Source organism: Gossypium raimondii, chromosome 11, assembly GCF_025698545.1.
Source record: "Gossypium raimondii isolate GPD5lz chromosome 11, ASM2569854v1, whole genome shotgun sequence".
NCBI lineage: Eukaryota > Viridiplantae > Streptophyta > Magnoliopsida > Malvales > Malvaceae > Gossypium > Gossypium raimondii.
In genome coordinates, this window is record NC_068575.1 from 52,448,332 (window position 1) to 52,503,884 (window position 55,553).

The following is a 55,553-nucleotide window of genomic DNA, read 5'->3' on the forward strand; positions in this document are numbered from 1 at the left end:
TATAAGGGTTTGAGTTTAAATATTAATATGTGTATTTATATATTTATTTTTATATAAAATAGTAAAATATCTTCAAAATAATATAATTTTCTTTATAAAATAAAAAAAGTATTTTGATCATTATGTAATTGAGTTGGTGTCAACGGACTCATGCTATCACTCACTAAAGAGTTTCATATTGGTAAAATACGAGCAAAATTAAAAAAATGATAAATTACACCACAAATCACTTTAAAATAGCGTCATTCTTATTTTGTCATTAATTTTTTCTGTTAATTTAGTCACTCTAATTAAGATAATTGCTCGAATTGATCACCGCCGTTAAAAATTGCGTTAATCCACTAATGGATTGCTGACATGATATTTTTTTTGACTCTTGATTAAAGCTATGAACCTCTCTATAATTATTCAAAAACACTTGATTTTATGTTTATTTGGTGACGAGGATCGATGGTTCTTATGTTGCAAATAATCCAAAGAACAAGTGATTTAGTTAAAAGTAAAAAAATGCCACGTTAGCAATCCGTTAGTAGATTAATGAAATTTTTAATGGCAGTCACCAATTCGAGTAATTATTTTAATTAGAGTAGGTAGTTTAACAAAAAAAAAAATCTAGAGTGACCAAAATAGAAACAATGTTATTTTAGAGTGATATTTGATGCAAATTATCCTTTAAAAAAATTTGACAAATATGTCCGGTTTTGATGCATGGCATTCTCGTAATATTATTTCAATCAGAAGGCCAAACACAAAATATCACAGTCGATAAGTTAAAATTCATAAAAAATGTTTAAAAACCAGTGTCCGTTACTAGGGAAACGTTTAATTTTTCAGTCCCTGTAATATTCTCATATTTTAAATTTAATCCTATGAATTTAATATCTCTACTATTTTAATTTAATACTTTAAATCTAATTGATAACAATATAAAAAAATTCATTAAATTATATTATTAGGTATTTTATAATAAAATAATAGTTATATGATCAATTTAAAATCATTTGAAAAATATCATTTAATTTTTATAACCCTAGATTCAAAATTGCAAACTTTATAAATTTAGAATTTATCATTTTATTCACTTATTTGGTATTTAATGTCTGAAATTCGACTATTAATTTTTAATTTAAAATGCTACAAAATTCAATTTAATGAAATTTCTTTGGTAACATTATTTATATTAAGTTGAAAGAGTAAAGAGATGAATGATTGGATTAAAAGTAGGAGAAAATTTTAAATATATAAAAAGTATAGGGACTGAGACAAGAATTAGGAAAAGAACTTAAAAACCCATTGCCTTAAAAAAAAAAAAAAACTTCAGACTTGAAAAACTCTTGAGTTCAACACAACAAGAGAAGACTCCACACAGAATTTAAAGCCTCGTGACCATCGAAGAGAGAGAGAGAACCAAGGGCATTACAGATAATGACTGGTTTAGTAATGGTGACAAAAGGGGGTGGTTGTGGTGGTGGCGGTGGGAAGGGAGGAGCTAAAGGAGGAGTTAAGAGCCGTGAGGAAGAGCAGCAGAACCAGATATCTGTCCTGGCGTTGCTTTTGGCTGCTTTGAGGAAATCCATGGTGTCTTGTCGTGTTGATTCCCGGGATGAAGTAATCTCTTCCACCCTTCAACATATGGAAATCGGGTGGCCAACCAACGTAAGACACATTACCCATGTTACCTTTGATCGTTTCAATGGCTTCTTGGGTCTTCCCGTCGAGTTCCAAGTTGAAATCCCCAATCGGGTTCCAAGTGCCAGGTTAATTCCCTTTGCTGTTTCTCTTTTTGTTACTTGGTTTCAGTTTTTTTTTTCTTCTAATTTTCTTTTGGGTTAAAGATTTCAGCTGGGTTTTGGTCCTTTTTAAAACTGTTTTAAAGTCCAAATGTTTTGTGTTATTGTGCAGTTTAGATCTCGAAGAGTGAAAACAGTACATCTCTAGCTGTTTTGAAGTCCCAAAATAACAGAGAGAATGAAACATCTGCATTTCTAAAAAAAATGGAAAATTTTGAAGAATTAAGCTTTTTATTTTGAAAACCATAACCCAGAAAATTCAAAATCTTTGACTTTCTCAAGCTCTGTTCATTTTGAAAACTTAAAAACGTTGCTAAACTGGGTTTATACTTTCTGCTTTTCTCTTCCTTAAAGCTCTCTGCACCCTAGAAATGGCAGTAAAAATTGGAGTTCCATGGCGATTTCCAGTGAATTTCATGGAGTTTATTAGCATTAAATCAGATTTTGTGGTAATTTACTTTTTGCAGCACCAACTGTCATTATTATTTAACCCTGTTTTCTGATGGGTGAAATAAATAATACCGTGTTCTTCATTAATATTTTTATTTCCAAAAACTTATTGCAAACCAATCTTCTTCGACAAGGTATTTGGGTGTTTAAAGAAGTATCCTTTAAATAATAGACTTACTACAAGTAGATAAAGTTAATGGTTGTGTTATGCAGTTGATGTAATTCATTTTTTCTTCTCACCAAAAAATAAAAAAGGAAGTTTCCTTTAATAGCTGTAACTCTAATTGATATATTGAAGTTATTTTTTTTACTGTAAGCTCATTGGATTCTTTGCTGTTTGTTGAAATGACACAATTTCCTGTTTATTGTTTTGCTCTGGTTAGTAAAAGTGGTCCTTTAATTGCAATTGTCCTTTTGTTTACAGTGCTAATGTGTTTGGGGTCTCAGCGGAATCAATGCAATGCTCATTCGATCCCAAAGGGAATAGCGTCCCCACTATACTGTTGTTGATGCAGGAGCGGCTTTATTCACAAGGGGGATTAAAGGTTTTTTAAAATTTCTATGCATATACATAGTCTGCATCCCCATGTATTCGATTTCGAAACTAAAAGGTTTTCCACCTCTGTGTCTGGTGATCTGTTTTGTAGGCGGAGGGGATTTTCCGGATAAATCCTGAGAATGGCCAAGAGGAGCATGTAAGGGATCAACTTAACAAGGGCATTGTGCCGGATAATATCGATGTCCATTGTCTTGCAGGCCTTATAAAAGCCTGGTTTCGAGAGCTTCCTTCAGGTGTTCTTGATGGACTTTCCCCTGAACAGGTTCTCCGATGCAATACGGAAGAAGAATCGGTCGACCTTGTGAAGCAGTTGAAGCCAACTGAAGCTGCACTGCTCAATTGGGCTGTTGGTCTTATGGCGGATGTTGTGGAGGAAGAGGAATCAAACAAAATGAATGCGAGAAATATTGCTATGGTTTTTGCTCCGAATATGACTCGGGTATGGGGGCATTACTTTCCTTGAAACTGTAAGAATTATCCAAGTGTTAGATCAGTAGAGATGAACTTGCAATGTTTCTGAAGTTGTTGATTACTTATTATAGTGTAGTTTAATAAAAAAAAAATGAAGCAAGCATTCTTAGTTTGATTTTCTGTTGAGCAGATGTCTGATCCATTGACGGCTCTGATGCATGCTGTTCAAGTGATGAACTTGCTGAAGACCTTGATCATCAAAACGCTACGGAAACGTGAAGAGACGGCAATGGGAGGGTATTCACCGATGTCGTCTCATTCATGTGACTGTCCTACAGATGAGGAGTTCGATAGTCAGCCAGAGATGGATACGAGTTGCGAACTGAGAGGGCCAACATCCGATTATGATAACACCCTTTACAGTAACTGTAGTGCAGATGAAGATGAAATCGAAGCTGAAGTCGAGTCATTGGGTGAAATAGAGGAATGCTTCGTAAGGCAACCGGACGAGCATAAGAGCATCACACATAGTTTCTTTGAGGAAGTCGTGGACGAGTCACAGAGAGACGATTCAAGTCCAAGAAGTTGCTCGGTTCGCAGTATCGAATCTGGTGTTTCCTTTACAGATAAAAAGAACAAGAGTTCTGCCTTGTGTATAGGTAATGGTGAGAACATTGGTGACACGGATATGGTAGACAAACTAGATGAGCCTACAAAATGGGACACATCGTCTCTGTCTATTGCTGGCTGACCGATGATTCGGCCTCACATTATTTAGGACAATAGTTGCACATTTTGGGTTGTCACCTTTCAACTATGGTTCAGCAAGGGCTGAACCTGAACTCTGTAGTTGTATTTTTTTTTTTAATTTTATGTTTAATTAGGACCTCAAAACTGTTGGAACTAATCAACCAGTCTTAGGTAGATCCAGCTTTTAAATTCAGGGAGGGTGTAATTCTGAAATATGGTTGAATTGCAAAGCTAAGGCATCCATTTGAATTTTATGAGTGCTGACCTGACCATGTGATTGATTTGTCTTATGTACTCTGCAAATCTGAGTTTGTCATCTTATGCTTGGATTCATCCTTGAAAGTTATCTTTTAGCTGCCATAACATTTATGGCGTTAAATCAGTTTTAAGAATATATTCTGATAAGTAATATATCAATAAATCATTTCTTGACATCAACCCAGGGAACATAGCAATTTAATATGTCAATATTCGTATTATTATTTTTTAAAAATGCAACCCACCTCGACGCAACTTAATGAACATAAAGGGCAGCAGAAAGTGAAACTAAAGAATAGTGACAATGACACGCCAGGAACTGAGGTATGGGTTTTTACTTTTTATTAATTTTAGTTCCAGTTCCAGCCAGTACTAGTTATGGTATATCTTATTTATTTTATTCATATACATAGCATTTTCTTGAGAAATGGGAAAAAATGGATAAGGTTGATAATTGATGGTGATTTATGACCCACAACTTTACCCTAATAGATTTTTTAATCACCACTTGGTGGATAAGACTAATAAATCTTTATTTTCCTCTGTCACCTACAATTACAAGGGACTTCCTATTTCTTTTTATAGATTAATAAATTAGATTTTCAAAATGACCTACTTTTAACTATTACATCACGTAGCATAAAAGGAGAGTAAAAACTGAAAAAAGCTTAGAAAATGCATGTTGGCGAGGGAGAAATAATTAACAATGGCAGTAAACAAATTGGAAACAATACACTTGTATCATGGATGTCCCCATAAGATTATACTATCAACAAATCATTTTCAGGAAAAATCAATAAATTAATAATTAGTGCTTAAATGGAATTTAATGATACACAGACTACAAATCGTGTAGGGCACGGATTGCGCCATGAATTACAAGTTTCTGGGATTTTTTTTTCTTTTTGATCCCATGAAGCAATTACAAGGATGGGTTGAAACCTATACAATCACAGGTTATCCTTAATCCATCCGAAATGCTGATACTGCAGTCAGTCGATATATCCAGGTTCCTTCGACCGCGTGTTCGTTGCCTTCCATGACTCACCTCCCGATTAATAAGGTTTGTTCTGTTTGTTGTCTCTCTTAAGCTGAACCTTCAGTTTCTTACCTCCTAATTGGCATCCATTCATCATGTTTATGGCATTTTGAGCAGCTGCCGGAGAGTCGTAACTTACAAATCCTGCAAAGACAGGGTTCTTGAGAGATAAAACTCCTTAATGTTCATATCAGATCAAGAAATAAAAAGAAAATGCACTTACCGAAACATTTACTAGCCCCCGTTGCTTTGTCAACAAAAACCTTTGCACTTAAAACCCTACCATATCCTTGAAAAGCGTTTGTCAATTCTTGGTCTCCAAATTCTTGAGGTATGTGATAAATAAATAGGTTTGCACCAGGTGGACCTAGGTCAGAGTATAGACTAATTAATTAATGACATGCCACCACCAAGAATCTAGTTTTAGAAAGACAATAAAATCAAGATGACTATAGATAGCAAACCTTCAATCTGACTTCCCGAGCTTGTACCGACACTGGAAGCTGATGAAGAGTTACTGCTTGTATTTGCTTGTGGTAGTGAACCAGGTGAACTGGTCAACGGATGGTGGCTAATAATTCCCCCAGGATATGCCATGGGGTACTGAACACCTTGCACAGCTGGGTAAGCGGAGCCAACATAACTTCCAGGAGGCACAGCATAATTTCTAGGTCCAGCCCTGGGAGCAAGGTCAGGTGTGATTCCTCGCAATCCACTTGCTTGATTTACTGGAGGAATCATGCTGTGAAATGCAGACTGATTCTGCATGGGTGGCATGCGGTACTGCATAAGTCCATAACTTCCTGGAGCCTAATACATAATGAGATGATGCATCAAATTTAGATTTAAAGTAAGATACAAAAGCTCTGTCAGAACATCATGACTAAAAAAAAGTAAGAAATTCCCCTCTTAGCCAAAAAGAGGAGGAAACAAAACCACTAATTATTCAAGCTAAAGCTATGTTTTTTTTTCTTTCTTTTTAAACACCTTCCGAAAAAATAGTTTCCTGAAAAGATTAACATTATCTAGTGGTGGGATGATTAAGCCTAAAATGTTTTCCATAAGTTATTTTCAGTTAAACAAACATAACAAAAGCTGTATTTGATGCAAAATATTATCTTATATAGTAACTATATTTGTTACAAAAGCATTGCTTTTTACAACCAACTATATTATATAATAGACTTAATAATGACCGATACATAATTAAAATTTAAAAATGTAATTACATCTATGAGAGTAGATAATAGCACATTAGACTAAAAGGGATAAATGAACTTAAGAAAAGTTTAAACATATTTATATTATTAAAAATATTCATATCTTATTATAAAACATTTATTACTATATATTTATTATTAAATATTAATATAAAGTTTTTTCAATAAAACATCAATGTTTTTAGACCAGACCGGTGATTGACCGGCCAGGCCACCTGTTCATTGATTCGACTGACTCGATTAAAAACTCATTAAAATTTTAGAAAATAAAAAAAATCAGTTCAACCGATCCTTACCAGTTCTTGGTCCAACTGGTTCAATACTATTCTCCAAACCAGTACCTTGGCTAGTTCCCAGTCCAATTGGTCCGGTTCAAACATCATTGATGTAAAACATCATTGAAATTTAAAAATATTATTAATAATAAATTTATTATTAAACTAACATTTTCATATTAAGTATTTTTATTAAAATAATAAAGAATATTAATTACATTAATAATTTATTATTAAGTATAAATATATATGCTTAATAATATAAAAAATTATAATATTAGAGATCAAAATCTTAATATTTAAAAAAATTAAATTTAAAATTTTATTATTAACACAATAATATTTAACTAGATTAAAGTTAATTTTTATATAAAATCATCTTACTCATAAGAGAGCTCCTTTTGGAAATTCTCTTATACTTTTCAAAAGGTGAAGACAAATTGTCAAGAAAAGAAAAATAATTTTTCATTTACCAGTATGTCATTTTTCGAAAAAACACAAGAATGCAAAAAGGATTTCTTTAAATCATTTTCCACAAAACAAAAACACCCATAATATGTGTTTTTGAAATTTTAAAATTGCTCCATACAGAAAAGGAAAAGCTACCTGATATCCATATCCATTGTATGGGGGAACATAACCCATTGGCAACGCTCCAAACAATGAAGGATGTTGTGAATCTACATTCGGTTTATTCAAAGCTTGAAATTGGGCTTTTTGAGCCCTTCGTGCTAGTCTTTCCTTCTCTGTATCTGCCCATTTGACAACGAGAGGGACACTTGAACCCTAAAATAGCAGAAGATAAAGACCAAAATATAATACACCTTCATTCAAGAATAACTACCACACTACCAGACATGATAAGAAATGACTTAACTCATATTTGGAAGGCAATAGGTAAACATAAGCTTTTGCAATACTTCCATATGCGTATATGCATTTTGGAACCCACTAGGGTATAGAAGGATATTCAGATATAAGACTTACGGTATGCTTGATTCAATGGAAAAGCGGAAGGAAAATGCATGCGCTTAGTAGGAAAAAGAATTGAAGTAAAGAAAATAGGAAAGATAACATTTTGTGATAACAAATCATTCCAAATTATAATAATAAGAGGAGAGAAAATGAGAGAGAGGTAAGTTAAATGTGCATGTTTACAAGATTATGCATTTCTCAAAATTTCCATTTTCTTTTCTCCCTTTCTCAACTCTACCAAGCAACCACAGAAGGAAACATACTTTTTTTTTTCCATTTTTTCATCATTTCTACCACGCATATACTAATGGAAAATCTATTTTTTCTCATCTAATTTTTCATCTTTCTAATTTTCTCTTCACCCTACCAAGCAAAGCCTTGGTGCATCCTGATTAAGATAAAATACGGGCTTCTAGTGAGAGACTATTTGCTTGACAACTGTAATACTAGATGCAACATGCAGTTAATCATAACAATGACATTCTTTCCATGGATTGCAATATAATGAAGATATTATCACAAAAATCATCTTTGCATCTTCAAATACCTTCCAGATTTATACGTGAACCTTTAGTGACTTGAGCTCCGAGACTAAGCTAATCAAGGACTGAGGGATAACGAAATTTTGATGTCATAACTTATTACTCCAAATGAAAAATGAGCATGTAAGATAGTTGATTAGTACATAAACATTTAAGTTCAATCGCATTGAAACATCTAATATCCGAAAGATACCATACAAAACAGGTTAGATACTAGGAAATCTGAACAATGATTTGGGTAATTCGTTGATTTTCAATAGCAGAAACATTAATGAATACAAACCTCCATTCTATGCTTTCCATTAACAGCCTGCAGCGCATCAAGGGCTTGTTCTTTAGTCTCATATTTCAGAAAGGCACAGCCTGCCATAAAGAAACGAATACAACTACAATTCAAATATTGAAATAAACTTAAGATTGGGGTTTTATAGTTTATACAATTAAGCAAACATTTTCATCTTTAAAGAGAAGGACATCCAAGTTAAAAGAATAAGTACCTTTACTTGTTTGTTGAGAACCTCTTATAATTTGTAGGTCCTTTATGGTTCCATATTTAGAAAATAAATCAGCAACTTCATCTTCTTTGACATTCTTCGGCAGCATGCCAACAAAAAGTTTGTGCTCTAGATCCCATCGGGCAGTAAAGGAAGAAAATAATTTGTAGTTTATTTAACAAATTGATTAAAAAAAACATCAAATAAGAATCGGAATTATAAGCAACTAGTTCACTGAAGTTACGTGTACCTAATCTTTCCAACTCGCCATCTGCATACTTCACTTGCAATGGACTAGATGCCTGAATTATACCAAAAAAACAGAAACTGGGTTCTGATCATGAAAACAATAAGACTCACAGGGTAAAAGACTCTCTGATACTCTCCACACAAATATACGACAGCAGACAGGTGATTGCAATAGATAACTTCGAATTGAATTGTCCCTGGACTTTTCATTAAAAATGTAAATGACAGGATCGAGACATCAAGTTATTAATCACTCTAAGTACTAGACCAAGGGATATGCTGTGTTGTATAAACAGGCATATCTTACATCACCACATCAGAATGCATGATGATTAATCACCCAAAAAAAGTACACATGACTTGCCACCATGTATTCCAACACTTAAGGGCTAAGGCATAAGTTAATCTATTCATACAAGTAATCATCTTAAGATAGATTGATCAACAAACTTGCTTTCGTTTACAATCAAATATGAAAGGTATTGACTGAAAAAATGTGGCAGAATGACAAATAGCAGGAGAGTGTTTAGTCTTAAGTGATTTCTTACAAGTACAACTCCAACACCTATGTTTGCTTAATAATTAGGAATTGAGACAAATTCACGGTTGAAATCATTAAATACCCTGTTCATTGCTCAAATTATGTTTTCTGGAACAATACCTAGTATAAAAAGCCCTAGCATCACTCTTTCACATGCTAATAAAATTACGGAAAACTTCTCATTTTCATTGCCTCTAAAACTCAAGATACCAATTTACTTCAAATGAGCTAGTATAAAAAATTATCAAAACTTACATTCTACAGTCTAGAACAACATTATCTGCATGTACCCTAATCAACATAACAGAGCAATAAAGGTAGTTTTAATGTATACTTGAGAACTATATTCTACATGTTGCAGGTTGTCAGTATCAGATACAGTACATACCAAAGCCACAACCGATGCCCGAAATGAAGTAATAATTTTGAACGTTCCATAGTTCAATAGTAAAATAGGGTGCTACATTTGCAGATTAGCTAAAGGTGATCAAAATTCGCTAACTACGTCCAACTTCGGAAGTAGCATGTAGATCTTCATAAGAGTAACTGACAATGTGGCGACGAATCACTAAAACGCAAGGCAAAACAAGGAAAAATAAATTAAAAAAATTGAACTAACCCCAGGCAAAGTCTTCTTATTGTGACAGGCATCGACCGCCTTATCGGCCTCTTCTCTCGACGGGCATATAACAAAGCAACAACCTTAATCAACATTAAAAAAAAAACACGAAGAATACCTCAAAATTAGGGTTATAAACACCTCAAATCTCACTCCAAACTAAACGAATCAAACAAATCACCAAAGAAAACCAACAGCTAAAGACAAAGAGAAATGTGAGAGATTTGAAACTTGGAAAATAAATATTGAATTTGTTACGAAAAAAGAAAAAAAGAAGAAGAAGAAGGAAGTGGAACCTCTAGAGGAAAGAGTAGCCTTGTCTTTGATGATGTTGACTTCGTCGACCAAAGCGAACTCTTCGAAGATTGAAAGAACTTGAGCTTCCGTCATGTGCTTCGGCACTTGACCGACGAACAGCTTAACGCTCTCTTCGCTTGTCGTGTTCTTCTCCTGTTTTCCCTCCGCCATCAATGCCTGCTCTTCTTCCTCTAATTTTTTCTCTTTTTCTTTTTTTTTTTTCCTTTAAAATTCTTTGGCGTCGTCTGGTGGGAAAAAATGGGTTTCTTGATGGCAAAGTTGGATCTTGAATGGATTTAATGTAATAAAAATGAGTGAAAAGTGGGGTTAATGTTTGGATTTATTTACGATACTGCCCTCACAGCTGTGCCAGTTCTGGGGTTTGAGCTGGAGGTCCTTTGAAGAAACGCCACTACTGAATTACGTAATTACCCTTCCATTTTTTTTTCTATTTTTCTTCGTCTTATTTGACCATATTTATTAAGTGATTCCCATCGACCTTTATGATTCGCGAAAAAAGAGGAAACTGCACTAAAAAAAAAGAAAGAATATGATAGGGTGGCCAGTGGATCAAGTGGGGTAAGTTGAATTTATGAGTGTATGGTGACATCAAACCTAAGCCCCTGTCAATTTATAATCTTTTCTTAAATTTCCCGTTTAATGCACACATGATATATACTGTCAATTTTAAAATATAATCTAAAATCATATTAGAAATAGGTAGAATCAGGTTGTGATTACAGGCTGAAAAATGTTTGAATGTAAAACTGAAATTTTGGCCTCATGTTGAAAGTAGGAATTCTTTCGGAAATTGGTTTGATTTGATTCCTTGATTCTCCTTTCACATCCATTTCCACTTTTATTTTCTTGCAAACCAATTTCTGGAAAAAGAAAAGCAAGTAAAAAGTGTTTGGAAATATCCCGTTCGTCAATCATCACGATACCAATAATACATATCACTTCTTTTCAACACCATAAAATCCATTTCATACTGCTTGATTTATTCACCCAATAATATTACAAAATTCATATATTTAAGCCTCCTATTTTTTATAACTTGCGTTTAGCAAGGAAAGTACGATATTGGGTTCCTATTAACTTTCCTCAAAAAGCAAACTCTCAATTATTTTCATATCAATCCTTATTTAAAACTCTGCTAGTATGTAGAGAAAATAAAAAAGAGAAATGGAAAGGAGAGCGGTTGACCAAACCAAATGGTCAATTTTTAGGTAGAAAAAGGAGTACGGAAGGGTAAGAAAGTAAAAGCGAAGGGGAAGGTTATAACAGTAAATTGCTCTGAAAACCGAGGTCCAAAATTACGCCAGACTGTCTTCTTCCCCTGGCTCTGCTCGTGTTTCCCGTTTGCAACTTGCACACTGGGTAAACCTTTTTTTTTCTTTTTCTTTCTAATTTCATCCTGGGTAAAGTATATTTACCACTTGTAAAAACTAAAAACTATACAGACCGGAGGTCCAAATTCATCGGTGACCTAATCACTTCAATTGATTGAATTAGAAAATTTCTAATGACAAATGCTGAAGTATGTTGTAGTTGGACATAAGTTTCTCTAGGCAAGTGTCTTGAATGTGATTATCTTATTATAGAGCCTTTTGATAACATAACTTCTCCACTATTAATAAGGCAAGCTCCTCATTGTTCTATCTTTCATATGATCAGTGATTACCCCTATAGGTTAAGTTTTTATTTTTCCTTTTATACTTATTTTAGAAACCCAATTATTTCTATAGAGTGCACGTCAGAGTTTTAATTTCATGAAAATTTAAAAACTTTTCAGTCATTTTAATTACTCATTTAATTTTCTATCCTTTTAGTTATTAAATTTATATTGTTTATCAAATCATTTCTAAAATAGATGAAAAAGTTAATGTTTGTTAACTTTGATGACGTGTATATCACATTAGCAATTAATAAAAAAATTTAAAAAATATTAATTGTTAACATGGCAATCAATGAATACGTCACATCATTTATTTTGAGTTGATTTTATAAACAATTAATGATTAAAATAGACGAAAATTTAAAAGAAGATTAAAATAATGTTTTTATAAAATTGAAGAATTAGATAAATTATTATGCTAATTTAATTTTAAAATCAAAATAAATAATAATTTTAAATATATTCATTTTGATTTGGATGACTTTGTGTTAAGAGAGAAATAACTAAAAAAGGCATGAAAACTGTTTAAGAGTGGGACAGGTTTCTGGCATCCCATGTTGGACTAGTTCCAAGGTCAAAATGCCAGAAATAGAGTGATGGTGACTTGTGAGTTCTGCGTGAGGGCCGAATACCAGATGGATTTATCTTAACCAATAGTAGCCCCCACTGACTTGCCATGTCATGCCACACTGGCGCAAATTATGAGCTACAGTCTTGTTTTTAAAATGAATGTCAAAAAGTTAGAGCCCCAAAAGGATATACAAGTCTTACCCTTTGTTCACATCACGCATGGAATAGGATGAAATTTTGTCACAAACTATCATTTTATATTTATGATTATTTTTTGGAAAAGTTTTTCAGTAACGATAATAAAAAAAAAGGGGAAAATTTTGTTAGAGGAGAAAACAACCAATGGTGAATCGATTTCTTGGGTTGATTATCATTCATGATTGAAATTTGAAAAGAACAAGAAAATAGATTTACCCCCGGGTTTGGTGATGAAGTCAATGGGGCTGGGTATGGGTGCATTTGAGGTTCATGCAAGGTGGCAGCAGCAAATTGAGAAATAATCATAGGGTGGGTGTGAACAAAAAATAAATAAGGGAAAAAAAAGTAATGTGGTATAAATATAATAAAGAAAACTTTGTGATAATAGGATTGGAAAGTGATCTTAAGCTTCTTTTCATCAGAATAATATCATATAAAAAAACATTGGGATTTATAAAATCATAGATGTGGGCTACGATATCATCCTATTAAAAAAAAGTCAAATGAAATGGTTGTACGTATATACCAGCAAATTTCACTTTGTGTGAAATACAAGAAAATTAGTAAATTATCATCAATCCTGTCAGAAAACCAAAAAGATTAAGAGCTCGTTTGGATGAGTGATGCGTTTACTTATGATTAGTGTAAAAATAATGGTAATGATAAAACTACTGTAACGATACTATAGCACTGAGATAAAGAAAAAAATTAAATGCACTGGGTAAATGCTTATCTAAAGAAACCCTTTGGATTAGTGGTACGTTTACCTACAGTTAATGTAAAAACAACGGTGGCTATGAAATTAGGTACTGTAACACGAGATAAAAAAAAGACTAATCACACCGCGCTAATAGTAAATGCTCATCCAAAAGGATCCTAAAGCTAAAAACATCAATGTGATGCCAAAACAAAAAAGGAAACTAAACATAGAATAATAAATTCAGATGAAACTACTAATCTTCCCATCAATTACCACAATTATAAGTAAACCATACTATTGGGAGAAAAATAATTGACAAAAAATACACCAAATTTGGAAAATAAGGGAAAAGTAACGAGCAATGCTATAATAACCATTTTAGCCAATGGAGACTCAATTCTAAATTTAATAAAAATATAATGTATTAATCCAGTTCTAAAGGTGGGTTTAGATGGACGGTATATTTATTTGCGATTAGTGTAAAAACAGCAGTGATGGTGGGATTTGATACTGTAGCATGAAACGAAAAGTAAGTTAAACGCACTGCACCGCACCCAGTCGTCCATCCAAACCCACCCTAAATGAGTACCAAGCAGTCGATATCTTGTTCCGTTTAAAATTTCGACGTGTTTCAACTGTTTTAATGTGTTTTGAACAATATCAATGCATATAAACTTGGTTGGTATGCAATTTTTTATTTTTTTTAATCTTAACCATTTTAATTTTTTATGATTACATTTGAAATTAAATTATAGTTACTAAATTGAGTAATTTAACTTAATTAATGATTTTAAAACTTTTTATTTACATGTAAATCCTTATATGGATGTAATTGAGATATATTTGCATGTGTATATAAAAGATCAATTATTAAAAATTATAACTTAGATTATAAATATACATATGCATGTGTGTAAAAAAATATTTAATAACATTGATAAACTCAAAATCGTATATCGAAATACACCGATACTAGTACATATCGATGTTAGGACAAAAACAATACATCGATCAATACAGTATCAACTACCTTGATATGAGCTACCATTTTCATCCTATTTTATCTAAAAAGTCGTAAACATCCAAAAACATGCCATTCATCACATTCTTATTTACAAATTTTTTGATATAAACTAAGACGAATATGATAATTAAATTACCAGTATGAGATTAATAAAATAGATACCAAAATGAGAAGAAAATTATTGTTCAAAGGTTAGTGGTGGATCTTGATATTAAGTTTTCAAAAATTTAAAAGATTTAATTCAAAAATTAAAAATTTTAAATAGCTTAATGAAAAATTAAAAAAATAGAAGTCTAATTATAATTTTTATAAAAAATTGAGAGGGACTACTTAAAAATTCTATAAATTTTAAAAAGTTCAATGAGATTAGAAAATATTCTTAATGAAAATGTTTCAAAATTTTGGAGGCTAAGGTCCCCATGGGCCCTGGCTCCAATAATGATCCGCCTAAACGAGGCAACAGTGCTATGACAGGAGGAATTTGTCTGAGTTCGCGTCGTATACAGTTGTCATGGTACGACGTCGTCATGCTGGTGCATCTTTGGTTTGTAAACTGTAATTGTAGTATCGAACAAGTACTAACCGTTGAATGTGAGGACATTAGCCAATCGCTACCGTCAGATATATCATCACGGTTCCTGCAACTCACCATTACAACTCGTATATATTTATACAACTCCGTGCACTTATCGAAGTTTCTAGAATCGGGTAAAATCATAAATCCCATTTCTGCTCCTCCTTCCCTCGTCTTCGAGCTAGGGTTTTCTCCCGTAGCGGTCAGCTCACGATTGCAACCAACTTCCATTCTGATATTTTCCCCCTTTTTTACTCACAGTCATGCCTCGGTATGGATCTCTTTGTCAATTTATTCAATCATACAAGAAAATTAACGTTCTCGCTACGAGAACATTTATATTAACATTCTATGAACATGTTTATTTGGATTGAAATTTGCAGGTATTACTGTGATTATTGCGACACTTATTTGACCCACGACTCTGTAAGTTCATTTTGTTCATTTATTTTTTTATTATATTTATTTTTCACCTGTCCATGCACTGTAGTCAGCTTATGTTTTGTCTCTAAAACAGATTTTTTGGTTAAATTGTCGAAAGTTTTATTATCTGGGTTGTTGCATTAGAAAAAAATGCTGATATTATTTATGTGGGCTTCTAAATTTCAGCCATCAGTTAGAAAACAACACAATGCAGGGTACAAACACAAGGTATTTATTAGAGAATTTTCTCTTTATATTTGTTTGTTTATTTATCTTGTCAATTATACATTTTTGCGAATTCTTTCTGGAATTTTAGGCAAATGTTAGGACGTACTACCAGCAATTTGAGGAGCAACAAACCCAGAGCTTAATCGACCAAAGAATCAAGGAACATCTTGGCCAAGCTGCTGCTTTCCATCAGGTTGGAGCTGCTTTCAATCAACATCTAATGGCTCAGAGACCTCGACTTCCTGTTCTTCCGACTCCTGTTATGCCTATTCCGAGGGGTGCACCTTTACCTATAAATCAACCAATGGTCCCTGGGATTAGGCCACCTGTACTGCCAAGACCAGTTCCAGGTGCTCCAGGTGAGATTTCAGACATATCTGCTTACCAGTTCGAGGCGCTGGCTTTTCTATTCTAGATCTCTATTGCATACACAGAGGATGGAAATTTAATATATATTTTTCATTTCTGGTGACATTGCCAGGTTATGTTCCTGTTCCAGGCATGCCACCAACGGTAGCACCACCTGGTGCACCTTCCTTCCCTGGTCAAATAAATGGCCTTCCACAACCTCCTACATTGGCTCCCCCATCAACGGTTACTGTAACTGCAACGACACCCACTTCTTCTAATGCAGCACCTACCATGGCAACACCAGCACTGTATCAGTCCAATCCTGCTGCCCCAGCGAGTGGAGGGTTTGACAATTTCAATGCCAATGCACAGCCTTCTGAAGCTAATCAGTAATCTGGTTAAACTGCCTGCTTTGCTTCCATATCTGAAGTAAGAACCTAAGTAAGCCCATGTATCTGTGCTATTGAATGTGAGGCTTTCCAATGAGTAAGGGTTCACGGTAACATTTTTCTTGAAGGATAGTTTGTTTATTAGACCCGAAGCATTGACTCATTTTGCTTTGATATTGTTTTTTGTTTATTTTTGGGATGAATTTGTCTTTTGGGAACCTTATAAAGTTTGGAGATGAATATCTGGTCTCAAATGTTTTAGGCCAATGCAGAAGTTCAAAGTGGGCTTATCTTTTCACCATTTGGGATTAGCAGTGGTTGGTTGACACAATTTCTATTGCACCAAAATAATGTACATATGTCATCATTCTTCACTCTTTTTTTTTTTTTTTCAATTTATATTTTTACTTATATTCTTTGTTATGTTAAAGTTTGCAATGTAACACAAAGGATCAGCTGAAGATATCATGTGAGATCCTAAAAATATCATGAGTTTTTAAATATAATTATTACTTTTTGATTGCATTATTCTCATAATGAGGGATCGTACTGTATATTTTATGAATCTAGGCCTAATGATTCTACCTTATTTTGTCTCTCTTTGATAACTTTTATCATTACCATACTCCATTTACAGGCAACCAGAGCCAGCTGGCATTCTTCGGAGTCCGATGATAATATTTCACTCAGCTTTCGTATTGGGATTTTTACGTTTAAATTGCTTAAACTTTTTGGGTGCTGAATGGAGGATAGCTTCGTACCACCATTAGTGTTTTTTAAAAAAAAAATATTAAGGTGAATTTTAGGTAGATTTTGATTGTAATGCAGTTGGAAGTTGCTGACAGCTTCTGTATGTGCTATTTGTGAAGAAATGAAATATGTACTAGCTGCTCCATGATGATTTGTTTATATATGCATCAGAAATATAATGCGGCAGTTGGAACTTGCATCTCATTCTACTGTATTTAGATATAATCTCATATTCTGTTCGGCCTAGATGTGAACCTATCTATCAAGGTCAAAGGGCTTGAGAGAAGGCACACATGCTGTTTCAGTGGCATTTATGAGATTCCTTAGAAATTCTTATCCTAATCCTGATAATTTTCGAACCCTGTCCGTGAAACTTGGATGTTAAAATGATTTTGGAACTCTTAAGTTGGTAGGGTGGAAAGAAGGGATACAAAAAAAAAAGGAAGATGAAAAATAAATTTATTTTTTGTATGTGTGCTTGGTTAAAAGAAAAAGTAATTGGATTCTAAAAAAGAAAATAAAACATTTGAAAAATATATAATTTTGTACTAACATATATTCTTTTATTCATCATTTCAACTTTGAAAGATTGATTTTTGTCATATGATAAAAAATATTCTCTTCCGAAGTTTATTTTATGTTTATTTATTTTATTCTCTTTTATCATCTTTAATTTTTTCATTTAAACAAGTATATCTTAAAGATCTCGTCTTCAAACAGTTTCTTCGCTAAACGCAAACTTTTTTGCCTTCTTTGGTCAGTAGACGATGGATTCCTCTTGCTTAAGAAATCGGCTCTCCATGACCATACTGATGACTCTCATGGAGCTCCTGTTAGCATTGGATTTTCCATGATGAAATCGAAATTATCATTTTCTGGAAATCTAATTTTTTTAGATGATAGAAATTTAAACCGAAAAGGTGACAAAACAATGAAGTGGAGCTTTGTATGAGAAGAGATAAATAGGATTTATAAAAAATAATTTTCATCTTATATCTATGAGGGTATTTGGTTTAGTGGTATAATTCTCCCTTAGGTGCGAGTTCAGTTCTTTTTACTCAATTTTTTTCATAGAAGAATGAAATTTTGACTTATTTTACTCTATGGATCATAGGCGGGACCTCATAATAAAAATAAAATGGGGACCTAATCGGTAAAGCCCAAACAATCCTTGGTAAAGTTGAATTAATGTCAATGCAATGCAATGCTGTTGCTTATAACCTGAGCTTCGATTGAAGCTTGTTTAATGTGAAAACTGTAGAAATATATAATTTGCAAACGATATTGAAAGGTGGAACTTCAAATGCAACAAGGGTTAGTACAATCTTTTATCATTCTGTGAGTTACATCCCTTTATTTCTCTATAAAAAACTAAGATTTTTTGGGTTAATTCTTTTGTCCAGTTACCAGATGCTACCCACTTTGGTTTTTAATGAAAATTTCTTTATAATTTTTGAAACTGGAAGAAGTCAAAAGAAGCAAAAGAAAACATTTCAGTAATCCCATGACAATATTACCCTTGCAATTTGACCAACCATTTCTATTTAATTACTAAGGCCTCTTGGTTATAGTTTGCTCACCTTACTTTCCCCTTCGCTCTCAAACACCATAATTTCCCCTGATATAACCATGTTCAGGATTGCATCAAGGTTTGTTTCTTCATGTTTTTTTTTTCATTCAGAGTATTTGGTATTCTTCTTCTTCTTTTGCGAATTCAAAGTCATTTTTTCAGTTACAGGTTCATATAAAAACGCAAACCCTGTTTATACAGCTCCTTCATTGGTTGGACTCTATGTCTTTTAAATATATATATATATATATATATGTTATGCATATATGTGGAGATAGAAGTGCAGCTTATGTTTTGTTTTGGTACTTTGGAAACAGAAAAAATGTGTTGGTGTGTAGAGCTTCTTCACTTGCTCCTACCATTTTAAACAGGGAACTATCTACACAAACTGGAAGGTATGGCAAAGGTTTCCAAACCTTCTTCTTTTTACATCATATTTTTATTACAATGATTGTTTGTTATATAATCTTTATAGCATTGCATTTCCATGTTTCAAAAAAAAAACCTTGGGGAGTTATCCAGACACAAGCTGTGGAAGATGCCCCCACACCATGTCCTCCCAAAATCTATTAAAAAAATATATTTTTCTTATATTTCCAAAACTAAACAAATCACGTCAGAGCTTTGGAAGATACCCCATGAGACGATTAGGTAGCTTTTGTTTTTTCTATACAAAATTCTCTCTTGTTGGTTTGTTAGTAAGAGGTTTGTTTTTGTTTTGTTCTTTTATAAGAGGTGTTTGTCACCCATCCTTTTTCTGCCATTTGTATATTTCAACCAAATCCCACCTGGATGCCACTAATCCTACCACTACTTTCCAAGATGATTCATACAAAAATGATACTAATATCTTAATTGCTTTCCCTGCAACTATTTTCTTGTAATTACTTTGCCTTCATGTATGGGACCCTTTCCAAACTAAAACATTCCCCAGGGAGGGAATAGCAGCACAAGTCATTGAGGAGAGACTGAATGCATAAAATGAATAGCTTGGTCTCTCAACACACACTCTCATGGTTTTATCCCTAACTCTGAGGAGAGATTGAATGCGCTTCTTGACTCGCTAAAGAGTAATGCACCGTATAGATCCTTTATATGTTAGAGGTTTTAGATTCCATGTGCATTGCTCTGGGGCAATATCTTCGGCCACTGCCCCCAGTTTTTTTCATTTTTTGATTTGTGTGATATCTGATGTTTTTAATTACACATAAAGTACTGTATTTAAATTTTTTTCCCTGTAATCTGCTGTAATTAAAATATTTTCTTATTTGTATATTGCTATCAAAGGAAGCTAGAACGCAAAGTAGCATTAATCACTGGGGCAGCAAGCGGTATTGGAAAGGCAACTGCGGAAAAATTCATCAGTAATGGTGCCAAAGTTGTCATTGCCGATATACAACACCGTCTCGGCCAAGAAACTGCGAAACAACTTGGACCCAATGCCACCTTTATTCCCTGTGATGTAACAAAAGAATCGGATATCTCTGATGCTGTTGATTTTGTAATCTCCCAACACAAGCAATTGGATGTGATGTACAACAATGCCGGGGTACCTTGCTACACTACTCCAAGCATCGCTGACCTTGACCTTGCTGTTTTCAACCAAGTCATGGACATCAACGTGCGAGGAGCCTTGGCCGGAATCAAACATGCCGCACGTGTGATGATCCCTCGTAGAGCTGGCTCCATTCTCTGCACGGCTAGTGTCACAGGAATCATGGGCGGACTAGCTCAACATACTTATAGCATTTCCAAGTCTGCTGTTCTAGGAATTGTTAAGTCCACGGCAGCAGAGCTATGCCGGTATGGAATCCGCATCAACTGCATATCACCTTTTGCGGTTCCTACTCCTTTTACAATAAACGAGATGAGCCGGATTTATCCACACATTGACGCCGAGCAACTTGCAAGAATGATACATAAACTTGGTGTGCTAGGCGAAGCAGCATTGGAACCAAGTGATGTTGCCGATGCTGCAGTCTATCTTGCATCAGATGATGGAAAGTATGTTAGTGGGCATAATTTGGTGGTAGATGGAGGTTTTACATCATTTAAGAGATTGGAATTCCCTGCACCAGGTCAGGTGTTGTAACATTATTGCTACTCAAAGGATATATAATAAGATTCAGCTATATATAACCATTTACAATAGAAACTACTTACACAGATCATATAGTCATCCATAAGATGCATACAAAGCAAGGTACTTTATGTACTATATATATACATATTTGAGGAAATTAATGGGAACACCATAAAAACCAACAGAAGAAAGATACTGTCATTTTGAGCAGTGGGTTGCTGATTTCAGAATTGTTCCATTACTAGTTTTCTCATCAAGTCTTCAGGAGCTGCAAAGGATCATAAGGTTAGAAATAACGCAGTTATGCTGCTATTTCAGGCAATTTTAACCGGAAACGGGACAGGAGATGGAAGAAGAATGTAAAGTGCAATGTTGTAGAGGTAATTAAGGAAGATTATTATTATTACCTGAGCCACCGGTGAACAGCCTGAATTGGCCAAGAGCTTGCCTGACAAACATCTCAACACCACTCACAGTAGTGACTCCGACCTCTGCAGCTTCCTTCAAGAGTTGTGTGTTTCTCGGAGTGTAAACCACATCGAAAACCAAGTCATATGCTCTCAAAGCCTCCTTAATAAAACATGAAAACATGAAAACATGAAAACATGAAAACATGAAAACATGAAGGATATGATGATGAATCATGAATGAATTTGACTTGTATAACGAAAAAGAGAGAAACACCTTGGAAACAGGACTTTGATGTGAATTTGGTTCCATTCCAATGGCAGATGCGTTTGCAAGGATCGCCCCTGTCTCCGGGCGGAACATCTCTAAAGCTTCATACAGCAATGCTTCCCCAGAAACCTCATCAGCGAGGGCTTTTACTCTCTCTGGACAAGAATCGTCATTAAAAGGATGTCAAAGCTCCACAGAAACAAAAAAAGGATTGGCATGAAGGGGAGACTGGTAACGTAATCTTTACTGTAATCGCGGTTGAAAATGACAATTCTGGCCCCTTTATATTTAGCACCAAAAGCTAGTGCCCTTCCTGCACCTCCTGCTCCAATCAAAACAAATGTTCTTCCGGATATCAAGGAAGAAGTACTATTGGGCACTCCTTTGCTGCTAACCTTCCTATCTGTCCATGCCAAGGAAATATGAATAAGCGACCTTTATCGTAACTGATTATCTCTGAAGCTCTATAGGCCGTACAATGGGCAGTGAAGTATTAAAGATACAATGTGTCATGTACCTGTTAGTGCATCCTCTATAGCAGAGATAGCAGCTTCACAGTCTGTGTTATAACCAATTAGCTTCCCATCCATGGGCCTCCTTACTATAGTGTTCACTGCTCCTATAGACTGATTCACAAACGATGTTGCATGCCGTCAGAATCTCCATTGGGACCAAGGCATACCATAGATCAACATTTTACCCATTTGTTTACCACAAATCTAAAGCCAATACAATGAGAAAATTTTTTGGACCTTTGCTATTGGATGGACCTCATCACAGCACCTGATTGCTGCTTCCTTATGTGGGATTCCAACACTGCAAAGTTCAAGAATTGGCAAATGTTACTTATATCATACAGATCTGTCCTGCTGCTCTTCATAGGTTAACATTTGTATATACCTGAAACCTGCAAAGTCAGAGCCTGAATAGGTTTCAAAGAACTCCTCAATATCATCAACAAGCATAGGAACGTAAATTCCATTATATCCCATATGTCTGAAGGTAGGGTTGTAAAGAATAGGGCCTTTACTATGAGCAACTGGATTTGAGACGAGGCCAAAAACTTTCGTATCCACATTTGTATATTCGAGCTTATAAACTTGTCTAAGACTGACAAGAGAAGGTAATCCAGGGACTGGTTTTCCTCCGAGAGATCCATATACTAAAAAACCACCGAATTTTGGTCCTAACAGTTGGCTTATCAGACCACTGTTGCCAACTGCCATAGCAATCAATGGCACCTGGTGAAAAAAGATTCATAGGTTTCACTCACCATTGAAGAGAGCATTCCTTATTCTAGTATGTCATATTGAAGTTGAATGCTGAGTACCTGACAATGAGTGAGAACTGTAAAGATTGGTGCTAAATCTGTAATGTAATCAACACAGAGATCAAGTTTGATAACATCTGCTCCTGTGGCTTGCATGCATGCAATTATATCGACAAGCTTTTCTACTGAAGGTCTCCCATCATTTACATAGTTGGATACTATGATTCTGGTATTTGAACGGTTGTGCAAATATTCTGCCATATTCACCTCACAAGCTACCTGGTAAAAAAGTTCCAATTCTGTCCACTCAATTGCATCGAAATTAGAACTTTCTTGTTCAACAAGTTATTACGCAACAAGATGGCTTATGGGTATGTAATAAAATGTTGATTTTATCATACGGTGCAGAACAAGCAATATGAATAGATGAATAATACCTCATAGTCCATTTCAACGAATTCAACATCAAGCTCTAGTGCCCTTTTCAAAACTTTCAGGCAAGTGTCATAGCAACCTCCCTTGCTCAAGGTCCGGGATGATTTGAGCCTGTAACTCAAATGGTAAACTTTTTTTTTTTTTGGTACTCTTTAAGGTAAAAGGACCTCTTTGCCCTTTCAATTTTGATATTGAGCAAATTGACCCCTCTAAAAAGATTAAAGCAATTTAATCTTTGTCAATTTCAAAAGTGAACAATTGACCAATAATCATATTTTTTTATTGGTATAGTAACAAATTTAACTCTCAAAGTTTACACATTCTATCAATTTAATTTTAAGTTAACAAATTTAGCCCGTAACATTAAAACATTCGACAATATTTATACAAAATATATAAAATATGGAGAGCTAAATTTGATATTATACCAATCAAAATTAAGTAGGGAAAACACTAATATTATAATTAATCATTTTTAATTACTTACTTGATAATAATTAATTTAATCTAACTTTTTTTAAAAAAAATATCAAAATTAAGAGGGGACCAATTATCCTTCATGTTGAATGCGTCGTCTGGAGGCTTCAATGGGAAAGCAAAGCGCTTGTCCTTATTTAATAAGTAGCTGGGGTGTCCTTGTTTCGTTTATTGTATGTTGAAATTTGTCCAGACACGTCTGCATGTCTCATTCAACCCTAGCCCTCTGTTTCTTTAGTTGAAGGGCCAATGGCAAATTGCATGTGCCAATTCAGCGTTGTACTATGATACTATAATCATGGAGTTTCCTTTTTCCTTGCTTTTAAAAATTTCAACTTATATTCTGACGATGATAACTACAATCTATGCATATATAAAGAATCCTTAAAATTTCTATTTTTCCCCCTTAATTTTGAATTGCATTTATTTTCTAAATTTCGCTTATTCTTTCTCATTCGACTTCCCGTTTGAAAAGTAGAAAGGTAATTGAAAAAAGATCCACTATTGTAATTATTAAGCGAGTTTGAAAATATTCTTAAAAGTTCACAACTTATCTCATTTTTTTTAAAAAGAAATTTGTAATAATAAATAAACTCCTAGAGGTAGAGTTAGAAGAAGGGATTGTATAAAACTGTGATTCCCCATTCCTTTTTCAATAGAAGAATGACAAATCAGATTTTTCCTCCTGATTTTTAGCTTTTTTAGTTAGATTTGAATTTTTTTCAAGAGGAAAAAAACAGAAAATCAGGAGTAAAAATTTGATTTGTCATTCTCTTATCATAAAGGGATAAGAATGATGTGGAATCATAGTTTCATACAATTCTTTCCCGTAGGGGAGGTGCTAGGCATTCACCACTAAATTGAAAAATTGTTATTCTTTTTTAAAAATTATAAAGTTTTTTTAAACCTCAAGTTGTGATTTATTAGTTAGGTTTTCATGTTCTTCATAAATAGTTTGGATTCGAAATTTTCATAAATTTAATGGTACAAGTATATTTGATTATTTTTAAAATTTAAAATTCAATTCTAGCTCGTCAAGATGGAAAGTTTATGGTTTAATCTTTAAAATTTATAAAATTTTATATAAATATAATGAGAAAATTACATTTTAGCTCTTCAAAAAATTTATAATTCAAATTTAGCTCTATGTTTTCTTCCGTAAAAGTATCATAGAGGTCTATGTACTAAGAGTTAAATTGCATTTTACTTATTTTACTAAAAAATGGACATATTAGTCCTGTACGATAAATTAAAGAGTAAATTGATCATTTTGTTAAAAAATTCATTCAATACTATTGCTAAAAATTGGTATAGTTGATGGAATAACCAAACAATTAACATGACACATACCTCATACGGACATACATGAATCAAATTTTAATAGTAAAAATAGATAAAATTGTTAACAAAAAATTAATTTACTATTTGATCAAATGTATAAAAATTAATTAATTTAGTCGAGTAGAAAAAGTAAAATGTATTTCGAACTTCTATTGTAAGAACTCGACAGTACGTTTAGCTGTTCTTCATTAGATTAGGTGATAACTTTTTCTTGGTTAATTAAATATTATATATATGGAGAAGCGCATATATTTGTTGCTGGTTTGTGTAGATATAAGAAAACCGCAACAAAGAGAGACACCATCGTGTGTTTGGATTTTTTGGGGTTTGCATCCGGGGATATATATATATAGGTAAAGAAGATTTAGTTACCTGAAGGAGACAATAGCAGGAAGAGTTTTTCGTTCAAGAAGTTGGTCAACTACTTGATGAGAAAGGTAAGGGGCTGCCATGGACGCCATGCAAAGTTCCACAACATCTGCACCTTCAGCCTTTGCTTTCTCCATGGACGCCACCATTTCTTCCAAGCTCTCAAATTCCAACGGGGTGCACACCACCACATCGTTCTTCACGTCCATCCCAGAAGAAATCAAAAACTTGCTAGCTAGCTAGAATGTCAGTTATGGCGTGTCCCTAAAATAGGCTACTAAACTTTGTAGGTGGAGGGAGGGCGGAATGTGTTTGGCAAGCACAAGCAGCCTTTTTGGGGAGAAGAAATGAAACCAGAAAATGAAATATAAGCAGAAAACAGTGAGCATGTGTCAGTACTATCATTCATTCATACATACATGGTCCCTTTTCCTTAACTCTGTGTGACTCGATTCCTTAGATCACGGAAGAACTTGCTAACCTGTCGGTGCTTGTGCGTTTTTCATTTATAAAGAAACAAGTATATATTATAGAATTTATATTTTATGTATTCACAATGTATAGTATTATGCATTATCAATAAATTAATTAAATTATGTGACACCAATAAAAATAAAATTGAATTGAATAATTTTTTTTTATCATAGGTCAACATTTAATTAATTAATAGTATATAAAGTTATACACCATTAATATATCAAATAGAAATATTAAATAGATTAAATATAGGGGCTAAATTGTTGATATATGTTGATTTTTTAAATTGACCTTTTAGGCCTTTTTTTTTTAAATTAGGGAAATAGACCGTTTTCGGAGAGAGAATAAAAGTGTGTCTAGTTAGGAGCGCTTTCACACTCTCTTCTCGGGTTTTTAAATTTTTTTTAAGATTAGGATTTTTTGTTAGGACTTAGGGTTTAAGGTTTTAGGAGTGAAACTATGAAAGTTTAGGGGCTGAGGATGCGATAATGCGTCTCAAAACACATACATTTCATAGGTCATGTCGGGATAGGACCATTATCTCAGAAACCCATCCTATGGAAGTCAGGTTTCAGGGTGACAATTCTTGATATAGTCACGGGTCGAAGTCTAAGTGGAGGTCCCAATTAGCGGTCGTGATGCGGTTACAGGTTCAAGTATAATCGAGGGCCAATTGACGGCCGTTATGCGGTCGCGAGTTCAAGCTTTTTGGAGACCTACAAATGATGTTTTATATATGCCATACATAAGATTGGTGACATAATCAGAGGAAAAAATGAAGGGTTTTCCAATGTAATCAACATAATTTTTTTCTCTATTTCTAGACAACCGGTATCTTTAACCTTTCATTTTCATTCGAAGGCTGACACCGAGGTGGACATAAGAGGGCTTTCAGGTGGAGAGCAGATGTTCAGGCATAATAGAGGTCAAACTCGGGTTGATGCGACGACGATTGTAGTTATTAATGGGTTGTTTAATAAAGACAATTGTTGTCACCCCGAAAGGAGCATCACTTTTACTGCACCGCAACAGCTGCTACCTACTTGAGAGTTCTCTTACGTCTACGGCAGTGCCGACCTTCGAATAAGAAGGAAGGTTAAAGATACTGACTGTGTGGAAATGAAGAAAAAAATTACGTCGATTATAACGGGAAGCCTTACAGTTTTTCCCTATGATTATGCCCTCAAACTTCTGTATGATATTATAAGGTAAAATCTTCAGGTATCCGAAAAGTTTGAGCTTGTGCCCGTATAATGACTGTCAACTGGCTCCCCTGTTATACTTTGATCCATGACTTCATAACGGTTATTGATTGAGACCTCTACATAAACTTCCACCCATGACCGTATAAAACAAAATCACTCTGGAACCTGACTTCCATAAGATAGGTTTTCGAGGTAACGGTCCCATCTCGGCAGAACATATGAAATGTGTGTGTCTTGGAGTAATATCACATCACCGACGATTTAAGAATACCTCAAACCGAAAATTTTATTAGCGATGGAAATTTTTAACACTAAAGCGGGGAAAAAAACCGAGGGAGAGAAATATTGTAAAGTAGAGGGATGGAGGTTGGGAGAGATGATTGGTTTAGGGATGATGGAGTATAGAGGGGGAACACCCCTTTTTTAGGCACGAGGGAGGGGTGAGATTGCAAAGGAAAAAATTCTTGTGGTCGAAAACGCGTCTCATGAGAGACTTTTTCATCGAATAGATGGGCGAGCTTTCTTACCATTTCCATTAAAGGTCTTTCAAAAGTATCCTGACCTTGGGAATCTCAAGTAAGAATCATAAGGAAAGTTAGAGGTTCGAGCCGGGGAAGAATTTCGAGCTTAAGCTATTTGATGTGAAAGACGAGCTTGAGCTGGAGGTGGTCATATCATCGCACTACTCAAGTGGAAATGCTATAACAGAGTTGTATGTGAAGTTTGCTGAGGTTGATGGAGCTGGCCCATCTTCGACCACTGTTGCGGCTAATGCGGGTTTCGAAGTAGAAGTGGAAAGTCTTACTACATGGTTGTGTGGTGGGTTCACTAGTTTGTTATAAAGCTCCTATTATGATGTCCCTAAATCATTAATGGGTAAACATTCTTTGGTTTCAGGAACTGATTTCAACTTCGACGATCACTATCAGTTGGGGTTTGAGCGTAACCCAAACCTCGACACCCAAACATGACATTCAGTTAGTGCATTCAATTTCAACTTCGGTGGTTCGATATCTTGGGGCGAAAGCACTTATACCAAGGGGATATCAACTTACACCAGTTGGCAATCCGGTGTAGATTTTACCGAGCACATTCGGTATAAAAGAACTGATGACTTACTCCCTACGATCAGGTCTGACAAGGGTATATTGAACCCTTTGATTAAAGATGACAATGAAGATGCAGTTGAGGAAGAAAATGTAGTCGAAGAAAAAGAGGTAGTGAATGCTGTTGATGGATCAGAGTCAGACCTCGATCCAAATATACAGTCCGGTCCAGATGGTTTGGAAGTAGCACTTTTTTCTGAATAAGAGCATGTTCCAACTAAGCCAGAACCTTGCAGCTTTGACAATGATGGTTCGGACAATGCTCCAGATCTAGATTCATGATTCAGGGCATATGAACCTCTGCCCCACATGACCAATATCAGCTTCTCCACTGAGAGTGGTTTAGAGTTTCGACAGCTCCCGTATAGAACACCTGACCATGCAAGCTCATCGTCAAATGTCCAGGTATTGGAAGTTGGCATAGAGTGCCCTAGCAAAAATGCTTTTCTTGTTCCACTGAAGCGATACAACTTCAAGAACGGTGTGAACTATCACGCCACAAAATCTCATTTGGAGAAATTCAAGGGCAAGTGAGCAATATGTGACAGGAGGGGCAAATGGAAAATAATGACATCTTTTCTGTAACACCTCCAACCCACATCCAAATCATATCAAAACATACATCATAGGTGTCTAACCAATGTATCCTCATTGGTACCACAATTATATAATCAAATCATATCATCAAAGTATCATTCAAGTCTAATTTGTAAACATGCCAAATTCAATCTATTTTTCCTATTTCATGTTCGTTTAAACATTAACTTAAACATGCCATAATATGACCTCAAACATAAACACATATTTATATGTATATAACCAACCAATATTAACTTATAATCTTATTTACAATCAATCCACAAAATGGTTAATAGTTAGACACCCCAGGTACATGTCGATACAAAAGGATAAACATCACCACGTTTGAGATTGGGACCATTGTTGGATGTTGAATCGACGATCAAAATTAAGTACCTAACTTGCGCAAGGAAAACAAAACTGTACGCTAAGTAAAAACTCAGTGGCATTTCTATAATCCAAATATTAAAGACAAGATAATATCATATGCACAATTTAATTATAAGCACATATTAATTTTTATTATTACAACAACCATATCATATTTCATTTGTTTCACAAATATCTCAATTCTCATACTTGTTATATAAATAAATTTTCACAGTTTATTTCACATTTCATTACACAATTTCATTATTCATTTCATATTCATATAACTCATATATTACTTATATTTGCAACATATTCAACATTCTATTTCCAATTCACTATTTCACTTCCATTTTCCATACCATGCCATTTCAATATCAATCATAAAACTTTATTATTCATTTACCCCTATTAACACGACTCGGACTCGGACGGATACATGGATCCAACCAAAACGCACCAGTTTGGCACCTAGTGTATCATCGGATAATTCGAAGAAATAATTTGACACCCAGTGTCTCATCGGCTAAACCAAAGTAAATTGGCACCCAGTGCCTCATTGAATTAATCCGAAGTAGTAAATTGACACCCAGTGTCTCATCGACTCGAAGTCGAAGAAATCCCTGAACTCTTCCAATCCTATGGCATGCCATCTATATCCAACTCAGCCCGATACAGTTAATAGGGTTCCAATTCACTTTTCAAATACAACCAATATTCATTTCAATTCAAATAATCAATATATTCAATATATATATACCCATTCAATCAGTATAAATTCAATAAATTCATCACATACTAAATCAATCCATTTCAATTGCAAAACACAATAATTCTCACCTCAACACTTACCATATACATTAAATTGAATTATAACAATTAACAACTAAATTCAGATTATATAAATACAAACTAGAAATTTCGAGCTATTCCTCGTCGACTTTATCTTTTCCCTTTTTAGTCGAGGGTTCTGGTACGACGTTAGCTACGGAATTAAAACAATTAAAAATCATTAATACAACACAATTCAATCACATATTTAATATTTTATTTTTTACTCAATAGTTACCTAAATTCCAATTTAGTCCCTAAATCGAAACTAACTTTATTTCTTCACATCCAATTCTATATTTTCATTCAATTTCCACTTTAAACTAGATTCAACTCCCTATTTTCACATAAATTCTTAAATTTCAAATTTTTCATAATTTAGTCCCTATTACACAAAATTTACTATTTGTTCTACAATTTAATCATTTTCTATTTCTAACTTAAAAATCTATCAATTTAGTTCCTAATACTAAAATTTTTCAACATAGACAGCACTTAAAAACTGAATAATTTCTAAAATTTCTACATGGGTCGAGTAGTATTTAATACTGGGATTCCAAAAACATAAAAATTACAAGAAAATGGACTAAATTAACTAACCGATTGAGCTTGAAACTTCGAAACCCTAGCTTTGGTCTTTCTCATTTTCTTTCCTTTTTCTTTCTTTTTCCCTTCTATTTCGTTTGTTCTTTCTTTCTTTTTCTTTTCTTTTATTATTATAATATGATATATATACTTAAATTGTAACACCCTAACCTATAACCGTCGCCGGAATAGGGTAAGAGGCATTACCAGACTTTCAACTCAGTTCAGATCGATAATTCATCAAACATTTAACAAATGTCATTTCATTTCAGTAATTATCAATCATTCATATTCATAACATGCTTAAATCAAGTATACAAAGCTTAATTCATACGTTTGGGACTGAATCGATAACATATAAAAGTTTTGAGAAAACTTAGAAAAAATTTCGAATAAGGGTCACACGCCCATGTACTCAAGCCGTGTGGCATGAAATAGGCTTGGTTTAAGCCACTTTTCACACCCTAAAACACATGTACCTAAACCATTCATATAGTACTAAATTCACAAACAATATAAGCAACTATAAACAACCATTTCAATGCACATATATGCCATTTTAAAACCAATCATTTACATTATCAAATCAATACCATTTGTTCATTTAAACACATATCAAACTAATATGATTCAACCTCATACCTATCCTAATATCAAATAACATTCAAGCATTTTTCAATCACCAACTCATCACATACCACTATTATCATATGCATCAAATCCTTCATAAGCAAACTTGCCAAAACATATCATCTTATACACATTTGACCATTATAACAATTAAGCCAAATCTCATGGCTTAAGAACATCAAAACACATAACTATACAATAAGCTAAAGTAACCAAAAACATATTCCCATAAACTAGCTTATACATTTCATATAGTATCCCCCGCCGGAATCGAGTTACGGAGCATTACCGGAGATTACAGATCAAACAGACAGAAATCTCAAACATTTTATATCATCAAAACAAGTCATCAAAGCATCATTTTAATCCAAATTATATACTCTCCAAAATAGATTTTATAACTTCATTTACAATCAAACCACAAAATAACTAATATTTAGACACTCTAGGTACATGCCGACACAAAGAAATAAACATCACCATATTTGAGTTTGGGATCGCTGTTGGATGCTGAATCAACGATCAGACTTAATTACTTAACCTATGCACGAAAAACAAAATCGTACGCTGAGTAAAAACTCAGTGGTATTTCTATAATCCAAATTTTTTAAAAAATAAAACAATAAAATATGTATAATAAAATGTTAAGCACAATTGAACATTTAAAATCACACAATACTCAATTGTCATCACTTGCTATATGTAATACCTTTCCATAATTTATTCACGTGTCATTTAAACAATGGCACTATCCATTCCACGATCAATTTATGAATATATAACTCGTGTATTCCATGTATTTACAACATATTTCACATTCTATTTTCAGTTTACTATTTCATATTCTTAGCCCAAAGTAGATTTTATAGAACACACTGGATATACGGAACAAATACAGAGGTGCATTATTATGCATTAATGAATAGAGAGCACTAAAGTGCTAAACAGAGAGCACAGATGTGCTAAACAGAGAGCATTGTCGTGCTAGTAATCAGAGAGCACCAATGTGCTAATAATCAGATAGCGCGCTAAAGTTCCTTAATGGCATGCCACTAATATCCCAGTAGTTCTAAATTTCGTCTACTTGGGCATTAAAACTGAATTTTATACATATAAAAAATAATCCAATTATCATATTTGCACAATTTCACATTTACACACACATATATATTCATAATATATATATTCCAATTCAGTTAAACTAATATAATTTCATCACATATCAAGACAATCCATTTAAATTGTAAAACACAATAATTCTCACCTCAATCACTTACTATAACATTTAATCAAAATACAAAAATTAATAATTAGATTCAGATTATAGAAATATAAACCAGGAATTCTGAGCTATTCCTCGTCGACTATATTTTTTCCCTTTTTAGTCGAGAATTTCAGTACAACGCTAGCTACGGAATTAAAACAATTAAAAATCATCAATACAACACCATTCAATCTCACATTAAATATTTCAAATTTTACTCAATATTTGCCTAAATTCCAATTTAGTCCCTGAACCGAGACTAACTTTTATTCTCAAAACTAATTTCATATTTTCATTCCATTCCCACTTTAAACTAATTTAACTCTCTAATTTCACCATAAATCCCTAATTTTGAAATTCTCTCAATTTAGTCCCTACTATTCAAAACTTATGTTTTATTTTACAAATCAACCTTTTACTAACTCCTAACTTGAAATTCAATCAATTTAACCCTTAATTCATCAATTAATTCAACATGAACAACATCTAAAATTTACTAACTTTCAAAATTTCAACATAAATCAAGTAGTATTTTGTTCTAGGATTCCAAAACATCAAAATTATAAGAAAATTGACTAATTTGACTTACCAATTAAGTCGGGAACTTCAAAACCCCAATTTTCCTTTTTTTCTTTCCTTCTTTCCTTTAAGCTTTCTGTTTCTTTCTTATTTCTTTTCTTTCTTTTGTTTTATATATATAATAATATAATAATAATATTTTAACTTTGAAATATCTTATACTTAAATAATAAGTAAATTATACATTTTATTTCAAATGTATGTATATATTTTATTACACATGTATTTTATTATTAGCACACAAGTGTCACATTTTGGTTTATTTACTAATTTAGTCCCTTGATTTTTCTATTTCATAATTAAACTTTCACAATCAATTTAATTTAGTCCTTTTAATTAATTAACCTTAATTAAGTCAAACTCACCTATTCAAAACCTAATTAACTACACAACTAGCTTCGTAAATATTTATTAAAAATATTTACAAATTTGATTTACCGGAACGGAGTCCCGGGAATGAATTTTAAAAAAAAAAAATCACATTTGACTCGTAAATATTAAATAATAAAATTTACGAACTTACTCGTCGAATTTAGTGGCCTCAAACCACTATTTCTGACACCACTAAAAATCGGGCTATTGCAATACGTCCTCATAACACATATCATATTTCATCTATACAATTCACAAAGATCATATTCCATTTCATTCTTAATCATATAATCGGTAACAGTATAATGCCCGTTGAACCTAATGAAACATCGAAGGATACTCGGGTGATACACGCTATGTGCATTAATCGGTAATCTGTCAATTCATTATCATTTCTGCTCTTTCCAGCCATGATCGATAAGCTCATTCCGAGCTGAAGAATGGTAAGCTCAATCGAGCTGAAACGGTAAGCTCATAAGAGTTGATATATCGGTAAGCTCATACGAGTTGTGGTGAGTCCGCAATAAATATAGGAGCTCGACCAAAATGGTAACCCTAGTGACCTCTCACTCGTATCCTACAATTTCTTATAGTTCAAATAGGGATCGATATTACTCAATATATTTCAAATTAAGCAATTTAATATCGTTTATTTCAACCATTCAATTCACACACACATATATATATACATATTCATTTCATACAATTGCAATTAAATGAAAGTTTGATTCTAATTATATGAACTTACCTTGAGTTGCTCGGATGGAAATTATCGACTATTCGTTCACTTTTCCTTTTCCCCAATCTAATCCCAATCTCGACTTATCTTGATCTATATATTATCAAAATTAGCTTAGTTAATCAACTATTTATTTAATTTAGTCCAAAACACATATTAGGGCTATTTTACACATTTTCCCCTAAACTTTCACATTTTTACAATTTAGTCCTTATCACATAAAATTGCAAATTCATGCAATTTAGTACAAACCCATGCTTAACCGAATTTAATACATGTTACTAGCAGCCCATATTTTCAATTTATTCACACTTTTAATCACTACATTTCACATTTTATCAATTTAATCCCTTTTTGACATTTTTTTTGTCAAAAATCACTTTACAAAACTTGTATATCTAACATTAAACCTTCATAATCTATCATTAAACACCAAAGAACACATAAGCTCATCAATGGCAACTATCAAAATCTTTAACATTTTTGAAATCGAAGACACGGGCTAGCTAGTACTAGATGCAACGATCACAAAAACATAGAAATAATTAAAAATGGAATAAAAATCACTTACCAATTGAGCTTACAAGCTTGGCCAAATATCAAGCTTCAAAAATGTCTATTTCTTCTTCTACATTCAATTTTGGTTGAGAAAGAAAGATGAAAGCTTTATTTGTTTTATTTATTTTAACATTAATTACCTTTTTACTAATTTAACCTTTAATAACTTTAAAAATTACACAAATGCCAAGCCATTAAAATCCACTATCAAATCTAATAGGCTAATTACCATGTAAGGACTTCCACTTTAAAGCTCTATAGCTATTTAATACCTTTAGCTATTAGGACTCAACTTTTACGCTTTACGCGATTTAGTTCTTTCACCAAATAATTCTATCATGCTGTAAACTTTAATATAATAATAAAATTAATATTTTAACTTCAAATTTGTGGTCCTGAAACCACTGTTCCGATTTGACCCAAAAACGGGCTATTACATAAATGTTAAGTAAATATATTTTATTATAATATATATTTAATTTTACATATATTTTTACTTATGGCGCCTCATTTATAAGCAATGGCATAATTGCTTCTTTGGTTCCTTAAATTTTTCTTTAATCTATATAATTCATCTTTTACCCTTTATGCAATTTAGTCCTTATACCTAATTACTCTTAATTCATGCAAATTCACTTAACCAAAACCTAATTAACCACACAAATAACTTCGTAAATATTTCAAATAAATATTTACGAGTCTGATTTACAAAAATAGAGTTTCAAAAATACATTTTTCGACAATCATGACTATTGGGTCATTACATTTTCGGAACAAGACGGGTGTAACACCCCTAACCCTTTTTCGTCGTCTGGTTAAGGTCACGAGCATTACAACCAATCGAAATATTTAATTACATCGCAAGCAGTAGTACAAGCCAACTGATATCATCATAACATACAATGGTAGATCGTGCTAATCTAAGACTTGCATAGTAGTGCCTTGCAAGGAGCAATATATGCTAATATAATATTTCCATAATAAAGTCTTATACAATCAAATAACTAATCATGCTATGCAATGCTAAACTTGGTCTTCCACTGTCTACACTCTTAGCACTATTTATCCCTTCTTGAATGTTAGAAGTCGATACATACAAGACTATTCCAATTATTAGCATTAGAGTATAGGTCCATACTCCGACTATTTATTTTCTTTATTTTCAATGATGTTAGTAGAATGCACTTAATTTAAGTTTGCAAATACATTCCAATTCAGAGTAAAATTTACTCTTACAGCTCATATTTCGAGTCTACGGGCCCCTAAAAATAGTTTAAAAACATGTAGGGACTAATTTGGAAAATTTTGAAAGTTTAGGGTCATTTTTAAAAATTTCTAAAAGTAGGGGACACACGACCGTGTGGAAAGCCCCAGGCCATGTGACTCTCGAATTTGGGACACATGCCCGTGTCTCAGCCCGTGTGTGGCACACGCCCATGTGCCAAGCCGTGTGCACCTAAAAGTAGCTTAAAACTCAAGTTTATCATTTCCTACTTGCTTGGACATTAAACAACTAATTAACCAAACGTTTAATCTATTCAAAACACAATTAAACATGCTCAAAATACACCTAAATCATCACCTAATATGCCTAACCAATATACCCTCATTGGTACCACATTTTATATGTTCAAATACATCAACAACACATCAAACATTCAAGACTTTCATTCATATCACATTTACCATATTTGAACTAATTTTCAACTTCTGAAGTTACCAAATTTGAAGCTAAGCACATACCAAGCATTATGCTAAGCCACCAAACTTTAAACTATCACATACCAAAATATAAACTAGGCTAACATACCAACATAGCCTCAACCACAACCATATACACATTTAACCATAATTTAACTAGCAACTAAGATAAACACCTTATCAACAATATCAACAAAAGACTCCCTAGGTACATGCCATTACAAAATAAGATATCACCACACTTAAGCTTAAGATTTGTTGTTTGATGCTGAGTCAGCGCTACGTCAAAAAAATACCTAGCCTGCGCACCGAAAACAAAATCGCAAGCTGAGTATATCTCATTGCTATTTCTATAATCCAATAATATAAACTTGATATAAGTATTTAAAATGCAATATGCAACAAGTCAGCTATGTTCAAGAGTTTCAATTCAATAATATAATTTTGCTCATTCCTTATTCACATCTACTAAGATTTTCACATGTTCAAACATATATTAATGGCATTTCATATAGCATTTGCATATTACAACTCATGCAATGGCATGATTCATCTCTTTGTTCAATACTTGTATTCTTTTCAAGTTTCATATCTCATTTTATCATTTTACATCTCATTTCTCATAATTCAATCCATATTCACAAAAATATACTATTTCATATTTCATCTCTCATCATTGCCATTTCAATATTTTTTCAACTCATTTCCATTTCTCAACCATGTCATTTTAATATCGAACACAAATTTTATCGTTTATTTTCCCTATTAACACGACTCAGACTCGGACGGATACACAAATCTAACCAATACACCAGTTTGGCACCCAGTACCTCATTGGATAAATCCAAAGTAATAATGCGCCCAACACTATATAAATTGACACCCAGTGTTTCATCGGTTAAACCAAAGCAAATTGGCACCCAATGCCTCATTGACTAAAGGTCGAAGTAATCCCTAAACTCTTCCTATGCTATGGCATGCCATCTATATCCGACTCAGCCCAATACAGTTAATAGGGTTTCATTTCAGTTTTCAATACAACCAATGTCTCAATTTCACATATATACATATTATAACATATAAACATATATTCAATTCAATCTTCATATTTTCAATAAATTCATAATATACCAAATCAATCCATTTCAATCGACTATGAATTCAATTCAATTTCAAAGTACAAAGGTACTCACCTCAAATGCTTACCATATGCAACAATTCAAAATGCAATAATTTATAACTTAATTCAGATTATAGAAACACAAACTGTGAATTCCGAGCTATTTGACGTCGATTTTATCCTTCCCCTTTTTACTCGAGGATTTCGGTATGATGTTAGTTACGGAATAAAACAATTAAAATGCATTAACATTACACAATTCAATTTCACATTAAAATTCAATTTTCACACTTTTCAATTTAGTCCCTAAACCGAGACTAATTTTAACCTCTACATTTAAACTCAAAATTTTATTCTAATTTCACTCTAAGCTAAATTTAGCTTCCTCTTTTCCAATTTAACCCCTTAATTTCAAAATTTTCACAATTTAGTCTCTATTGCTCAAAATCAACAATTTATTTCACAATTTAGTCCTTTTCCATTTTCAACTTAAAAATCTATCTATTTAATCCCTAATACTTAAACTATTCAACAATGAAAACATCTAAAATCTTGAACAATACTAAAATTACAACATCGGTCAGGTAGCTTTAGGCACCGAGATTTCGAAAATGTAACATCGGTCAGGAAACTATGAGAGCACAATATCCTCATCTCTTCTCAGGTAAATTTTGAGGACGAAATTTATTATGGGTGAGAAATGTAATGACCCAAAATTCACAGGCACCGAAAAAATGAGTTATATGGCCTCCGTCTTAGTAAACCGAGTTCGTAAATAATTATTATGAGTAATCATAAGTCTAGTTGAGTGTTTAATTAGGTTCAAATTTGGTGAATTTAGCTTAGTTAATAGATATTAGGAAAAAAAGGACTGAATTGAATAAGGTGTGAAAGTCTAATTATAGATTAAAAGAAGATAATGGGGACTAAATAGGCAATTAATCCTATTCTAATGAATGAGGCGGCAAAGCATAAAAATGTTTGATTTTATGATTGTTTAATCATACAACATATTATTATTGTTATTATATTATAAATTAAATTAAGAAAAGGCAAGTGTAAGGTAAAAATAAATACAAGTGTGTTAATTTAAATGAGTACATTTGTATTATTTATATATAGTTAGTAAAAAGATATTTTATTATTTATTATTAATTAGTAAAAGATTTTTATATGATAAATAAATTGAAATTATGACAAGTGGATGGTGATGATAAAATACAAATGTAAAATATATATGTGTACATTTGTAATATTTATATTTGTTATTAAATAGATATTTATTATAGTAATAATAATTATTTTATTATTATTTAATTGATATTATATTATTAGATTAATGAACAAATTAATAAGTTGACAAATTGTATGGTGATAGAAAGTACAAGTGCAATAAATCATATACATACAATTGTAAAATACACATTTATTTACTTAATATTTAAGAAATAATAATGATTAAACTAAAGTAAAATGAAAGCATAAAAAGAAACAAAAAGAAATAGAAAGAAACAGAATAGAAACGAAACAGGGAGAAAAGAAAGAAAAGAAAAGGGAAAGAAAGAAAGGAGAAATATGATTTTTAAAGCTTGGGGTTTAATTTGGTAAGTCAATTTAGTCCATTTTCTTATAATTTTGATGTTTTTGGAGTCGTAGAGTTGAATATTATTGAATTTAAGTTGAAAATTTGAAAATTACTAGATTTTTAGTAGGGTTCATGTTGAATAAATGATTGAATTAAGGGTTTATTTGATAGAATTATTGATTAGGATTGATTAAATGATTAAATTGTAAACTAGGCTATAAGTTTTGTGTTGTAGGGACTAAATTGAAAGAAATTCAAAATTATGATGAAAATTTGATAGTTAAATTTAAGTTTATATGGAATTTGGATAGGAATAAGATATAAATTGTAATGGAAAAATAGATGAATTTAGTTAGGGCTGAAATTGGAATTTAAGTGAAAGTTAAATAGAAATTTAGTATTTATTGTAAATTAGTGATGTATTAATGATTGTAAATTATTTTATTTTTCGTAGCTAACAAAGAACCCGAGACATCGGCATTGAAAGGAAAGGAAAAAGTTATCGAGGAGTAATCGCGAAATTCAGGTTTGTATTACTATAATTCAAGTTATTCATTATTAAATATTATGTTGTGAACGGCCCACCAATGCAGCAGGCTACGGGAACAGCCAATACACAGGCTCCTAGAGGAAGCACTCGGCCCAGAACGACTCCTAAATGGCTGAAAGATTTTCTCAAGTGACACCTCAGCTGGGTTGCACGTGGAAGGGAATAACGGCTCACACTTCCATCATGCAGCTACCTTTTTAAAGAGGAAAAATACCAGAAAATCGTTAGTGTAATAGCCAATTTTGGATGGCCCGATACAGATAATAAATAAAACCAAAATAATAAGCCCCATTAATGTCCATTTACATCTAAAACCCATACCCAAATACATAGCCCAAATCAATTTAATCTAAACTAGACTAACCCAAAAGACCCAACTAAAACCCAAACCCATTAAGCCTAGCCCAGCAAACCAACTCAGCCCAAATCCCAACTCGATTGCAGAAACCCTAGCAGCAAACAACTTCTAGTGCCACAGCCACCAAGGCCTTCCTCCGCGCGTGCCGAGCCTTTGCCCTCGCGTGCACCTCCGTACTCTCCACGTCACCGCGCCTCCGTACGGCCGTACCTGCAGCACGCAGACAAAGAAACAACATAAAAGAAAGAAACAAAAATAACATAAAAGAGGACTTTGTATTTTTTTTCTTCTGTATTTTCGGCTATATAAGCCAAGATTCGAGCACTGCATTTTTTTCGGAGATTCGATAATGAAAAATACAAAAACAAAACAAAGGTAATTTTTTTTCTCTTTGATTCGGTTCTTAAGTTTTTTTTTTGGTTTTTTTTCTTCCGATCCTTTATTCTTGTTCTTTATTCGTTTACTCATTAAGAAAAGAGAAACTAAGGGAGGATGATTTACCTGTGTATTAAAGCCGTTGAATCCCTATCTTCTTCGCTGTAATCGGAATCTAGACGGGGATGACGAGGCGTGTGGCGGTGCCACCTGCCAGTAGAGAAGGGGGCTAGGGTCGGAACCCTAGCAGAGAAATACTCAACTTTTTATTTTTATTTTTAGGGCCACAACTATTTTTTTAGAGAATTTAGTTTAAATAGTGCCATCATACGACACCGTTTTGAGCAAGGGCTCATAAGCGCTGAAACGAAGCCGTTTAGGCTATAGCCCGCGCGCGACCCGACCTGAGGGGGAGGATCTGTGCGTTTTGTCCCAGGGGTCAATTTGCGCGAATGGTCCTCTCTCTTTTAAGGTGTGTTCAAATCAGTTTTTGCCATTTTTTTTATTTTTTGCCCTGCATTTTGTTTTGGTTTCATTTTGGCCCAGGTTGAAATGCTTCGTTTTGGAGGGATGAGAATATTTCCTATTTCAGTCCCCCATGTTATTCGCGCATTGCACATTGGCCCTTATTTGGCTTTATTTATGTTTGTTCCCTAGAAATTCTGTTTAGGTTGCAATTTAATCCCTTTCGTATTTTCTTCATCAATTAATTTAATAATATTACTATTATTTATTAATCATATTATTATTTGTATTATTATTAAACTTTCCATTCATATGTAATACTTATTTAAATTAATATGTGTACATTATGTTATGAATTTTGATTTTCTTCCAAAAATGAATTTAAATACTATTATTTATATAGTGTTTATTTTATTAACTTTATTTTGAATCTATCATGAACTCATATATATTTATTTTAAAATTTAGTGCTTATAATTTATTGACTATCATTTCTTCTCTTGTTTTCTATATGTCTTTTAAGGTTGATTATTAATGCCTCGATTTTTGAATGTTGTATAATGTGAGACGATTGCTATTATGCGTATTGTGTTGCATGTTCCTATTATTTGATTATTTGTCATTTATTAGTATACATTGTGGCTTATGAATTATTATTTTGCGTCATCCATTTTCAATCTACCACACTTTATTCGTTTAAAAGGGTATATCTACTATCGTTTAAATATCAAAATCATTTCATTCAAAAGCTTTCAAGATAACGTAATGTTCGGTATTTGGGATCTTCGAAAGAATCGGGCCCTAACGTATTGGGTTCTAATTTTCCTCGTTGAGTCTAAATAATTGAGAATATTCGCTAATCAAAACGTAAATAAAAATCTCCCTCTCGGGAATTTGATACGTTGTGTCATAATGTATTGGACATGACATGTTGATTTTTCGAGATGAGAATTTTCCAAAAAATAATAAGGGCAATATTTAATGCTCAGAATTTTGAGAAATTATGCCCTAACGTATTGAGCTTCGATTTTTCATCTGACTTAAAGCAATTGAATATCCTTTTAAGCTTCACCGCACGAGTTTTGAAAATCAAAAGACAAGCTTATTCTCGAGGACTAAAAATGTCGTATCCTAACGTATTGGGTGTGGCATTCTATTACTCTGAGACAAGAAGGTCTTTAACATCCGCTTCGATTTATCCAAGCATCTTTTATAAAATTAACATTAATAAAAAATGAAGGATCATATTTTTAAAATCTTTTCAAATTCTCGACACTAAGACATTAAACAATCAATTCAGTACCAATTTTGGGCGTTACGAGGGTGCTACCCTTCCTCGTGCGTAACCGACTCTCGAACCTATTTTCTCAAAATTTGTAGACCTAAAATCGTTTTCAAGGTGATCCGATCACGCCTCTTTAAAAGATCTGTGGCGACTCCCATTTTTGTTTTTAAGTCGACAACTAACAAATTTGTTTTTCAAAAAGATGGTTTTGACAGTTAGGATTTCAGCAATATGTTTTATGTTTCTTCTTTCTCTCATCCCTAAGACTATAATTTCTTCTCTCATATCATATTCTTTGTAAATTTACCTTGTAAATCATTATAATTCAGTCGAATACCAGCCCATTTCCTTTCTATATTCATTGTTCCATTGGCATTTCTACTTCTTGTATTGTGACTGTGTCGCTTCAGATCAAGTAACTATTTCTTCGTTTTATTTTGACGGTGCCGCTTCAGATTGGTATGACTGAATGCATAAAAATCGACAACTTAAGGGCTGGCCAACGTTTACAGCTGCCATATTACAGTGATTTTGTTCTCCGGATCTGGAGGAACCCGAAGGGATTTTGGCAAAGTTGCAGCAAAGCTCCACCGTGGCTCATTATCGCTCTCAGTTTAAGGCCATTACAAATCGCACTGTGCACCTTCTGACCCAGTTCTTGACCTATTGTTTTATTTCCTGGCTCCGCGCTGACATTAAACATTCAGTTTTGGTCCATAAACCAGCCACTTTGCCTGAGGCCATGCATTTAGCCCAGCTTTATGAACAACGCATTCAGCTGGAACGTGGGTTGCTTAAGCCCAGCCTGGGTGGTTCCTAACCATTGTTACCAACTCCCAAACAATCTCTTGGTACTTCAGTATCTTCTCCTTCCACTCCAATGGCAACCGCAAGTTTTCCCGGTGGTAACCGCATTCTGTTTCGTCGCCTTACTCCTGCTGAGGTTGCCCACCACCGTGCACAGGGCCTTTGTTATTATTGTGATGAGAAGTATGAGTGGGGACACAAATGCAAAGTAAAATCCTACTTGTTACTCTTGGAGGAAGAGTCTGAGCCACTTGATGCTCTCGCGCCCGAATTTTTATTGCCATCTTTACCCTCTGTTATCGATTCTACCACACTTGACACCATCTTACAGCTCCATTCCTCAATTTTTTACAATGCCCTTGCTGGAGGTTGCTCTTCTTCTACTCTTCGATTTGAGGGTACAGTTCATGGCAAGCAAGTCCAAGTGTTTCTCGATGGTGGGAGCACACATAACTTTGTGCAAACCTGTGTGGCCAAGTATTTGAATCATCCAATTACTGCCTCTCCTAGTTTCTCCATATTGGTCGACAGAGGAGAGCGTTTAATTTGCACTGGCATTGTCAAACAGGTACCATTGGTGATTCAAGGCTATGAAATATGCATTGATTTCTATGTCTTGCCATTGAAGGGATGGGACATGGTCCTTGGTGTTACTTGGTTATCTACAATTGGACCAGTAATGATGGATTATGAGTCATCCGTTTTTTAGTTCAAACATCAAGGTCAGTCTATTCGATGGACAAGAGAAGCTCCCTCTTCGGTTCAATCGATGCAATTTAATGGGTTATGTCGCATTCATTAAATCAATGATATTGTGGAGTATTTTCATTTGGAATTGGTTTCTTTTTAACCTGTTAATTCCATGCCCTTTCCCTTGGAATTGGAACAGCTGCTTGCTTCATTTGCTGATGTGTTCCTCAAACTGCAAGGTATACCTCCTATCCGTGAGTGTGATCATGCGACACATTTTTTGCCTAACAGTGAGCCAATCAATGTTAAACCTTACCGTTATCCACATTTTTAGAAGTGTAAGATTGAAAAATTAGTTGCTGAGATACTTCGGGATGGAATTATTCGGTCAAGCACTAGCCCCTTTTCTTTTCCGGTGCTACTTGTTCGCAAGAAAAATGGTACGTGGTGATTTTGCGTTGACTATCGAGCCTTTAATGCTATTACCATCAAGGATCGATTTCTGATTCCATCTATTGATGAATTCTTTGATGAGTTACATGGTGCTGTTTATTTCTCTAAATTGGATTTGTTGGCCGGCTATCATCAACTTCGAATCCGCATTGGGGATGAGTGCAAAACTGCCTTTCGGACTCATGAGGGGCATTATGAATTCCTCGTAATGCCATTTGGCTTGACCAATGTGTCATCCTCCTTTCAAAGTCTCATCAACAATATTTTTCGGCCTTACTTGGGGGATTTTATGCTCATTTTCTTCGACGATATCTTAATTTACAACCCTTTTTGATAGGTTCACTTGGAGCACATCTGTCTTGTGTTCTCAGTATTACGGCAACATCAATTAGTGGCAAAGCAGCCCAAATGTATTTTTGGCCAAACTTCTATTGGGTATTTGGGGCATATCATCTCTCGGCAAGGCATGTCCATCGATCCGAAAAAAATCGTTGCAATTCTGAAATGGCCCTTGCCCTGTTCAGTTAAGGAGGTTCGCGGGTTTCTTGGTCTCGCCGGATATTATCAGCGTTTTGTTTGACAATTTACTTCTATTACAGGGCCCCTTACTAATCTTCTTCGCAACGATAATTTTCTTTGGATAGAATCTGCTAGCAATGCTTTTGTCAAGTTGAAAGAGGTTTTGAGTTTAGCCCCTGTTTTAGTCTTGCCGAACTTCACGAAAACCTTTATAGTTGAAATGGATGCTTCAAGTACCGGGATCGGAGCTATTTTGTCCTAAGACAGGCATCCAATAGCATTTTTTAGCTAGCAAATGAGTCTTCGCATGCAACAATCCTCGACGTATCAACGTGAGATGTATGCGGTCACTCAAGCTATTTCGAAGTGGAGGCAATACTTGTTGGAGAGGAGATTGACGATTATCACTGATCAACAGCCACTTAAGAACCTCACGAATCAAGTTATACAAACCCCCGAACAACAGAAATGGTTGAGCAAGCTTATTGGTTACGACTTCGACATTATCTATCGCCTTGGAAAGTTGAACGCTGCTGCTGACTCTCTTTCTCGCATCCCTTCCTCTCAATTGCTTACTTTATCTACTGTGCAATTTGATCTTATTACTTATCTTCGTGCAGCCAACTTGCACTACACTAAACTTTTCGATATGCAGCAACGAGTGCGCGCTGATCCTGCCCAGTTTCTTACCTTTAGTTTCTATAATGGGCTGTTATTCTTTCAAGGTCTACTAATGATTCCAGCTGATTCTCCTCTCCATTTACAGCTCTTTCATGAGTTTTACGCATCTTCCATCGGTGGCCATTCCGGTATTACACGCACCTTTTATCGTCTTTCCTCTAATTTCTTTTAGACTTCTATGCGTCGGGATATTAAGCAATATGTAAAATAGTGCCAGATCTGTCAACAAATGAAATCCTCTTCTTTGAGCCCTAGTGGTTTGCTACAGCCATTGCCGATCCCCAATTTGGTTTTTGAGAGTGTCTCTATAGACTTTATCACGGTATTACCTTCTTCCAAAGGTAAAACTGTTATCTTCGTTGTCATTGATAGATTATCCAAATATGGCCATTTCATCGGGTTGCTTACTAATTTCACTAGCATTTCAGTGGCTGTTATTTTTGTTCAGTAGATTATTCGTTTGCATGGTGCACCAGTGGATATTATTTCAGACCGTGATCCTCGATTTCTTAGTGAATTTTGGAAGGAAATCCATCGATTGCAGGGTACATCTCTGAGTATGAGTACCGCCTACCATCCACAATCCGATGGCCAAACCGAAGCATTGAATAAATGTGTTGAAATGTATCTTCGATGCTATACTTCGGATCACCCCTCGACTTGGATAAACATGTTGCCATGGGCTGAATTTTGGTATAATACGACATATCAAACGGCTACCAAAATGACACAATTTGAAGTTTTATATGGTCGTCCTCCTCATACTATTATTCGTTATATGAGGGATACTTCTGGTAATGCCTTGGTTGAAGCTCAACTCATGGAGCGTGATCAAGTTCTTCGGGTGTTGAAGGAAAATTTACGGCAAGCACAGAACCGGATGAAGTTGCTGGCTGATAGGAACCGTCGTGAGGTGACTTTTGTCAAGGGGGATTGGTTCTATGTCAAGCTCCAACCGTATCGCCAACATTCTATTCGTTTGCAACGCCACTACAAGCTGAGCAGACGTTATTTTGGTCCTTATAAGGTAATTAGTTGTGTTGGCGAGGTTGCTTATAAATTGGAGCTGCCAAAATCCGCGCATATCCATCCCGTATTTCATGTTTCTTTGCTCAGGAAATGCCTCGACCAACCAGATCAACAGGTAACACCCTTTCACCTTGCTGATTCTACTTCTTCTCTTGTATTGCAACCGGCTGCTATATTGGAGACAAGGTCTATTCAGCAAGCTAATTCCTTGATTGAGCAATGGTTGGTACAATGAGATGGCTCATTTGTTGATGAAGTGACTTGGGAAGATAAGGCTCACATGTTGAAGCTGTTTCCTGATCTCAACCATGAGGATAAGGTGTGTCTCGATGGGGGGTAATATTGTGAACAACCCACCAATGCAGCAGCAGGCTACGGGAACAGCTAATACACAGGCTCTTAGAGGAAGCACTCGGCCCAGAATGGCTCCTAAATGGCTGAAAGATTTTGTCAAGCGACACCTTAGCTGGGTTGCACGTGGAAGGGAATAACGGCTCACACTTCTATCATTCAGCTACCTTTTTAAGGAGGAAAAATAGCAGAAAATCATTAGGATTTCAGCAATATGTTTTCTGTTTCTTCTTTCTCTCATCCCTAAGACTGTAATTTCTTCTCTCATCTCATATTCTCTGCAAGTTTACCTTGTAAATTGTTATAATTCAGTCAAATACCAGCCCATTTCCTTCCTATATTCACCGTTCCATTGTCATTTCTATTTCTTGTATTGTGAAAACAGAACACATTAATTTTAAATTTATTTAACTTATGACAAGTAAATATTGAGGTAAGTAACTTTATTGAATTGAAATTGGAAAATTGAATTGAATAAGAAATATGTGTTAGTATTGAATTGAATTTTGATTAGTGAATGAAAAAGTGAATTTGATATTGAAAGTAAATTTTGAAATGAAAGTGAATTTGAATTGAGAATTGGAAACCCTATTACCTAGTCGGGCCGAGTCGGATATAATTGGCATGCCATAGGATTAGAAGAGTTCAGGGATACTTCGACCTTGAGTCGATAAGACACTGGGTGTCACTATTTTACTTCGGATAGATTCGATGAGATACTGGGTATCACTTTACTTCGGCTAGGCCGATGAGACACTAGGTGTCAACTTTGCTTTGAACTATCCGATGAGACACTGGGTGCCAATCTGATGTGTTTGGTTGGATCCGTGTATCCGCCAAAGTCCGAGTCTGTTAATAGGGGTAATTAATTGAAAAGTTAAATCGAATGAAATGAATCAGTTGAGCCATTGAAAAGAAACATGATTGTGGAATATAATTTGAAAATGTGAATTGAATATGAAAATGTGAATAGAAAGCATGAACTAAATGTTCATGAGATAAATAATGGCTCAATGTGATAGTGCATGATATTAACTATTGAAAGCCAAATTGAATTGTAGATATTGAGAAAAGAAAGTTAAATAAGAATTAGTTTGGCAAATTTTTAAAGTTAAATGATTTAATTTACTTGGTTATTATATTATAATTTGAATTATCGTAATACCACTGAGTATGATATACTCAGCGTACGGTTGTTTCCGTGCACAGGTTAGTAGAAATTAAGGTTCCGACTCAGCATCTAGAGCGATCCCAACTCCAGTGCAAAATTTGGTGATGTAATCTTTCTTTTGGTAAAGTGGCATGTACTTAGGTGTTATATTTGTCACTTGAAAATGTCTTATGCTTTTGGTTGAAAATGATACTAAAATGATATTTTGATACTTAGTGTCATGAAATGGAAATAGAATTATCATAACATATTTGGTATATTTGATAACAAGTTGAAATAGAAAGAATGAAGTTTATTAATTTAAACAATATATGCGAATATTTATTTAGTAAATTACTAAGTTGATGTTTAAGATATGTTTAGGTGTTTTGAATACGAAATTGTATGGATTATGATATTAGTTTTGAATTGGTTGCAGTTGAAATGGCGGGAAGGTCAAATATTTATAAAAGGGTTATGTTGAGTTTTTTTAAATGAAGTCAATTAGTAATAATAAAATATTTATATGAAATTATGATTATATTATAATATGTTTGTTATTTGTTTAAGAATTATTTGTAGATTGTCTGATATGTCCGATAATGCCTCGTAATCCTGTTCCAACGACGGTTTAGGGTTAGGGGTATTACAATTTATGAGAATGAATAGTAAAACATTGGAGATGAAAGACATATATGAAGCAACAGGATTCAAACAAATACTTTTTTTTATAAAACAAATAATTATATTTATATTGTTAAAATATTCATGTGTTATAATATAAACCTTTTATTACTAAATATTTATAAATATATATTTATTATTAAAATTTCAATATTAATTTTTATTAAAATAATAAGTTATATTAATTATTTATTATATGATTAAATATATACGTTTAATAATATAAAAATAATGTTTATGAATTTAAAAGTACTCAACTTTTATATAAATTTCAAAGTTTTATTTTGAATATTTAGATTTTTTAATATTTAAACTTTGTAATATATTTTTAATTTTATATAATTATTATAAATTATAAATAATTCATTTTAACTTTTAGAATGACTTGATATAAATAAATACATGGAAATACTTGTGTAGCTTTTTTTGTTCTAGGTGGCAGCTTTTAATTGGACAAAAGAAAAGTTATAATTTAATTACCAACAATGTCCATACAGCCTTTAAAAACAAAAAATTAACTTTCGGTGTTAAACATTACTATAAAGATTGTTAAGATTGTTAGTCTGTTATCAAATCTGTTAATTAGTTGGTTAAGAGCAGTTATTCTCATATGAGTATATAAACTTCATGAATGTGTTCACTCAATAGAAGGAATACTGATTAAAAAAAATTACTCTGTAGTTTTATCTGTTTCTCTATCAATTTATTCATACATGTTGTATAATATCTAACATTCGGTTCATGCAGTTTGTTGCACTGGCATTTCTTCCTCCCTATTGGAAAGCACTCAAAGATAAAGAGACTGATGGCCAATCAACAAACCATACTCATGATTTAAAACACTTCATCATAAGGCGCCATTAGTGAGCTCTGATTCACCCTTCCAATTTCTTCCTTCGGGTTGATCAGCATCCTTCGGACCTCATTCTGAAATTTCCTGCAATTCCAATGAGACATGGTTAAAATACATTTTTTTGGGTGTTGTACTTAGATGGAATTTTTGTTTGGTTTTGCACTTAACTGCCATGGGTAATGATCTCCAATCATCCTCATCTCCCCTTCATCATCAGTAAAGGTTACATGCCACCCGCTGCTTCCATCAATCAATCGTCCATTAAAATCAAACATGCGATCAAGCTCAGAGATGAGGTCTTTATATCCGTCAAATCTAGTGATATCAACTGATCTTCCAAGAGCAGTCCCATGCTTGAGTACCTATAAGAGAAAGGGTACGTTCTTAGAATCAATTTCTGGGAACAATCGACTTCAACAATAATTCAGGTATGCCAAAATGAAAGTATGACCTTGGTGCAACTCCAATTGCTAGCAGAACAGCAGTTGTCACACTGCTTGCTAGATGTACCCTTAGAAGGTTTCGAAACAGTTGACTGAGAAGTTGGAGGAATAGAACAATGACTTTCGAGCTCGCTAGAAGTGACAAGTTGGGGTGAAGGGGGCTCCAGTGGACCGTTAACTAAATTAACTCCAAAAAGCATGCAAGCATGTCCCTCATTTGGTTCGCACCATGATGTTTCATTTTCATTCCTTGGTTCTGAAATACTCCCTTCCTGAGAATTAACATTTGGAACTGAAATTTTTCTGCTAGCAATAGCATCTTCATGTACTCCATTTGAGGAGGAGAATGTTGTGGACCAACTATTATGAAGACCCAAACTTTCTACTTGTCCACCAGAAAAGGGTGCTGCACCAATCTCTCGTTGGTTCTGTATTGGCTGTTGCATTGAGTCCCAACTGTGATTTAGTGGGAGGCAATGTGGTAATGGTTGTCTTAGAGCATCGGGTTGATTACCATCTGTGTCACTATCTTCTTGACCTTGCAAGACCCCTGAGCTACTTTGAGATTCGTATTTAATGGAACCACTCCACATGCCTGGTAAAGAAGAAATTATGATCAGTAGCTGCAAAGTCTGCCAACGTTTATTATAAATGCAAATCATGTTGAATCCATACACAAGTATAGTTACCATCCATTAGCAGGGTAGAAAACCCAGGGGATGATACATCATCAGTACGAGCCTTCTTTTGGTTATGTAGAATGGAGGGTCTCTTCTTGATTCTGAATTCCGTTGGTTCAATGTTCCAAGGACAAACTCTTTCAGGATGAAAATTTTCACCTGCTGTGGGATACCATTTCACCTATGAAATTGTACAACCATGAATCTTTAGCTTCAAACCACATATCAATGCAACCATGCATTTGAAATTAAACACAGTTACCTTCAGACATCTCCATTCAGAATTAGGCCACCTAGTATGATCCACATCTTCAATGCTTATGATAGTGCCAGAAGGCCTGTTTTTGAGGATAGTGCATTAAATTTGAAGGGATCCGGGATATAAAAACATACTTCAATATATCAAATCACATATGCTGGGTTTTGAAATGATAACCTTTGTTCCGCACATTCTTCACCTTCTAATCGCATCCTAAATCTTGTCCCGATGCAATAGTCAATTTGAGCCGACTTCATATACCGATCTAATGAGATGATAAATTCAGAAGAAGTAGACCTGCAGAGGTGCAAGAATGAATGCCTTCCTCTTCCAGTTCCAGTGTGACAAGTTGTATATTACATTGAACTTTATTACACCTTACCAAGGACGGTAGTTGACATTAAACATGCTTCTAGTAGAGAACGCATGAAAAGCACTTGCTAGTATGCCATGACGCATGCTATGACCAGATATGATGGATGTTGATGTATATTTCAGAACAGTCGTTGCTCGCCGAATTCCGAGACGGAGCTCTCCTTTTTCCCCTCTAGAGAACAATAAATTTTCTTGAAATTATTTGATTTATTCATCACCTAAGATATACTACTATAAAACCAACATTCTAGTAAAAGAAAAACATTGAATCAAGTGCATGTCTATGCCTATGTGAAACACAAAAGAGAAAAGTTTGTGCAGAAACATGGACACAAATAATTTTTTTGGGGAATTGGCAGAGAAAGAGAACCTAAGAAAGATAAATTCATCCCCAGCAAGAAGCTTCTTTGAAGTCAGAAATGTACTCCAGCCGCTTGTAAGCAAGTGCCTTTTTGGCTGACCTACATTTGAATGGGAGCAAATTCCATAAGGAAACTAACTATATAAATAGCTTTTCTAAAGAAACAAAGAACAGTGAAAATTAATCCTTTTACATAAACATAAGCTCATTAAGACAAACTGCATGGTATACTACATTACTTTAATACGTGGATGTCTCGGAGATATCTAAAATTACTTTCATGGTACAATGAGCTGATCATGGTAATGCTTAAACGTAGATCAGTGCAAGATAGATTAAGGTACCTCGATAAATATGTCGAAAGCGCCATTCAAAACCGTGCAAGTCTATTGCGACCAATTCCTGTTGTGGGGTTTGCTGAGACATGTCCTGTAACAATATGCATAACTTAACAGATCAGTTAAGACTTCATTGATGTGGTAAACCTGGCACAATATTTAAAGAATCTTCCAAAAAAACCATAAATTTATGTGTGTTTGTGCCTTAAGACAGAAAGACACTAGCCTGGAAATTTACATTATCACAATAGTTTAATTAAAAGGAGGGTTGGCAAGTTCCAGTTTCCGCACCCTTTATTAGTTTGAAGAACAAGAAAGCCCTGAGCTTAATATCTAATCTTCAAATTTTCAAAAGCATTCTGTTTTGAATATAAGTGCACTAAAAAGACAAAAGATCACATAAAGGTGTACCAACCAGGGGTGGGAGACACCCATCATCAACATGTCGCTTTGGGATAGAGAATCCGCCATGTGTGCTTGTATCTGATGGAGTGAGTTTCTTACTAAAGAACACTGGATAGGCTTTCTGGGGTAAAGGTTGATAATTTCTATGCTCCAAACTTTCCTCATCTTGCTATTTGAGGCAGAAAAGCATTTAGGTAAAAGATAATAGGGAGATTCTAAGGCAAAGTAAATGAAAAACAATTACTCTAAGCATTTCAATATCTAACCTCTGCTTCTGGAATCAGTGTTATTTGTGCAAAGACCTCATCTGTGCCAGGTTCAACCTGCAATATGGCAAAGACGCATCAAAAACAACAACTTATGATGAGCTTTGCATTTGCATATTAACCTCCTGAAAGTCTAATCTCTCCATTGTTCCAATCAAAGTCATTAGGAAACAATTAAAGGTACATTTATAGCGGATACCTTAAGCTGAACATGCATCACCCTGCAAAGGATCTTAGAAGGCAAATTGTAGATAGGCATTTCCATTATCCCATCTTGATTCATACATGCATCCACCTGTGTCAAAAGCTCAGCCATCAAACAGATGAATGCACAAGCATATATTTATTCATACAAAATGCTTTTTCTTACTTTCCTTCTTTTTTTTGAATAAGAGAAAAAAAAATGGGGTTAATTAATTATTTGATTTAATTAAGTAGAGTAAAAGATTTGCTTATACCTGTTCTATGTGACCTTGAGGGAAATACAGAACCTTTTCCCCAGCGCGCGGCACATAAACTGAAGGACCAGCGCATGCATGCCATAGTTCAACATGTAGATCATCTTTTTCTCCTGGTTTCACACACAAATTCAAGCCATAACACTTAAAAACCAATCTAAATGAAACAAAAGAAAAAAAAGTTCTGATAATCAGAGATATGAACAAATCCAAACATTTGGGACCCATTCTACAGACCAACAGAGCCAAGAATTAGGACAAAAACATAAATGAGATGATTGATTGGTTAATTAATTTCCAATGTTTGTCGTGTACTACATTGCATATAAGGCTGAAAGTTGAAACGAAATACAAAAGAAATAATCTTCGACCAACAAGTTCAAGCGCAAAAAAAAAAAAAAAAACATAGATACTACTCCGTCATCACATCATTCTACAATAAGCAGATTTTAAAATGCTAGCAGTACTCAAGTTTATCAAACATGTTTGATACTTGATAAGCGAGTGTTGGTGCCAGAAATGAAGATATAAAACCTTGATTGTTCGGAGGAAGCAACGGCAAGCCATAGACGTTGATACGTCTTCTGGGGTGAAATGGGACCTTAGCCTTCAAACCATTCCGTTCACCGTCCATTTATCTTCCGCTTTTTCTCTCTTTTCTTAACCCAAAAGATGGAGTATATACAAAGAAAAAAGAAGAAGCTTCTTTCCCGGAATAAGGAAAGATGCAGGAAATAAAACGAGAGTGGAAGGGGAAGGCAAAAGGGTGTGTGTAAGTAAAAGTTATGTAGAGAAATTAAAAAGGAAAAAGACAAAAAAAAATTGACTAAAAGGAGTACGTACACCTCGAGAATCAGGCGGCTAGGTCGTGTCACCATAGAAACAAGCTCTCACTTTCAACAACCTGGCCCCCTCTAGGCTCTATTGCCCCCCATCTCTTAATGCAAAAACGTTTTTATCGTTTACCTCAAAGTGCATGCAATGTAAGAGAAGACAAAAAGGTCTCATTTTTGAAGATACATTTCCTGTAGAGTAACGTAATTAAGTATAAAACTTTTCAACTATGATTATTATGGTTTTAACTTTTAAGATACATTGTTTAACGTCAGTAATACAGATTTTGTCTTGTTTCTCCCTTTGCTTTGTTTGGAGGGTGGGTCGTTGTCGTTGATTCCTGGCGATATTTGCTACTTTAGGCATCGATGTGTACTACGTGTTTTTTTTTTCCCATTGCCCTTTTCATGCAAATGCGCTTATCCCCTATTGAATTTCATGTCATTCTCCGCCTCTTCTTTTCAAACCTTTTCCAATGTTGAGTAAAATTCGATTAAGGCCTCGCTACAGTACTTCTCAGCTTTAAAAGTAACGTCAAATACGTGGGTTTTGGAGTTAGAAATGTTGTTAAAAAGAGTTTTTCCAATTTCACTTTTGTATTTTACAAATTAATATTTTTATTTATATTAATTATTTAAAAATTTAGATCAGTATATATTTTATTTATTATTATATTAAATTATCAACTAAAACAATAATATCAAGTGACCTATATGCTAAGTGAGCTTGTGAATCACATGGGGGGGGGGGTTTCTCTTTCATTGTGATGGATTCACTGAACCACGCCCTTGCCCTTGGCTTATCTGCAATGGTGGGGTTAGATATAAGTGGCTTAAGCTTTTACCATTCAAGTGTACGATGTGATTTGTGAAGCATCCATCCAAGGGTTGCTAGCTTGCACTACATATAGAGACCTAGCTATATCCCTTAAAATCAATGGGATTTGATCAAATTCATACACATATCTACATATATATGCGTGTATATATCTGCAAGGTTTTTATTTGGGCTGTAATGGAGTAAACAAAAAAGGACAAAAAAGCTGGAGCAGTTACGGAGGGGAAAACGACACGTCTAAACTCCAAAAACCCACAATCAAAGTGAAAAGAAGCTAAGGTAGGCAAGGCGACAAAAGTGAAAAGACAGTGTTCCTACTACATCACTGTTTCGCGGTCTTGGCTGTTAATCACATGGATCTCCGTTAAACCGCAACGCTGAGAACTGAAATTGAAACGTAAACAAACGGGACCGGACTGTGTTTAACCGGGTTGAGGAAAGCTATGCTGGCTGCAGGTGATACTGTGGATTTGGCCGGCCGAAAGTGGCTGCAACTAAACAGATTAGTTTAGAGGATGACACGTGGGTTGTGGGCCCCCAATTAGGAAGGTGTCAGGTGGAAATAGTTTCAATTAATAAATAAAGTGAGAGATTAGAGTAAGCCACGCCACTAGACAGCTTTTGCAGTGGCCTAGCTAGGCCTACGCCTTCTTTGCCTTCGTTGTTCCGTTGTTCATTTAAAATAAATTCAACTTTTTACAGAATTTAATTCTCATATTTTTTTTTTTAAACATTTAGTTTTTTTTATTTTTTAAATTTTAAAATTCAAG

The 55,553-nt window shown here is 34.1% G+C and overlaps 6 protein-coding genes across 11 annotated transcripts; 3 read left to right on the plus strand and 3 right to left on the minus strand.

Moving 5' to 3' along the window:
* The first annotated feature begins 1,322 nt into the window (after positions 1–1,322).
* LOC105803060 (rho GTPase-activating protein 2) lies at positions 1,323–4,214 on the plus strand. The gene is made up of 4 exons (XM_012635011.2): positions 1,323–1,757; positions 2,665–2,785; positions 2,888–3,238; positions 3,401–4,214. Exons 1-4 carry the CDS (start codon positions 1,426–1,428, stop codon positions 3,959–3,961), a joined length of 1,365 nt encoding a protein of 454 aa, XP_012490465.2. The 5' UTR covers positions 1,323–1,425; the 3' UTR covers positions 3,962–4,214.
* A 784-nt stretch (positions 4,215–4,998) lies between these two features.
* LOC105803061 (RNA-binding protein BRN1) lies at positions 4,999–10,748 on the minus strand. The gene is made up of 9 exons (XM_012635012.2): positions 10,469–10,748; positions 10,173–10,255; positions 9,014–9,065; positions 8,767–8,892; positions 8,553–8,632; positions 7,359–7,538; positions 5,722–6,067; positions 5,481–5,624; positions 4,999–5,401 (listed from the first exon to the last, which is right to left on the minus strand). Exons 1-9 carry the CDS (start codon positions 10,638–10,640, stop codon positions 5,274–5,276), a joined length of 1,311 nt encoding a protein of 436 aa, XP_012490466.1. The 5' UTR covers positions 10,641–10,748; the 3' UTR covers positions 4,999–5,273.
* A 4,572-nt stretch (positions 10,749–15,320) lies between these two features.
* Positions 15,321–17,553, plus strand: LOC105803063 (U1 small nuclear ribonucleoprotein C). 5 transcript variants are annotated; one of them, XR_001136357.2, is made up of 7 exons: positions 15,321–15,484; positions 15,597–15,639; positions 15,823–15,864; positions 15,953–16,223; positions 16,346–16,656; positions 16,867–16,956; positions 17,242–17,553. XR_001136357.2 is itself a non-coding variant. In XM_012635017.2 (6 exons), the coding sequence occupies exons 1-5, from the start codon at positions 15,477–15,479 to the stop codon at positions 16,606–16,608; spliced, it is 627 nt and encodes a 208-aa protein (XP_012490471.1). In that variant the 5' UTR covers positions 15,321–15,476; the 3' UTR covers positions 16,609–16,656; positions 17,242–17,553. The 5 variants fall into 5 exon arrangements, 2 of the variants coding, with proteins under 2 accessions (XP_012490471.1, XP_012490473.1); XR_001136358.2 differs by having other exon boundaries at positions 16,346–16,644; XR_001136356.2 differs by having other exon boundaries at positions 16,346–16,956.
* Positions 17,554–18,847: 1,294 nt separating this feature from the next.
* Positions 18,848–21,079, plus strand: LOC105803062 (zerumbone synthase). The gene is made up of 3 exons (XM_012635014.2): positions 18,848–19,003; positions 19,242–19,319; positions 20,212–21,079. The coding sequence occupies exons 1-3, from the start codon at positions 18,984–18,986 to the stop codon at positions 21,014–21,016; spliced, it is 903 nt and encodes a 300-aa protein (XP_012490468.1). The 5' UTR covers positions 18,848–18,983; the 3' UTR covers positions 21,017–21,079.
* On the minus strand, positions 21,039–26,075 carry LOC105803058 (bifunctional 3-dehydroquinate dehydratase/shikimate dehydrogenase, chloroplastic). 2 transcript variants are annotated; one of them, XM_052624627.1, is made up of 10 exons: positions 25,581–26,075; positions 23,393–23,501; positions 23,016–23,234; positions 22,586–22,926; positions 22,438–22,501; positions 22,203–22,311; positions 21,933–22,088; positions 21,692–21,840; positions 21,415–21,574; positions 21,039–21,275 (listed from the first exon to the last, which is right to left on the minus strand). In XM_052624627.1, exons 1-10 carry the CDS (start codon positions 25,784–25,786, stop codon positions 21,232–21,234), a joined length of 1,557 nt encoding a protein of 518 aa, XP_052480587.1. In that variant the 5' UTR covers positions 25,787–26,075; the 3' UTR covers positions 21,039–21,231. The 2 variants fall into 2 exon arrangements, with proteins under 2 accessions (XP_052480587.1, XP_012490463.2); XM_012635009.2 differs by having other exon boundaries at positions 21,415–21,577.
* A 23,233-nt stretch (positions 26,076–49,308) lies between these two features.
* LOC105803057 (auxin response factor 23) lies at positions 49,309–53,881 on the minus strand. Its single transcript, XM_012635007.2, has 14 exons — positions 53,647–53,881; positions 53,113–53,225; positions 52,854–52,949; positions 52,655–52,711; positions 52,399–52,557; positions 51,990–52,074; positions 51,655–51,745; positions 51,292–51,456; positions 51,087–51,206; positions 50,913–50,988; positions 50,660–50,831; positions 49,979–50,565; positions 49,696–49,889; positions 49,309–49,611 (listed from the first exon to the last, which is right to left on the minus strand). Exons 1-14 carry the CDS (start codon positions 53,744–53,746, stop codon positions 49,509–49,511), a joined length of 2,118 nt encoding a protein of 705 aa, XP_012490461.1. The 5' UTR covers positions 53,747–53,881; the 3' UTR covers positions 49,309–49,508.
* Positions 53,882–55,553: the final 1,672 nt, after the last annotated feature.

What these genes read in the sequence shown, in the direction of transcription:
- LOC105803060 (XM_012635011.2), top strand. Translation starts at nt 1,426, where the DNA reads ATGACTGGTTTAGTAATGGTGACAAAAGGGGGTGGTTGTGGTGGTGGC. An exon ending in ATTCACAAGGGGGATTAAAG is followed by an intron (nt 2,786 to 2,887) that starts GTTTTTTAAAAT and finishes TCTGTTTTGTAG; the next exon opens with GCGGAGGGGATTTTCCGGAT. An exon ending in TTGCTCCGAATATGACTCGG is followed by an intron (nt 3,239 to 3,400) that starts GTATGGGGGCAT and finishes TCTGTTGAGCAG; the next exon opens with ATGTCTGATCCATTGACGGC.
- LOC105803061 (XM_012635012.2), bottom strand. Translation starts at nt 10,640, where the DNA reads ATGGCGGAGGGAAAACAGGAGAAGAACACGACAAGCGAAGAGAGCGTT. An exon ending in ATGGAAAGCATAGAATGGAG is followed by an intron (nt 7,539 to 8,552) that starts GTTTGTATTCAT and finishes CTGCTATTTTAG; the next exon opens with GGTTCAAGTGTCCCTCTCGT. An exon ending in ACAATGGATATGGATATCAG is followed by an intron (nt 6,068 to 7,358) that starts GTAGCTTTTCCT and finishes ATTATGTATTAG; the next exon opens with GCTCCAGGAAGTTATGGACT.
- LOC105803063 (XM_012635017.2), top strand. An exon ending in CTTATTTGACCCACGACTCT is followed by an intron (nt 15,640 to 15,822) that starts GTAAGTTCATTT and finishes TCTAAATTTCAG; the next exon opens with CCATCAGTTAGAAAACAACA. An exon ending in ACCAGTTCCAGGTGCTCCAG is followed by an intron (nt 16,224 to 16,345) that starts GTGAGATTTCAG and finishes TGACATTGCCAG; the next exon opens with GTTATGTTCCTGTTCCAGGC.
- LOC105803062 (XM_012635014.2), top strand. Translation starts at nt 18,984, where the DNA reads ATGTTCAGGATTGCATCAAG. An exon ending in ATGTTCAGGATTGCATCAAG is followed by an intron (nt 19,004 to 19,241) that starts GTTTGTTTCTTC and finishes CTTTGGAAACAG; the next exon opens with AAAAAATGTGTTGGTGTGTA. An exon ending in CTATCTACACAAACTGGAAG is followed by an intron (nt 19,320 to 20,211) that starts GTATGGCAAAGG and finishes TTGCTATCAAAG; the next exon opens with GAAGCTAGAACGCAAAGTAG.
- LOC105803058 (XM_012635009.2), bottom strand. Translation starts at nt 25,786, where the DNA reads ATGGACGTGAAGAACGATGTGGTGGTGTGCACCCCGTTGGAATTTGAG. An exon ending in TATAGAGGATGCACTAACAG is followed by an intron (nt 22,089 to 22,202) that starts GTACATGACACA and finishes TGGCATGGACAG; the next exon opens with ATAGGAAGGTTAGCAGCAAA. An exon ending in GCTGTTCACCGGTGGCTCAG is followed by an intron (nt 21,276 to 21,414) that starts GTAATAATAATA and finishes GATCCTTTGCAG; the next exon opens with CTCCTGAAGACTTGATGAGA.
- LOC105803057 (XM_012635007.2), bottom strand. Translation starts at nt 53,746, where the DNA reads ATGGACGGTGAACGGAATGGTTTGAAGGCTAAGGTCCCATTTCACCCC. An exon ending in CTCAAGGTCACATAGAACAG is followed by an intron (nt 52,950 to 53,112) that starts GTATAAGCAAAT and finishes CTTTTGACACAG; the next exon opens with GTGGATGCATGTATGAATCA. An exon ending in AATGTCAACTACCGTCCTTG is followed by an intron (nt 51,207 to 51,291) that starts GTAAGGTGTAAT and finishes GCACCTCTGCAG; the next exon opens with GTCTACTTCTTCTGAATTTA.